Consider the following 72,089-nt stretch of genomic DNA (forward strand, 5'->3'; position numbering starts at 1 on the left):
CCATAATAAGCCTGTATTGTCCACACCAAATACATGCTGGAGACGGTGAAGTAATATATTATGGTTTATTGTGTCAGATGCCTGTGGCAAGTCAAGGTCAGAGAGAACTGTAATCTCTCCACTTTCCAAAGGAAAGAGAATGTCATTTTGTATTATTGGAATGTCGGTTTCAGTATTATGGCAACGGCGATATGTAGAGTGTAAATTGCAAATAAGACTATTTAAATTCAGATGAGATATAAAATTGGGATAGAAGAACTTTTCTAAGATTTTGGAAAGGAATGAAAGGTTAGAAACAGGTCGGTAGTTCTTTAAATCATTCGGGTCAAGTGTCGGTTTCTTCAACAGAGGCTTAACACTGGCAGTTTTTATACAAGTGATGGGAATTCCTCTGATGAGAGATATGTATTGTTAATATCGATTTGTAAAGACAATATTGAAACTAAGCACTCAAGCAGCAATGATGTCGGAATCGGATCGAGTTCACATGACTTTCGGCAGCTCTCCGTCACAATTAATTGGACGAAAAGCACAGACTCATGTTCAAACGCTGTTAAAGGTTGCCGTGTATACTCTGTATCACAAATGTATTGTGATGATGATGGAGTCAATATAACACTTTGCTCTCAGGCTTATCTCTAAACATTGAAGTTTGACACGCTAGAAATTTCGATCTTGTAAAATATATTGTAATAATAATTCAAACTCCTCACATGAAAACTCGCAATCATTAAATATGTTGTTTAATAATGAGCAGCTCATGAGTCAGTTGGATTGTTCTCTTATATAATTGCTTTATTTATCCGCGTAAGACGTATGTGTTGTTCTATCTGATGTTTTTTTTTTCTCTCCGTCTTCTAGATTTCGTCGTTAACAAAAATAAAACTCGTTACGAAAATAAAACTCGTTAACGAAAATAAAACTCTTCGTTTTTGCAAGAAATCTTTCAGTAATTTGACAAAATTCAATTTGAAGCATTAAATGTACAACCCTTGTAGTAAAATTATTGTAAAACTCAAAACTTTTTTTATCGATGTTAGCAATGCAGCTCTTGATCGCATTAACTCCGAGTGGAGAAATAACTTGATGCAAAGCAAAGGCTTTTGCCTTTAAACATAAAACGAAGAAAATGGAAGGTCTTTTGAGAATATGAAAAGGAAATTGTTCGCTCCTCTAGTGGAAACATTTTGCATTGTCAATATAGGCTTCTTCACTCATAACAATATAATGGTTACACTTCAGTCGTGAAATATGTCCTTATGTCCTCTAAAAAAAATGTAGAAATCCACTATCTATCATATTGAATACGTACTAGTTCTTCCGTCACTCGTGCGTGTACAAATGTCATTACGATTTAAAGCTGCTGCGGACATCAATAGGAAATATGTTCAGCGAAGTATCCGCTAGACTATTAGTAACCCCGTGTTCGTAGTTACCCGTTTAGAGCCTCCAACTATTTATATCTATATTTTTTAAACTTCTGGTACACGATTTTATCTGATTTTGTAATTTTATTTCATGGCTGAAAATTTTAGTAATTTCCCAATAACTTTAATTAGACATCCCTACGTGACAAACGTCTGTTTTAGGGACATAAAGAGCGTATTATTACATAGGATCTATAAATAGATACTTGCGTATGTGTTGACTATTACTAATAATAAGACTTGTTTGAGGACTCAAGGAAATTTCACATTGGCTGGTGAGGTTTCGACGGCTCTTTAAGAATGATGTAATTTCCCATTGTTTACGCTAGGGCACACGACTAGGCATTTTCGAAATAAATTGATTCGGGTGATGTATCACGTAGGGGTATGTTTTGAAATATAGTGGCAATCGAAGGTGCATATAAGGAGACGAAAGAGCAATTAGATTAATTCATATTTTGGGCTCGTTCTAGTTTCTTGTGTTTCTGTTGTATATTGCAATCAGATATTATTCAAGCGAAAAAATTAGTTATTGGACTGATCAGTAGAAGTAGAAAATGCAAATGTTTTGCACTATAATATTATTTTGGAACTATTGTGGATTGTTTAAAGTGTTTCTGGTGGACGCCATTTTGACAACGTCACGATTCTTGGCGGACCAATAGATTTCCGGTCTTGAAATTTATACTGAGCTTTTCATTCCTTTGGACTTGAATAAAACTTTATCAGGATTATTTTGGATTCACATCATAATGCTGTAAGTTCTTCTCACACTTTCATTTATAACTATGCTTTTATAGTTATTTGCTAAGTTTTACAAACTGGGTAGTTTTGCTTCTTTCTACTGCTTTGTTTTTGGCCATAGAGTCTTAACACCTCAAAACCCCTGCTTCTGAAGCCAGCTTACTTTTAACCATTTTGCGGAGGTTGGAAGCGTCTAGCTATGACGTATGTGTTTTTCTATCAGATGTTTTATCTCTCCGTCTTCTAGATTGATCTAATTGCATCTGTACAATCCCCTTTTGAAAAGATACTTTTATTAGACGGCTGCGTTTCATCTGATATTGTAGGCATTCGTCACATTCATGTTTCCATCCGGATCTGATCCAGAAATATCGTTGTGTGTGGGGTGGAATTTGGGTGATGGGGTGGGGTACACAAGTAGGTAAGAGGTCTGTGGTATGCACACCTCTATTAGAGACCTAGTGGGGCGAATACCCTTGCGTTTAAAGCGTTTCCGGGGCATAATGTTAACCATCTAAATGTAAAGAAAACTTACTATCTAGAAAACAGGAAACGTGCTAGTTGATTCACGCTCATTTTGTAGGGAGAAAGCGTCTGCTCTGTAAGAGGGGAGGATCATCAGCCCCTACAGTTACATCCATAGTTGTTCCATGATGTTTACACAGTTCCAGTGCGCTATGTAGAACTCGAGAGTGGCATCATCATTCTGCCAATATCTGAAATTTTAACTTCGATAATCTATACAAGTCCTATTTTCCCGGCTGATTGCTTAAAGGCGCAAGTCTTTATAAATCATAGACATCTCACTTATGCATGCATGGGTTCGAGTCTCGGGCTCGGCCAGTGTGGGTTTGTGAGAAAGCTTGCCAGTAGCTTCCCGTGGTTTTTCCGGGGTTTTCGAGAGATATTTACCGACTATACTAGCCGCTATGTATAGCCCATAATGTACTGACAGTTGGCGTCAAACCCATACCAACAACAACCATGTGTTTTACATGTATTTTACGGATTAGAAAATTGTGCTTTTACAAGGATATAAATTTCCTGTATATTTAATTGTACTCATATTTTAGCGAAATAGAGCTTCAGATATAGTGTAGTTAGATATATAGACTGATCACTCTATCACTTGTAGTTCAGTTTCCTAGACACTGTTACATGTATGGTCATGCAATTTCATTTGTGCATTCACTTGTCATTCAACAACATTTCCTGTTGGTCCATTCTGTGAGCAATTATTAATAAGGTTTCCTCTAAGAAAGAACAAACAAGAAATTTTGTTGAATGACTTGTCTAGCCTGTTTTGCCAGTATGGTACATAATCCCAAAACTTGAAATAGTTAGTTTAACAAGACATAGATCATTACAACCACAGTTTACTTTCCAAGGGTGTTGACATAAATCATAAACGTGAAATGCACATATGAGATTGCATAATTACCACCATGTCGGCAAATTCTGCGCGTCGGGTAATTCTGCGCAACGATACGTCATTTCTGTAAACATTGGATCGCGTGTTATTTGGTTCAAAAATCCATTTTGTATCAAGAAAGAACGATCGCACTTTAATTAAGAAAAGTGATATTCATAAAGTATACAAAAATATCCCACATTTTGACTGGAAATACACATGAAAATGTGATTTCTAAATGGCAACATGTAGACCCAGTCCATGACCTTCTTGAACATGTAATCTGGAAAATCCGATTTACTATGCATCTTTTAGAATCATACAAATAAATACATTATATCAATCATGGAAATGTGTACCATAAAACAATACTGCATTTTAATCCAAGTTTCCAGTTTTGCAAGAAGTTGTCCCACACGTACAAAATCGCCTGGTACCCAACGTGTCAACTTGCCGCTATACATTCTCAAGAAATTCCCCGGCATATAGTCTGTTTCTAAATTATGTAGTAACATTTCACCCATCAACAAGACGTTGTAAACACATTGCATCATATTCATTATTGTTTTTCTTCCACATAATAGCTGGGGTTTTTTAAATGTTGAACTTTACTAACTTTTTTACAAGATCGGTTTAGTTCGCTTAATATCTCTTGCCATTTATTGGCATTTTTACGTTGAATTTTTGTAAAAACTAACCATACACCTGACTAATTACTCGACTGAACTGCTGACAGAAACAGTCCAAAGTAATATATTTCATTTCTATAGCCCGATGGATAAACATTACATCTTTTCAAAGCGCAGAATAGGCCGACATATCGCTACTCGGGGAAAACACGGGGGTAGTATCCCTTGTGTCCAAAATTAATATTATTTTGAACAGAATATTCTGGTGACAATTGTCTCTTTTCAAATGGTAAGCATTGCTTTAGTTTATTTTCGTCAATCGGTCGAATTTGGTATACGTTTTGCTTCAATATTAGAGACGGAATCCTTAGGTGCGCAGAAATGCCCGACGATATTGCAATTGGATGATAGCGCAATCAACGTGAAGAGTATAATATTTTATTTGATTGATTTCATAAATGGGAATGACAATGCAAACTGTTTCATTCAATATTTCACTCGCGTCCACTTTCAAAGTAACAATTAAATTCTTGTGAACTTTTGGTTTTATAATTTACCACTATTAAGGTATTTCAATTTGACTTTAAACACTGTTTACTGAGTAGCCTCCCTTGATTCATAGCTCTTTACGAAAAAGAAATAAAATAAAAATTCGATCTGTGAAATTTTGGACAGTGGTCTAGTAATTATTTACTCATTCCCTTCAGTTGCATTTGTCAAAGTTTGTGGTATGCCTTAAAATAGTTTTTATTTGCATTTAGTTTTAAGTTTCAATTAGTTTTGGATATTACATTTGACCAAACGGTGGCCGTGACATTTTCTACCTAAGTCTGGTGGCCCATTTTGACGAGTAACCCGTTTCCGTGCAAAAACACTCGACGCATGCGTGGATGAGTTGCGGAAATATTTATCGCGTGTAATTCCAATGTTATTCTCCATATATTTGCATTTTCATGATATCGAATATTGAGGATATGCGGACAAAACAGGTGGGTAAAATCTGTAGTCTTAAATACACAGTAATCACAGGGGCTTAACTAGTCCCTCATGTAAGACCTCGACGCTGATATTTATGTTGTGGGCATAGCACTAAAACAACAATAACATGTGCTATGTCTTACATTGTAGGACTAGGCTTAACAGGTAATGCAAACAAATAATAAAGAAATAAACAACAGTTGGACAATATTTTTCTACAGGTTTAGACCCTCCCCACAGTTCACTATCCGTTAGTCGTTACTCTTAATTTCATTTGTAGCGAGCCCCTATTAAGTTGGGCTGCAGTGGGGTGGTTATTGACAGTAACAATACTATACCCTGCTTCAGATGGGTTTTTATTTTCTGTTATTTTGTAACAGATCTTTATGGATGCTGTGCACATTTTTCCAGTCCACACAGTTTGCAACTTGAGTAGGAAGTAGCATCACCCCATGTCCTTCATGTAATACCTTGACGCTGATATTTATGTTGTAGGTGTCAAGGTATTACAGCCTAACTAACGGCGCTGTGTAGCATGTTTTTATGTCGACTAACATCATTACGAAAGTAAAATTTTCAGGAATATTTCACATAACTAAAATAATGATGTTTTTCTACAAAGTAAAGTCATATTGTTTTAGTCGGACTTTACTTTGATGTCTTTTCTCTAATAAATTCAGATTCTCAGAAAAGAAATGGACCTGTTTTCAAGCTTTGTTGGCCTACATTTGAATTGGCTGGAAAGCGATGAAAGTCGAAAATGACTAAATCGGGTTAAGTTGAAATATTATTCTATAATGAAACAAATAAAAATATATTATGCCTATTGGAACTGTAAGCAATGGTTCGTTTCATTCAAAAAACATATCCCCAACATGAACCTACTTGAACTTACTTCAGCATACCTCAACTACCTTCACATTGCAACAAATGTATGTAAACGGAACGTGAAAGTGCGTCCATTTGCTAGTATCTTATTTTCATCCTGCCAGGATATGGACAGCACAGTAAGTATATTAATTACACATAAGTTAGTGGAAGACTGTCAATATAGGCTGCCAAGTGTGTGCGATGTTCCTGAAACATTGATTATTCTATCCAATGTCAACAACATTTTAACATGCTATACAAGGCCGTTATTTGGATAGTAAGACATAACACTAAAACAAAACCAACATGTGATATGTCTTACATTGTAGGACTACATCACCCCAAGGCAAGAACAAACTTCTAGTGAGGACTGTATCACCAGGAACTGACTAATGCTTGGGACAGAGCTGAGGTTAGGTCAGGCTGTCACAGCAGAATTTTGAGATGGGACAGACGTCATGTTCGAAATTCGAGATAAAGAGAATTATAATTAAATTTTTGAAAATCAAAACTGTAATTAGCTGTCAAAATATGCTAAATAATAATAACAATAATAATAATAATCAATTAGCATTATTTGTTGTTATTATTATTATTATTATTCTGCACCTTTCCCAAGCTGAAATTTACATCATCTTCTGATGTTAGCATTTTATGTGTTTACAGTTGTCATTGCCTTGATTTCTGCTAAATATTGGGTGAAGCCAAGTCTTTATTAGAGAGAGACCATTTAAGTGGGGGGGTAAAGCTTCAAATTAATCATTTTGTATCTTGATATTTATCATCATTCATCTGCAGCGTGTTACATGTCATCATTGATTTCACATCAGAAATGCACCTCTCTACACCTTGGATGGTAGCATCAACTTCAGTTGGGTGGCTAGATTTGTATATTTGGGTGTCATCAACATACAATTATTGAGACACTGGATGATGCTCTATGGCACTTGAGAGCAATAGAGTGTACAAAATGAAGAGAACAGGTCCAAGAACAGACCCCTGTGGAACACCACAACATAGGTCAACTGGGCTGGAGTGTATTCCATTTGCAGATACAACTTGTGTCCTGTTGACCAAGTAGGATTTGAACCACAGTAAGGCTGTATCATAAATGCCAAATACATGCTGGAGACGGTGAAGTAATATATCATGGTCTATTGTGTCAAATGCTGCAGACAAATCAAGGAGGGTGAGGACTGTAATCTGTAATCTTTCCGTTACAGTACAGTTGATTGATATTTGCAAAGAAAAAACATCATTAAGCCAGTAAATAAATAAGTAAACAGGGGTGGGGGCGAAAAGACATGGTTGTCTCTTTGTAACCAACTCTGAAAATATGGTTGCTTGGTCAGCATTTTTGAGTGTGTTGCCGTGTGTGTGTGTGTGTATATATATATATATATATATATATATATATATATATATATACACCACTCCCTTGATAACTCGTGCCCTGATAACTTGCAAACCTACTTATAATGTTTGGTCAGGTGTGGATCCCATTTTTTAAACTAGTAAATAACCCCAAAATTGATCCTTATTTGTTAAACTTGAAGAAAATCGCAATCAAAATTGGTAACCTAAACTTCGATGTATCGTTCATTTTATTGTTGAAAACTGTATATAGGACCAGGAAATTTTAATTAACACTATGAAATATCAAATTTAAAAATAGGTCATGAAATTTTTCACATTTTCTTTCCAAACGACATTCCTAGTACACCATAATTAACAATCCGTAATGAAATTTCAATCAATGAAAAAGTCACTGAGTGGAGGCAGTACTTTAATAAATAAATACAAATTAAATCATTTTTTTTTGTCAATTGAAATTTGTATTCTGGTTCTATTTTTTAGCTCATTTTAAGTGTAATCATCATAAATGCAATGTGTTCTCTTGTAATTAAGCGTAAAATGCGTCAATCTACCGTAACAGCTATGTTTGCTAGCGTTTCTTTGAGAACCTAATTAAGTGTCGACCCTGTTTTCATAGCTGACTTGTGGAAGTATTTGTTATATTTTTGCACTGAATTAAAAGCTGGCCTCGTTTGTATTATCATGTTAATTATGTCTTTTGGATCAAATAAAGGAGGTGGAATAGAAGAAAAGTTAAAAGGCATGAAAATCCTACAAACTTAAGATTTACCACTTCATTGATCAATCAAACACTTATAAATGTTATTGTGTATGTAACATAAACTACCTTAATTTAACTGACTCTTTCATAACTGTGATCAAAGATCACAAGGCAGCCAAACGAAATGAATACTTCATAAAATAAAGAGCTTGATTTCACAGATCTATACAGACCATTGGGGGTAAGCGAGTTTCAGAGAATTCTTGAACTGGTACTTAGGGATATCCTCAAGGATGATATGAAGTTTCGTTATTAATTCCAATTAAACGATTCACGACATCAGTGTTGTGTTAATTGAGCAATACAAAAATTGAGTTTCAACATAGATGATTGTCTCGTGAAATAAATGTGTCATGTTTTTGACAAAAAAAGGAATCTTGTTTTGTGGTGTATCAACAGTTAGCCTAGTTCCCTGCTCTGGGGACTCCCACTTTGGCAGATACGGGAACCAGACTCATCAAGAAAACAAAAAGCAGTGATGTAATACACAGATTTTTATGCGTACATGTGATGGTTGTTGAAACCAGTTGGAACTATCTTTCATATGTTTAAACAGAATAATGAACAACTTCATTAGAAAAAGCACATTATTAAAAATTATTATTGACGTGATTGTAAAATGAGGATTTAGTCAATAAATAGCCCAGTTCCCTGTAGCCCCCCCACCCCCACGTTTTTCTCGATCTCAAAGCGTGTCTTTTTCAGTTTTTTGAGGTTCCTTGGTAACTCATGCCTCGCTTATAGTGTGAGTTATCGAGGGAGAGGTGCATGTATATATATAGATGATTTAAGATAAAATCTTTATATCCTTTTTAGGAAACATTAGTGTGTTTATGTTGATGAACAATTAGTTGTTTTATCTTGTTCATGTGGCATGATGTTTATGTTTCTGTGTATGTCTGACCATTGACATGTAAATGTGACAGCCTAATGTTTTTTGGTCAGAAGCTTAAAAGTAGGTTAAACCTTAGGTAGAAATCTGCACAGAACAATTGCGGTACATGTATATATTTTGTTGACGTTATTTAACAATATTTTTCCACATGATATTCTATACTGGGCGGCCAGTATATTTGGTGGAGGAAGAACCACCAACCCACGGGGAGCTAATGTCAAGCTTTCTCACACGTTGGCTGAGCGTGAGACATATATTATCTACTAGTTTACACTTTATTTATTTATTGGAATAAAACAAAAAGTAATACAGCTTTAAGCTCGAGTCTGGTCCTAGTAGTTAATAGTCTGAAACGATTCTTCAGATTAAAACTATTTCTAGCATGAAATTTTAAAGAAATAAAATCGACAGGAATAATGCTAATTTAAATGATACTTAGGTACATAGTGGTATCACTGAACAAAATGATGGTATGTTCTGCTAATGGAAATGTGTTAGAAATTTACAGTTACTTTGTAATTTCCTTTAAGATCTTGATTTCAATGATAATCAACACAAATACATTACCTGTAACACATCATCAGTTTGTTATTACTGATTTGAATAAACTACATCATTGATTGGCATGGAACTTTATAGACAGCTTTATCCCATTGTTTGTTTGGTCCTAATTGAAAATGTTGATGCTTGGACATCCAGTATGGCCATCTTGAAAATCCTGTTATGGCTACTTCTCCTGAATGGATGGTATGAAGTCTAATAAAGCTGCCAGATAGTGTATTTAAAACTATTGCTATTGCTAAAAAAATATGAGACAAATTCATCACTCAGCAGTTAAAAGGAAGAAATGTTCTTATGGTGAATTCCTGGAAATTCTTTTTGGTCAGTAGAATATCAGTCCCTTTGAGGGACTGTTGTTTAAATTTTCATTAGACACCATTTTTACCCTTCATGACACATACATACATATTTTTTATGATATTTTTTATGGTTTTAGGCCTGTCCAGAGAAAGTGTCATCGAAGTACAGGAGATATTCTCAGACAGCTATGCTCAGTGCATACAAAGCTGTTAAGGAACAGAAAATGCCTACATATAGGGCTGCATTAAAGTTCAAAGTACCAGAAACGACTCTTAGACAAAGAGTGTCAGGTGAAGTTTCTGTTGAGACTGTTTCATCGGGGCCTCCACCATTACTTTCATGAGAAGAAGAAGCCATCTTTGTTGAGCGTTTAAAATTAATGTTAAAGGCAGGGAACAAATGTACTCGAGCAGAATTTCTTAGATTGGCAACAGAATATGCAGTCAGTCTTCATAAAAAAGACCGGGACCACCCATTCTCATTGAAATGGTATAGAAGTTTCACACAACGGTGGCCTGGGTTAGATTTTATAAGCAAGTCAGGATCAGATTCTAAGAAGATGAGCTAAACTTCATTTAAGATGAAGGATGTTATGTCAAAAAAGTCATATAGAGACCTCGACCAAATACTCAGAAAATACAATCTTCTAGACAAACCGCATCATATCTATAATTTTGATGAGAGGGTTTTACAAACAGAGCATGTTTCACTTGATGTTAGCAGCTGCAGGACTTGCACTAGTATACCAGCAACCTCTTCATTATCATCAGCAGTAGCTACTGTTATTTGTGGTGGCAATGCCTTGGGAACAATGATCCCACCATATTTCATATTCCGTGGTTACAGGATGAAGAAGGATTTACTTTCTGGTTGCAGCACAGGTTCTGGTGGTGTAGTAACAGAGAATGGGTTGCCAAATGATCAAGTCTTTCAAAACTATCTGAAGAAACATTTTCTTTGTTATGTTCATAGCAGAGACAGTGGTCAAGCCATTTTGCTTCTGTATAGTGGACACAAACTACATGTATCTTCATCAGTAATTAACTGGGCAATGAAGCAGTACAAAGTCATTCTGTACCTTTTACCTGTCCGTATTGTACAACCTCTTGACCATGACTGTTTTGGTCCTTTTCAACAGATATACAACACAGAATGTCATGAGTTTCTCCATCGGTTTCCATCAGTCAAGATCACAAAAATGAATGTTGGTACTATGGCCTGCAAAGCCTACCTACATGCTTTTTCACCCATCAATCTCCAGTCTTCATTTAGAAAAGCTGACATCTATCCCATTCATCTGTCTGCAGGTTGTTCCACATTTGATGCATCATCCACCGATTCTGAAGAAAGCAACCAGTCTCGTGAAGAGTCTGATAAAAGTAAAGAAGAAAATAAAGGAAATTCGGATTCAGAACCATATAGCAATTCCTGTGATGAACCGAGCAATACACTAGCGCAAAAGCGTTGTATGAGGCAGAAAGAGAAGAAAGCAAAGAAGCTCAGGGACAGTACCATAATAACAAAGTCTGGTGACAGAATAATTTCAGGCATATCAGAACAAGAAACAGAGAGACAGTCAGATACATCACTTTTGCAATCCACCATTGATTCTGGTGTTCTAACAGTGGACTATTCTGAGGATATTGCACAGGAAATCACAATATAACTCAATGTTTCAAAAGAAAACACCATATACCTTAATGCTTCCAAGAAAACACGATATAAAGTAATGTTTCCAGGAAATCACAGTATGAGCTAATGATTGCTAGAAATCACAATATATCTTAATGTTTCCAGGAAACTGAAACATCAGGAGGTGAAGTTTGTTAATGCCAGTACATTATGTGATGGCATGTCTGGGACTGTGCAGTTTGTAGTTGACTTGACTTGTAATCTTCTACTGGTATAAACAGTACTGTTCTCATAAATACTGTCCCCTAACAATTGAAAATCAACCCTTAGAAAAATGAAAGGATGGCAGACTCCTCCTCAGTGTGAGAGATTTAAAGCTAATTGTCACCTTTAAAGCAATATGTCCTTGTTTTTCATGCCTGTTATTTAAATTATCAAAAATAATATACCTGTCTCGACTGCAATTATGCTTTAGAGCTTTTTAAGACTTGTTACAATGAGCAGTTTGAACTTTTTATTTTTCTGTTTATTTCAGGTTATTTTATTAAAGTTATGTTTTGTATGGCTTTTTATTTATTTGAAGGTTGCACCTGCCGAGTCTGCCTAATCCAGCTGTTGTGTGTTCCCATACTAGATACCATTGAAACAGGACTGTTCAGTAAATGAATTTGAAATAAGTTTACATCTCTTACAGTTCCACTCACATAAAATCATACATCTTGAATTTTCAATAACAAGATTGGCTGGACTGTCTTTATCACATACTGGAACGATGTTGGAACATTATTCACAAATATTGACGGATACTTATTATTTCAAAAATGAAGTCTGATGCCATGTTTTCTTAGTAAAGTGGGGTTTCCACTACATAGAAAAATGTGGGCTCAGTTTTAAAAATTTTAGTCCAAAACAAGTTACTGAATGTACTGGAAGCTGAAGCTCTCACTACCTCTGAAATATCCGAACTTAAATATGACTGCCAAATACTCAACGGTAATGAAGCAGCATTTATTTTATATATATTTTCAATTATTTATACTTTCATCCATTCTATCTGTTTATCAAGTTTGGTTCTGTTTCCGTCATGGTAGCAAATGGTCTGTGTATAGTGCAATGAATGGATCATCAGTAATCAACAAAAACTCATTGTTATCACATGAGGCATCAGTATTTTAGCCCATGAAGATTAAAACATCACTCACTCAACCTAAAGTTTGTTTCAGCTGATTGCCTTTGAGTTTGACCTATCAAAGTTTGGCTTCCATATGGTGTTGTTTTATTCACAACAGTATGAATCTAAAATAAAGTGTCACCTCTTCTAATTTTGCCCAAGTTTTGTCTAGGCCCTGTTTGTAGGAAAGCAAGATGGAACAGTTTCTTTTCCTGCAACAGTAACAATTATGTCAGCCTCATCATTAACATTTTATTTTCATGTGCGTATATTTCCTAAAACTTTCTGATAAGTTCTCATCATGCTTGGCATTAATCATTCTGAAGGTGAGACAGTTCATTCAGCTTTATGTTTACCTGCCTCTTTTGCAGTATGTTGAGGTTAAGATCTTAGTCCCAGAAAAAAGTACTTTTGGTTATCGGTTCAGGTTTCATTAGCTCACTTGGCCATAAGGCCAGCAATCATTTGGTATGTGTTTTCAACTTCTTGTCAAATAACTGCTCCACATAATTTGACCAAATTTGGCAGGAAACATCCTGATACAAAGCTCCTTATATTTTGTAAGATAATTACCCTTCCACTATAATAATAATAATAATAATAATAAGAATGACCTTATTTAAAAAGGGTAACACAACTAGCTAAGAACTAATCTATCTTGAGGTCCTCATACAAAGGAATTTATTTATTTGTAGCTGCATCTCTGAAGCCATTGGATATATTGGGTTTGGAAGAAGGAAATAGAGTGGGTATTTCTAATCTCAGTTAATCCTAACTAATTCCAAATTAGAAAAGTCATCATATAAAATAGGATCATCAACTAAATGTAATAGACCTAGATGTTCACACTGTTCATTTATTAATGAAAATACTTCTTTCAATAGTAATAATACAAAATAAACTTTTAATATGTGTTGTGATATTAATTGTGCAACATCAATTGTTATTTGATTGATAACATGCAAAAAATGTGGCATCCAATATGTTGGACAAACCAGTCAACAAATATCTAAACATATGAACCAACATAGACCAGATATAAAAAATTATATCGATCAATCATTTTCGTCTCGTGTTGCCGCACATTTTAACAAAATTTCCCATACATTGCAAGATTTCTCCTTCCAACCTATTGTTAAAGCTGATTCTGAAATCGAACGTCTGCTAAAGGAAACCTATTGGATTCACCATCTTAATACGGTATATCGAAAAGGTCTAATTTTTAAAAACACTATGTCATTCATTCATTCTTTTTTTCTTTTTTTCTGAATTATGTCCCCTGTTTACAATTAGATAAGAATATTTTCATATTATTTTACTTTGCAGAAAAACTTAATTGGTTAAAGTATAATCTAATATCACAAAAATAAGTTTACTAATTCTTTAAAAATGAAAGTGAATTTATAGATTAATTCTCAATAAATATGAATAATTATTTATAAAATACTTGATAGTAAGCGTTATGCACACCATATTTTTATTATATAAATTGAGTTCTGATAACCTATTTAACATTTGTCAAGATTATATCAAGATACATTTTTATATATATTTTTTTATTTATTTTTTTAAATATTTTTTTATTACTATTTTTTTTATTTGCTATTTTTTTATTTATTTATTTATTTTCTTTATTTAGTAATAAATTCTAATCTCAACTGGAATACTGGAATAATTGGTTTGGGAATTTTATAATGTTTGGTCAACATGGATCGCAGGTGGGGAGTATTGCCAGGGAACCTATACTGGAATAGTGATTGTAAATATTCAGGAGCACTATTATGGAATATCCTGTACATTAATTTGGCTTTTCTCAAACAGAATCAGTCTTTAATATGTAATATTTTTAACTTACCAGCTAAATTTTCCTTGCTGTCTTTCTGGATTGATATTAGCCCTAGTGCTCTTGTTTTGAAGATGTGCCAGCTTTGCTACATTGTTATCATTTGAATTACCCCATACTGTATTACAGTAGACTAAATAGGGTTGTATGTAACTGTTATAAAATAGTTTTCTGTGCCTCTCAGGGAGAAAATGTCTTATCCTACTGAGAAGCCATAAACTTGAATTGACTTTTTTTACTGATATGTTTGATATGTTCAGTCCATGATAGGTTATTATCTACTATAACACCAAGTAGTCTATCATGACAGACCATTTGCAAATTTTTATCCTTCCATGTCTGACATACTTCATCACTATCAAGATTTGTCCTTTTAAGCCGTGTTGAGATAAGTAACATTTTAGTTTTACCAGTATTTACCACCATGCTATTGCATGTGCACCAGTTTTCCAGTTTGTTTATGGCATTCTGTAAAGAAATTTCGAGTTCATGCTTTGTGTTTTGGATGTCTGACGATGTTGTGTCGTCTGCATAGAGATCTGTAGATGATATTGAGTCTCTTATTAAAAGTGGTAGATCATTAATAAATTTAAAAAAAATAGTAACAGACCTAGCATTGAGCCTTGTGGTACTCCATATCTAATTGTTCTAGGTTCAGACAGAACATTATTTATGTAAACATGTTGTGTTCTCTCACTTAAGTAAGAAGTAAACCATCTTATTGTTCTTTCATCGCACTGGTAGATTTTCAGTATCTTCAAAAGGATTTCATGATCCACCATATCAAAAGCTTTCTTGAAATCTACAAATACAGATCCTACTATTCTATCTTGGTCAAGTGCTTGAAGCCATTTATCAGTTACGGAGATTAAGGCAGTCTCACAGGAATGTTTCTGTCTAAAGCCTGATTGATTAGGGTGTAACAGCAAGTGTTTGGTTAAATATGACATGAACAAGTCATGGACATGTTTTTCAATCAAATTTGACAAGTTTTGTACTTTGAGATTGGTTGGTAGTTATCAGCATCATCCGTAGAACCAGAATTTTAATAGGAATTACTTCTGCAATTTTCCATATTTTGGGGACAGATGAGGCTGCAATACTTAAATTGATTATGAATGTTATGCTATCTACAATAGTCGAGGCAGAAGATTTAATCACTCATGGACCAATCTGATCAAGTCCTGTAGCTTTCTTGGTATCAAGTTCACTGAGACATTTTTTAACAGAGTTTTTTTTTATACTGGTGAAATATCAAATATGGTTGCCATTACTAAAAATAGATAAACCTTTAAACAACTTTTTCCCGAAAGTTTCTCAACAGAATTTGACCACATTTTTAAAGAAAGTATCCTGCTTGAAGTTCATTATTATATGTTAAAATTATCCCAATCCTCCCAGATATGGGAGTAGTTGCTATAAAGAGAAAATCTTCCAACATTTTCTCAAAAACCTATTCACAGAATTTGACCAAATTTGAGAGAAATAGTTCTGTTAAAAAAGTGTTTAAGATTTACATAAATGATGCTGATCTGCAATAAAAAAGGTATACAAAATTCAAACTTTAAATTTTTTTTAAAAATGCTCATGGGAATTGGACAAAATTTGACAAAAACATGGCATGAAGTGCTTTCTCATTTATTGACATGATGCTGATTCACCATTAAAGATGGCCACCGTTACTAAAAAAATAGACAATCCTTAAAATGACTTCTCAAAATCCACCAACAGAATTTGACCAAATTTGACAGAAAGCACCATTGCATTGGTTCTTAAGTTTGTACAGATGACGCCAAACAACTATCAAATAAAGCTGCTGCTGCAGAAAATTTGACTTTGAATAATTTCCTCAAAGTAATGTTAAGTGTCAGAATTCAACCCGATCTAATGGAAAGCAACCTGACTCAAATGCCTGTTTAGTGTTGCATTTTAATGATGTCAGTCCACCATCATCAGATACAGGGGAGGTTACCAAATATAGAAGAAATATTTGCACAACTTTATCACCAAAACCCAGTTGATAGAATATGATGCACTCTGGCAAGAGGCATATTGGCAGCAAGGCTTTTGAATATTCAACAGGTGATGTTGTTGTGCCATCTAATATGCATGAAGGTGTAAAAACTGGAGAGACTTGGTCAAGGTCACAGTCATAGAAAATTTGTATTATTGTTCTGGTTAGAGTATATTTTTTATGTCCAGTTTATTTCCTAACTGCTTGATGGATTTTCCTCAAACTTGGGCTGAATCATTATGAATCTTCAAATGCATTCTTGCCCATATGATTTTGGGCTCAAAGTCACAGAAAATTTACACTAAGTTATTTTTGAAGTTTTTCATTTTCTAGTATTTCCTAAATCTGTTGATGGCTTTTTTCATACTTAAGATAAATTATTATGAATAAAGCCAAGATTATTCATTGTTTGAAATGTGCTCACCCTTTTAACCTTATGTTTTGGTCACATGTTTAACAGCAGTGCTTTGATTTTGGACGCCACATGCAGGTCCTCACTGCCATTTTTTGTTATTCCACATTTTAGCAGGTTATATTGTGATACCCTTCCTATGTTCATCTGACTATGCCTACTGCTTGGTGAAATTTCACCAGTTTTGGTGTGTAGGTTGCCAGTGTGATAACCAAATGCTTAAAGGGTACATATTTGGGCCTCTCCCAGGAGTCCTTATGAGGGTATCAAAGACCAGATATATATACAATTTCATTTACAATGACATTTTATAAATATTTTTTTGATGCCACTCTAAACTTAAATGGTAATGGAAATATATATGTAATGGTTTGGGGTTATAACACGTGAGACAAGATATGGGAGTGGGATGGATATGTAATAAAAAGCATGGAGATTTTCCATGATACAATACCTTTAGATTAGACAATCATAATTAAAATTTTCATTTGTGAGAATAGTACAGCATTACAGGAGGTATGATTACATGCTTGTTTTTACAATCCAGTGTTTTACAGTTCCTCCATCTCTATGACAATGTGCATCTCATCTGATCAGCATCCAGTAGAAATTCCTTAATTGTGTGTTGTACAAAGTTATCTCATGAGAAAGCTTTCTGTGGGTCAGTGGGTCTTTTTAGGGTTTCCTGAGTTCTTCATCGACCAGTCAAATAAGTTTCAGTTGGTTGCAAGTCCAGCATATCAAGTGACTTGTTCTGCATGTTTTAGTCATGTTACATGTATGCAGTTCATTATATTGAATCTGCTTTAAAATGGCACTCATTCAATTGGACGAGTGGAAATTTCAGGCCCTGTTTATGATTGGGAACTTATATTGAATGAAGATGATTGAAGGACACACTGTTGATGACAAAACTTGAGGTTTGAATATTGTACATTAAGCATGGGAAATCTGGTTTCCAATAATTCTTTAATACATGTGCCCCAAACCTTGACCCCTGTGTACCCCTTGATTCGACTTCCTTATTATGACTTTTGAGGGACATAGCAACAGAAAATTTCCCTACCACACTAGCTTATAGGCGCAACAATGTGGTCTTTTAGCTCATCGGGCAAAGGCCAAGTGAGCTTATGATATGGCCCTGCACAGTCAACACTTCACCAGACTTGATGTTTAAAGTTATCTCAGTATAGCATATGAGTGGCTGTATTATGATCAGATGGTGTTTAGACATTTGCATATAAGCCCATTGAGATCTTGGATGGATTCAGTTGAGTAACATGTGTACTTATTAATTAGGTATCCTTGCATGTGATCAGTTAAGCTATTGAACTCCTTACATGTTTATTCAGGGTGGTGTTTGCCACCTGCTAGTCGTATCATTGAGAATGGGAAGCAATTTATGGACAAAGGTACACTACCTAAAATTGTATGCACTTACATAATTGTTCTCAGTGTGTATATAGTGTAGTTTAGTTTTCTTCTAGCATATATATAGATCTCCTTCTGTCCCTCATTTTGAACTTATTTTAACACTTCCTAATTTTTCAAAGAGGTTGCTCATCTAAAAAAAACTGTTAACAGGCAAACAAATGCAATCAGCAAGTTCCCTGGAAGGCAGGCTGTCCTTCAAACATTTGAAATCAAAGATGTAAAAATTTGCAGTTTTGATTTTCTTTTGGGATTTTTTTCTTTTCTTAATGAAGTGATTCTTACAGGCCATTATGTGCACATGAATCAGCTGGCAAGTGATGGCAAAACAGGCAGCAAAATCTGTGGTCTACCAACTGTTAGGGAAAGAACTAAGTAGTTTTACATTGTAGCCATATAATATAGTACATACTACATTATAACATTGGTATGGTACTTATTATTACTTGCCAATTTTCTGAGTACCATGTGGTCAAGTGGTCAGAGACACTCAAATTTACAGGTCACTGGCATTTCACAACTGCACATGATCAATGTGGGTGTAGGAGAAAGCTTGCCAGTAGCTTCCCATTGGTTTTTGTTTCCCATTGGTTTTTGGTTCTTCCAGGTGTTTTCCCAGATTCTTCCTGCACCAAAAATACTGGTTGCCATTTATGGCCCATCATGTACTCAAAAATGTTAAACCCATAACAACCACCTGACATGCCAATTTGCAAAGGAAGGCAATGATTCTGCCTGTAATAACAACCATTTGAATCACAGGTTTGAGATTATATGGAGTTATTCCACTTGTTGAAACATTTTTTACGACAGATTATTATAAAATTAAAAGATTCATAAATTTGAATGAAACGAGCTTTAAAATTAGTAAAAGAGTACACCTTATGGATTAAAATAAATATTATGTAATTGTGTATAGATTTTGCAGTGCATATTTGAAGTCATAGCAAGTAGATGTTGTGTAATCACCAAAAAGGGGACATAACTTTTAAAAGAACACTATTTTTTGTATTCAACATTAAACACATGCACAAGTGTAAGGAAAAATAAGAAATTAATAACACATTTGTAACATTGTAAGTTAACAATCTTGGGAGAGGCTCTGAAGTAGGGACTATGGACAGGCAGAACACCCAGGTTCTGTTTCTCATTAGATGAGCACAATATTGCAAGCATTGGGGGATTACAAATGCAAGATTATACTTTCTTTTCAGTCCTGAAATATATGATGTGTGTATTTTTTGTTTTCAGAGTTTGCTACCCAGCCAAGTCATACCAAAGACTTATTAATTAAAAATAATCCAGCTGCCTCACTTTGCGCTCAGCATTAAGAGGTTAGTATTAGGACAGGTCGACCTGGTGTCAGGATACTGTGACTGGGTGGGACATCATGCTACATGTCTGTGGTTTGATGCCCCATTACTAGACACCACTATAAACTGCCACACTGCAGACATCATAGCAGTATGACTGAAATTTTTTTAAAGCTACTTCAGAAATCCAGATCACACATGCACAATTGTCAGAAAAGTCTGTTTTCCTTCATTAAAGACTGGTTTCTTTTTTTGCAAGTAGTTAATATTTTACAATCTGGACAAAAAATTTAATTTTCTTACTCAGAAATATTGGTAATACCTTCTCCAATATATCAACCAGAAAATCCATCACAAGCTATGTTTGCTTCTGTTACAGAAAACTTTGAATCAGTAGTGATGTCATCATCAAACAGGCAGTGAAAACTTAATGACATATATTGCACCACTGATCACGCTAGGTCATCCTAATGAGTGACAAGGCCCACTTGGGTCCATTGATTGGGGGTTATACAGCATAAAAATATTCATCAGAAAATAGCAAGGAAAGAGTCTTACCCAGGTTTTCTTGAAAATATTTGATCTAAGCAAACAACAATCGTACTACTTAATTTACAACTGCTCCGGTGGTCTGGTGGTTAGAGCATTCACCTCGGATGTGGGAGGTCGTTGGTTTGATCCCCGGCCGAGTCATACCAAAGACTTACAAAAAGGGTACTAACAACTGCCTCGCTTGGTGCTCAGCATTAAGAGGTTAGTATTAGGACTGGTTGACCTGGTGTCAGGATACTATGATTGGGTGGGACATCATGCTACATGTCTGCGGCATGATGCCCCAGTGCTAGACACCACTATAAACTGCCACATTGCAGACATCAGAGCGATATGACTGAAAAATTGTTAAAGTAACGTTAAAAATCCAAATCACATCACACCACACTTAACATAATTTACATTAATCATTAAGTTTATAAAATAACACATTGCTTAAAAGGAATCTTTTTGAAACAAAAGATTGGCTTTTTGCAGTTCTGATATTTGAAACAATTTGAGGTAGAAAAAACTGCACATAACACCCACTTTGAACTGGTCTTTTAGGGGAATTAGAATAATATTTATTTTCAGGTTTTGATACTATTTTTGAGGTACAGATTATGTAAAACATAACAATGAATGAAGATTCATTACAGTTTTATGATGATCTTATGATATTCATGCATTATTTCTTTGGATAAGTTGTAATTTTGTCTGGTTTCAGCACATGACTTGCTTGGAACTTTGAATGCGATCTGATGGAGCTGCTAATTTGGGGTTTACTTGTGGCTGTCAGAATTGGATGGTGTTACCTCCCACAGAATGGCTATATTCACCCGGATGAGTTCTTTCAAACCGTAGAGATAGTGGCAGGTTTGTATCCATTGAATAGTTGCACAGAAGTGAGAATCCTAGCTTCAAGAACATGCACTTTATGGTCCTAGATTTTAAGATTTTAAATTGAACATACAGGTTTTCTAAATCAGTGGGGTGGGGGTATTTTTTTCACTGCCACTTAGGCAGGGTGATTTAGAAACAGCTCACATCCATCAGTCAGTCTGAGTACAGGCTTGAGTACACTTTATGATTATGTCTCTCTGTTATCCACATAGCTGTTACCTATTTGGTATCTGCACAATAACTCATGGTTTCCATCATCAATAGTTACCAAACTTTGTGAATGTCCTGCCTTTAGGTTAGGAAGAATCCTATCAAAGTTAGGGTCAAAAGATCAAAGGTCAGGGTCACTGACTAAAGGAGGAAAAATTGTTTTCATACATTAACATTAGTTATACATCCCAAAGTTTTGTGAATGGCTTGTACTTGGGGTCAAGAGATGAAGTTTCATGGTCATTGTGATTGAAAAGAGAAAAATGTTTTTTGTGAAGTAATGAGCTCTACACATTTGTCTGGACCAAGTTTTGTCAATAGCTTTCACTTGGGTTAAAGGAAACGTTTGTATATTTTGGAGTTAAATTGTCAATAACTTTCACTTGGGATAAAGGAAAAGTTTGTTTTATTTTGGAGTCAGATTGTCAAAACTCACTGTCAGTCTGAAAGATGAAAAATGGCTTCTGCATCCTACAACATAAATTGTGGATGGATTACACTTTGGGTAAGGAAGAAGCATATAGTTTGGGGTGAAAATTAAAAAATATAATGGTCACATTGACTGAAAGAAGAAAATGGTTTCTGCACAAGTTTTCATCCATGTACTTTCACCAGTGTTTGTGGATGACTTACATGTTGGGTAAGAAAGATGCCTATTGATTTTGGGATCTAAGGTCAAGATCACTGAGAGAAAGAAGAAAACAGCTTTTGCATAATAAAGTAGTTTAACTAAAGTTTTGGAGGGCCTGCATTTAAGGAGAGGAACCTGTTGATTAGTAGAGGGTAATAAACACAGGGCAGATGTATAATGTGCCATTCACAATATTCTTGTTACTCCATTTCAACCAAATGTTCTGTGAAGTTTCATTCCAACAAAGACTTTATATGTGTTAGATGATTAGGAATTTTGGCTGGTAGGTATTACCAAGAGTGACTGTCTTTGATCAAATTAGAATTGTATTCTCTACAGCTTATGAACACCACAGCATTTACATCCATTGTTAGATACATTCACCGAGGATTAAAATTTAACCATATAGGCTTGTAGCACTGCAACATTCAGGTTTTTTGTTTCATTTCAGTCAGATCTGTTTTGAAGTGTTGTTTCAACAAGGAGTGAGTTTGATAGTAGGAGTCTGAGAATGTTTTTGATCCAAATAGAAAAGGCATTCCACTGGGTTGTGAATGCTACCCATTTACAATGTTTTTGATCCAAATAGAAAAGGCATTCCACTGGGTTGTGAATGCTACCCATTTACAATGTTTTTGATCCGAATAGAAAAGGCATTCCACTGGGTTGTGAATGCTACCCATTTACAATGTTTTTGATCCGAATAGAAAAGGCATTCCACTGGGTTGTGAATGCTACCCATTTACAATGTTTTTGATCCAAATAGAAAAGGCATTCCACTGGGTTGTGAATGCTACCCATTTACAATGTTTTTGATCCAAATAGAAAAGGCATTCCACTGGGTTGTGAATGCTACCCATTTACAATGTTTTTGATCCGAATAGAAAAGGCATTCCACTGGGTTGTGAATGCTACCCATTTACAATGTTTTTGATCCAAATAGAAAAGGCATTCCACTGGGTTGTGAATGCTACCCATTTACAATGTTTTTGATCCAAATAGAAAAGGCATTCCACTGGGTTGTGAATGCTACCCATTTACAATGTTTTTGATCCAAATAGAAAAGGCATTCCACTGGGTTGTGAATGCTACCCATTTACAATGTTTTTGATCCAAATAGAAAAGGCATTCCACTGGGTTGTGAATGCTACCCATTTACAATGTTTTTGATCCAAATAGAAAAGGCATTCCACTGGGTTGTAAATACTACCCATTTACAATGTTTTTGATCCAGATAGAAAAGGCATTCCACTGGGTTGTAAATACTACCCATTTACAATGTTTTTGATCCAAATAGAAAAGGCATTCCACTGGGTTGTGAATGCTACCCATTTACAATGTTTTTGATCCAAATAGAAAAGGCATTCCACTGGGTTGTGAATGCTACCCATTTACAATGTTTGGCTTGACTTCAGTCAGATTTGCTGTAAAACCTCTTTTTAACAAACTCTTTGATGACTTGAACAATGATTAAATTTGCATAGGTTTTATGATCATATGGTTTTAATCAAATAGAGTTACACCCCTTGATGGACTTAGACTTTCCACTGGCTTGTAAATACTGTATCAGTGAGTTTTTTTTGTCATTGTTTAATTTCAACCAAATTTACTGTAAAGTTTCCCTTCAACAAGGTCTCAATTGAGTTTGATAAGATTTTGACAGTTTTTGACTTACAAGGGTTGAAATCCCTCTAAGTGCAATACATTTTGTCTACCGTTGTGTCAGTAACAATAGTAAGAATTATATTTCAGTGGGTTAGGTTTTTTTTTATTATGACAGGATAAAATCTTATCATAAACCAATAATTAGCGGAAGATATTTTGTAATATACAAGATGATTAAGATTGAAGGAATCTTTTCATAGACCATCGGTTAAAAGATAGGATGTTGAAAGTATCCTCGTTTACTCCTTAGAGTGCCACAATATTTACTTCAACATTTAGATTAAAATTGTAAAACTAGAAGTTTTACAAAGCAGTCCCACAAAAACATGCTATTATGCCAGAAGTTTTAAATAGCAGTCCCACAAAACACACCATTATGCCAGAAGCGTTAAGTATCAGTACCCACAAGAACACACTATTATGCCAGAAGTTTTTAATAGCTGTACCAAAAGAATATTATTATGCCTGAATTATTAAGTAGTAATCCAACAAAACACACCATTATGCTAGAAGCGTTAAATAGGAGTCCCACAAGAACACACTTCTATGCCATAAGTTTTAAATAGCAGTCCCACAAAACACCATTATGCCATAAGTGTTAAATAGCAGTCCCACAAAAACACGGTATTATGTCAAAAGTTTTAAAAAGCAATCCCACAAAACATACCATTATGCAAGAAGTGTTTAATAACAGCCCCACAAGAAAACGCTATTTTGCCGGAAGTTTTAAACAGTAGTCCTACAAGCACACACTTTACTTACATTTCTTGATGTGAATTGTCACAAGATGAAAGGATCATTGTTAAGTATAAAGCTGACAAATCTAGCACTATAGTCATAATAAATAAAGGGGAAAGATCATAGAATGATAAAACATACTGCACAACATTTTAGATAATTCTTCTGTGGTAGGAATGGGCAAAATATGGCCCGTGATATGGTTTCATCTGTTAATTTGCAAAATTAGTCTTTAAAAATCACTTATCCACCCTGCACTCTGGAAATTGATACCATGCCTAGAGTAATGGGAAACTATAATTTAAGTAAGTCAGTATATCAGTGTAATATCCAGAAGCAGTTGCTTTATATATGATTTATTTGACATTTTCTCACAAACAATACATACCCCACAGTTGTACATTTCTACTCAAGACACATAAGGTATATGATTAATACCACCTTTAGGGTACTCTGTTAGACCTATAGTAGACAGGCCAACCATTAAAAATTTTCCATGTCTTACAGAAATGACTCTTAAAATTTGGACTTGAACAATAAATTCATAAATTATGGAAATATGATTGTTTGTGGTAAAATCCAGATATGTGCTTGTCTGTTTTTTATTCGGATCTGGTTTTCATATTCAGTGGAGTTGACAGTAAACCAGACTAATTTTTCAGGAGTACTTCATGTACTTTTGGCAGCATGAATTTTGTGATGCAAAATGTCTGCATGATCAAGCTGTGGCTTATTCTCTAAAAATGGCACCCAACAAGCAATTAATTTTCAGGATGAAATGGACATTTAACCTCTTAAAAAATTTTAATAGTATAGAAAAATAAAAAGAATTATTCAGATTCTTGGTGGAAAAGAAGAAGGAAAGGCAGCAGTTACATTCAGTGGACATCATGTGTTGATTTGAGTGCCTCTTTTGGCAGGAATAATGATTGCCATGGCCCACATGAAATTATATTTTTTTAAGGATTACCTGGAGTTTAAAGTTTGCAAGAAGCCATGGTGCTCCGTAAGCATTGGAACTACAGTTTGTGAAACAGTACTGGAAGTAATTAAAGTCCAAGTATACTTTGCAAACTTTTTAGACGAACACAATATTTAATGTCGCTGTATCAGCCTTGGGGGTCCCGAGTGGCTGAGTGGTCTAAAGCGCTCACCGTTCTGGATCACTGCCATCTCACCTCTGTCTGCGTGGGTTCGAGTCCAAGGCTCAGCTAGCGTGGGTATGTGGGAAAGCCTGCCAGTAGCTTCTCTTGGGTCAGTGGTTTTTCCCTGGGTTTTCCAAGGTTCTTCCTCCACCAGTTATCCTGGCCGCCATGTATAGCCAATCTTGTGCTGAAAAATGGCATTAAACCCTAGAACAACAACATCAACTGTGTCAGTCTTGAATTACCCTTCTGGACTTTTAAATACCTGCTTTCCAGCTTGACAATAGCAGTACATGATATTTTGTTTCACCTTACTGAAAATAGGCCAACTTAATGGAAAGAAAAATCAATTGCATTACTGAGAAGGTCTTGTTGGTGTTGGCAGGTCTGCTATGGTTTTTGGGTGCAACTTGCAAACAGACAAATGTCAATATTTTACAACCTGCTTTAATGCAAGTATCCTCCCTCGTGTCAGAAACATTTGGGATTTCTTTAGTAAGTTGAAATCACTTCTGAATGTGTCATACAAATCTTTTTTTCATTACACTTTATGTGACTTCTCTCTACACAAATATGCCACACAGATGATTTTTAAGGCTGCCAATACTTTAGTAGATTAAAAGTGCACATAGATTATCCAGTGAAAATATTTATGATTTAATAAAACTTGTGTTGAAAATAACCATATTCAATTTGATTGTTTTTTTTTTTGTGTGTTTCTAAAAGTAAGGCACTTTATTTCTGTTGGTGTTAATGCTTTCAGCTGGCCAAGCTGTATCAAGGGACATAACTCAGCTTCCAATGATATGAGAAAATCATTAACATCAGGGTACTTACTTCCCTTGATATATAGTGACTGCTTCTGTGTAGTTCTCAACTTACAATCCTTTCAGTAGAAAATGCTTACAATGGTATTTGCTTAAATATTTTGTCTCAAAATATATTATGATTTTTTAAAATCAATTCTCAGTTAAGAAATAAAGAGAAGATAAGACATCAGACATTTATAATTCAGATTACATGCATTTATAGTGATATTGCCATTTGCTTTTGACTATAAGGTATCACGGTACCAATTGTTTTTCCATATACCTCAATGCTAATGTTCTGTGAAATAAATATACTTTCTGTCCTACTTGGGCATGCATGTCACACGCTGCCATATAGAACAATGCTAGATTGTCAATTTGACAATGACATAACCAGGTACTCCATTGCATTTAAGAGAGATAACTCTACTGGAACTAGACAGGGGTAAGAGTTATCTAGTCACAACAAGCACATTTTCAGCCATGTGTACCATATTTTAAAAAAAATCATAAAAAATACAAAATATGATCTAGATAGAAATTAACACAAACTCACATGTTGCCAAGAGGCTCAACATTTTTTTAAGCCAAACAGAAAGTACAACTCTTACATAATGCACCAATCACAGCTAGTGTTGTTCTTTAATTCTGAATACAATGTTCCATGCACCTTAAGCTCCGCCCACCTGGACTTGCGCAATTGGTACCGTTATACCATAAAAGATAACATGATGATCAACATCTTGCAATTTATATTCATCCCTTTGATTCAGCTTAATGTACCATACAACAGAAGCCTCTCAAATGAGTATGATTCTCAAAGTTTTAATGACAGTGTTATGTTCCATGACAAAGCATTATCTCCTTTGATCAATTCCATAGACGTTCAGGGGTCCCGAGTGGACGAGTGGTCTAAAGCGCTCTCTGTTACAGATCAGTGCCATCTCACCTCTGTCTGCGTGGGTTTGAGTCTCGGATTCAGCCAACGTGGGTATGTGAGAAAGCTTGCCAGTAGCTTCTCGTGGGTCGGTGGTTCTTTCTGGGGTTTTTCCCAGGTTCTTCCTCCACCATTAATACTGGCTGCCATGTATAGCCTATCATGTGCTGAAAAATGGCATTAAACCCTACAACAACAACAACAACAACCATAGACGTTCAACTGGTTTGTGAACATGTGCATGTTCATATATTTGTTCAAATTTGAACCAGATTGCTGTGAAGTTTCACCGTAACATTGTCTTATATAGTTTGATGATGATGAGACTTGTACAATATTTTACAAAATTTTGTCCATGATTGGTATGGAAAACTCTTTCTATAGCTTAAGAATAGTCCACCAGTTTTGCATTTGTTTGAAATATTTATTGACTGATCTAACTATTTAACTTATTATCTTTTTCTTTAAAATTTTAAATATTATGGCTAGTTTTTTACAAATTTGTCCTAAATTACTTGCCAATGAATTTTTTAAATCTCATATAAACTGCAGTATGGGAGTGGTGATAAAATATGGGAACAGACAACTAATTCAGTTCCTGTAGACCATAACATTCATGTGTGTGCGTGTCTGATTTGGACTTTTAACATAGCTTTAACAATTTTTAAGGCATATTGCTATGATGTCTGCAGTGTGGCAGTTAATAGTGATGTCTAGCACTGGGGCATCATGCCACAAACATGTAGCACGATGTCCCACCTAGTCACATTATCCTGACACCAGGCTGACCAGTCCTAACATTTGTATTTAGCTGAATTACTAGATGTTTCTGGTACAATCTGCAATTCATGCTTACACGAAGTGAGGAAATTGTTTAAACAGTGAAAATGATATGTTGCTTGCCTATTTTTGACAGAAATTTATTTGTTAAGTACCCTCTCTAAAATTCCAACCAGGTGAAATCTTCCAGTCTACAACCAGTGAAACCTCGATGGTGGCAGTGATAAAATTAAACAGGTTTTAAATTCAAGCCTACTAAGGCTTACTCTGACAAATTTGTTAACATTATTTCATATAGTTATTTTCAGCCAAACAGTGATTTTCGTACTTTTAAATATGATATGTATTACAAAACTACACATGGGCTGGTTCCAGATCTCGTACAATAATTATAGGTTACTGCATTTATATGGGAAGATATGAAAGAGTTTTTTTTGATGGATATACTACACAACCTTGGGAGTGAAGTATATCCATCCGACAAAACAAGTTCATATTTTCACATACAAATGCAGTAACCTGTTTATTATATCCTCTTTTTCTTATTCTACCTAAGGCTTAATTATATAAACAAAAATGCACTCCAAGAAACAAACTAACTGAATTTGTGTCATGTTCCAAACTAAATACACAAGCGCAAATTCATCAGTACACAACAACAACATTATTAATGCACACATAACTCCACCCAGATAAATTTGAACTTAGTCATGTACTAGACATCACTTTAAAAAGAAAATGGGGTTTGGTCTACTGAAAATTGAAATTTAGAGTCATACTGTGAATGAATGCACATTGCAACAACTTTTCCATTTGGTCTGGATTGAATAGATTTTTGTATTTTTTTTTTGATTCTACGAAATTTCATGATTATGGACTGGATTTATCTGTGCCAGTTCTGCATGAAGTACATCAGATTTCAGCAGTGAGAGAGCAGCGTGTTGACATCTGCAAGTGTGTTTCTGTTCTGTCATTGAATGTTTGGAATCATGATTGGGAGAAATATGAAGTTTTTCAATTGTAATTATCAAAAATATGCTATAGAATATAATGTTCATTTCATTTTCAGTGCAGTAAGGTAGTCAGAATTACAGTGCAATTTTAAAATGTGTAATCAAGCTTTAGAACCTATGACATGGCTCTTGTAATTCAGATTTGCAGAGCTAAGAAAGTATATATCGAGGAAATTCAGGATGTAAAACTGTAATTATATTTTTTCCATTCTTATTACCAGCTAAAGAAGATATATTTATGCATTGTCACTTGCATATTATTTGTAGGGACCTAGCAATTTTATGACATCTCTGATGTCTATCGCTAGCCTAAATCCAAAACATTGTATTAAAAAAAGTTAACATGGAATATTGCTTAGCATCGGTTATATGGCAGTCCATGAAACATCTGCTTTAGTTCATTCAGATAAAAATTTAATCAACCAAAATGTAAAGTGTCTGCTACACGAGTGTACATGATTTGTTTACAAAGTAGTTGTTAATACACTATTGGGCACACATGTTGTACATGTGAGTGCAATATGAATGTGTGCAATATCGTAAAATATTGCATGATTCTGACAATGTAAAGTTAACGGAGACAAAAATGAGCTTATAATAATTATGGTATTTATTATACCACCACATATAGGATGCTTCCAGATCTCATAAAATAATTAGCTGTCACAAAATATAGATATTTTCTATATGCAAACACTGTATTGTTACAACACTGATTAGAAGGACTGTTAATGGTTGATTGATAAATATCTTACTTACTTTGACAGGTGACGTTCTAGATGTTTCTGCCTACAGGGCATGGGAGTTTAATATTACAGCACCAATAAGAAGCCCCATAATGCCCTATGCCTTGTATGGACCAGTCTTCCATGCATTAAAATATTTAAATGCATCATTGGCTTCACCAGCACCATCTTTGACTGCATCTCAAGTTCTCAGATATCCACGTCTGGTGATGGCTGTGTTAAGTCTTGGGATTGACTTCTTTGTGTACATAATCGCGAAAAAGATCACTGGAAGTATGAAATTATCACTGTTGTTTCTTGGCAGCTCCTATGTGATGTTGACATACCAGTGCAGAACTTTTACAAATTCAATTGAAACTTTGCTCTTTACTTCACTTATGTATGTGATATTGACATCAACAAATTTTACTTGCAAACATGACCAAAAGGTGTCTTTTGAAGGGAAAACTAGAAAGGAAAATAGTAAAGGCAAGGAACTAGCAAGTGGTGATGACATTTCTGCTCTAAATAGTTATGTTTATCCATCATATGCGAGACTTTTTTTGATCGGCTTTCTTACAATGGTTGGGTTCTTCAACAGGCCTACCTTTCTAATCTTTGCATTTTTTCCTCTTTTATGGTACCTGTTTAAGGTATATATTTCAAAAACTGATCCAGCATCAGCAAAATTAATTGCAGTTTCAAAAGTTATATCTGTAATTGGATTTGCAACCTTTGTTACATTCTGTATTCTTTGCACCCTAGACTCTGTTTATTATGGAAAATTCACTTTTGAGTCTCTTATATATGATATCAATGATTGTTTATTTATACATTCAAACAAATATCAGTGTTTTAATGAAATTTTAGCATCGTTTGTAATAACCCCAAGGAATTTTATTTTGTACAATGTAAAGGGAGATAATCTTGCCAAGCATGGTTTACATCCATTTTATTTACACTTAGTTGTCAACCTGCCACTTTTGTTTGGTCCGTTAGTTTATTATATTTTATCAATGTTATTCTTAAGAGTAAAGTATGTCTTTACTAGAACAGCACCAGTTCATCAGTCTTCGCAGGTACCATTTGATCTATTTGTGCTAGTTCCTGTGTTATTTTTCTCCATTTTTCCTCACCAAGAGCCAAGATTTCTTGTACCATTGTTACCATTAGTTATTTTGCATGCTGTGCAATATGTAGGAAAAAAAACATTTAGCAAATTTCTTTTTGTATTTTGGCTTAGTTTTAATTTTGTTTTATCAATATTCTATGGTATTTTGCATCAAGGGAGTATAGTTCCATGCATTACAGATATGCAGGAAGATTTTCATAATGAAGTACATTCCCTTGCAAAAGAAAACCACAGCAATGTTTCATATCATTTCTTGTTTTCCAGTACTTACATGCCTCCAAGACATTTGTTCCTTAACAGATCTCCTTTCATAGAGATCATTGATTTTAAGGGAGGCAACTACCAGGGTATCAGAAGTACCATCACAAGAATAAAAATGAAAGATACTGTAACAGTGAAAGAGAGAGTGATAATTTTGATCCTACCTGGTACCGTGTTTAATAGGGTACAAAATAAAATCAAAGTTGATATGTCCATATTAAACACATACTTTCCGCACTTGTCCCTTGAGGATCCACCAGATTTGAAAGTAATGACAAATGCAAAAGATTGGCAAACAGGTTTATTGAATCTAATGGATCAATTCTCTCTCTATGTTGTTCAAATAATGTAAGCTTCCTTAATCTTCATTTGTTGTCTGCATTAAAGAGCACAAATAAACCTGCAGAATGAAAGATCGATTTATCAGTTTGGTTCTCTTTTTGACAATTCATCAGGCAAGGGCAATATTATATCTACCAATATATAACCTTTGTTTCTCAAATTAAATGATGATAGAGTCGTGTTTACATAGTACCTTAATCACATGTAATATTTAAGGCTTCAAAGCATATTCCTGACTTTTGCTGACAGAATTGATGTAGTTATAATAAGCATATTCTCAATTGATTATGATGTTAATAATGAAATGGATTTATCTGATCCTGTGTTCTTTGGGTTGCTGTGTGATGCTCCCTACTCTTAATTTACCCATTGGTCGGGGATGGCATCCTTACCGCAACTATCGCATAACAGAGATTCCAATGGACCATAAGCTAATTTAATTGCCAGCTAGGTATGAATTGTTATATGATAGGCTGGGTAGAAGAGAGCTTGCCCAACCGACTCGACTAAATAGAATTTCAGATAATCATTTACAAATTCAGCTGTTCATTATATATTAATGAATCTTTTTTTTTACGGTAATTGGAAAATTGTTCTAAAAGAAAAACACATGATTTAAAGAAGTATTGAGTAGGCAGAGATTTCTCTATTTTTCAAATGGGTTGATGATTTTGGTTATCACGTGTTACTTAATATAAAGTAGTCATGATTGCATCCGGTGACTGCATAAAGTTTTTTTTTTTTTAATGTACCACTTTTACATGTTCATTAAGTTATTAAAATCTGGAAATTTAAGATGTCAGATACTTTAAATGAATGAAGCATCAGTACACTTTTATACATCAAGCATTATTTGAATACATATTTATTCATTGGACTGATTCCATCTGTATTGTGATCTTTTGTCCATGTTTTTTTAAATATTCCTAAGCATGCACTTATTTTTACTCACATTTTCTAACCGCAAAATAAATAAACTTTTATACATATTATCTGTTTGTTGTTTGTTTGGTCTTTTCTTCCTTGCTCTGTCTTTCTTTCTAGTGAATAAACAAAATAACATATAATACCAAGAAATTAGTCATGGTCAACAAAATCCCTTGTTTTCGTGAAACACACATCATTAGCAGGTACATGTAGATCATTTAGCCAATTGGGTTTGTATAGAATCAAAAAACAAAAGTATATTTCCATAATGACAGCGTTTTGTTTATTGTTGGAATACAGTTATGTATAAAGAACATTTCTTAATTAGTTTCATTCCGAAAAGCTGAAAGTTTAATTTAAAAAATATATACACTTGTAAGTCAAGTCTGACTGCATAGATGCATCCAGATCTGTCAGTACCTTATGCAACAGTAGATCGGGGTCTGTGCAGTTGGACTTTGGTTATAAGTGAATACAGACATTAAATATATCACAGCAAGTACCTACCATATTTACTCATGTATAATACATTACCAGCTGCAAAAAGAATTGACCCTAACCTGCCAGTGAATTATATGGTGTCCTTTTGGGTGGTTTATATCTTTGCTACAGTGAGATATATATTATACAGGAGGAAATAAAATAGTTTCAAGTGCATGTCTTTTTTTACTTTCACTTCACTCTTGCACACACACAGACCTATATATATAAAAATGTGTTAATTCAACAGAAAATCATTAATATATTTATACTTTAATCCTGCAAGCTCTCTTTTATATTTTGCATCGAAGAAATAAAGCATGAATATGCTACTGATTTCTTGTTTAAGAAACAGAAACATCTTTGTAAGTACAGTATATGGGCATATTAGATTTTTAGTATTATATATATATATATATATGACAATTTTGCAAACATTTAATACCCAATTTTAAAAATATAATTGATTAATATGCACTGACACATTCATGTGCATGTATGTATATTCCAGCCTTACAACCCTGACAACATGCCATAAAGAGATATCTGATATAAAGGTATGCATTTTATGGTCATAACTAAAATGCTTTTATTTAAAACCCTGTGGACGTGAAAAGAAATGTGTCACTTTCTATATATATTTAATAATCAATTGAAAAAGTATGTACACTTACACCGTCATGTGTGCATATGCAACCCTCAGATGCATAACACAGTGCAGTGGCGAGGCACATGATGCAAAATCAAATATTATCTGGTCATACATGAAACCCTGCTGGTAAAGACCCTGTCAACTTGAATAATTTTATGACAATATTTCAAATGTAGAATAATTAATTTAAACATTTATATACAAGCATTCATACATGTATTGCTTAGTTTCCCATGCATAACAAAGTGCAGTAGTGAGACATAATGTAAAGACAGTCTTTAGTAAATTCCTGTTGCTATTATTAATGTTTACCATTATGTGTTATAATTGTTCAGACGTTTATTGATCAATTTAAAAAAAATAATAATATTTGTGTGTATCAGAGTTCTCAAAATAAGATATATATATAACAATCGTTTTTATGTAACTGAAACATGGCAAATAAATAAAGATTGGTTTATAATAAACATACAAGTATCATTTTGTAATAGAATTTGGACATGAATATCATGCATATATATATATATATATATATATATATATATATATATATATATATATATATATATATATATTGCTTTTTGTAATTCCTCATATGTCGTTGGGACATAGAGTGTATGTTGATCCATCCATTAAATCAACCATCACACTTTCATCCTAGTTAAGTTCTGCATGTAGGTCAGCTTCTCAGGAACCCTGATGGGCATTCCTTTTCCATGTACACCTACTTCTAGTTCTTTAAAATGTACCAACAGCTAACTGCTTGCTTTCATTAACTATCACCTATTTCAAAGAAGTTTTAAATCTTATAATCATTATTAAAATGTGTCATTTACCAAAGTTTTATAAAATCAAACCTATCGTTTGAGAGTGGAGTCCCTCGAACAGAACAAATGGCAGGATGAGAAAATATAAAGTCCCTCGCATATAGGACACGCACACCTGACTCGTGTATACCATTTGAAGGGTGAACTTTGACGGGAGTTCATATTCTACTAGCGTCAACTGACATTGGAGCACATTCTTGTTTAGTGTATTGACTCCACACTGTGAGACAGTTCTTTTTCACACGAATTCAGTTGAGGCTGATGATGTATCATAGAGAACATTTTTAAGGAAAGCATTTTTGTGTGCAAATTTTAACCTTATTTTTAAGGATTTTATTTTAAAAAATTACCTTTATTATTTCATATACATTTTACATATTTTAACATTTTTTCCTTAATTACATATACATTATCTGCACTTTTAATATCATTACCTCTTTTCTTTTATCTTGTAGTGCTTTTTTTGCAAAGGATTGTCTTTCTGAAGACTAAGTGCTTTTGTGTACTACTTTATAGTTACAGCAGCAGAACTTGACATTTAATCAGCACCATAGATCCTTCATTGTGCTGACCTGCCATTAGATGCTAATACGTAAATACATACATACTAAATACATACATTTTCTAAGTATTAAGATCATGTTTGCAGCATGGGCATATGTTAAAAACTTTAAGGATCTGACCCCTTTTCACAAAATACTCCCCCATTTTTCGCTCAAATTGAGATTTTACTTTTCTTACCTGGGCCCTGGTCGGCCATGTGGTCTAAGTCGCTCGCCCTTACAGATCACTGATCACTACCCATATCAGCGTAGGTTCAAGTCTTGGGCTTGGCCAATGTGGGTATGTGAGAAAATTTGCCAGTGGCTTCCAGTGGGTTTTCCTAGGTTTTTCCTCCATCAGATATATTGGTTGCTATATAGTGTATATCATGCGCTGAAAAATGTCACTAAACTCAAAACAACATTTCTCACTTTTCATCTTTTTGACAGTGATGATCTTCTAGTCAGAGGTAGAAATAAGAGCCGGAAAGACAACAGAGATTTTAATTAGGACATCTAGATATCTTTTTTAATCCTGAGAAAGAGAGCTGAAAAACTTCTAAAATTCAACATTTACAACTGCTAAATGTTCAGTGAAAAAAAAACTTCTTTTTTTTGTAAACCGTACAATAATAATAATAATAATAATAATAAACTATCTTTAACGAGGATAACACATTTGGTCATGGCTGACCCGTCTGCCATGTGGTCCTCAATTTTTGTAATCGGCTATGTTAAAAAAAAAATAGAAGACCATGCACATAACCATGTATCGTCCCACACTCATTCGTACATATTTGACATGAATGACTATGTGTGACTATACTGGGAAACATACAAATATGAACAATATTCAATGCACAGGTACGTACATTTCAGCATAAGTCTTACTATATATATATATATATATATATATATATATATATATATATATATATATATATATATATATATATATATATACACATACACACACATATATATACATATATACACACACACATATATATATATATATATATATATATATATATATATATATATATATATATATATATATATACACACATACACATACATATAACGATAAAGATCGTTTAAAAATCTCAATTTTTATAAGTAGATTGAGATGTTCTTTGAAAATGGGACCTGCATTCCAACTTTCCCATGCATATGTGTGCATAATGTTTGGAGATTTTATCCACACCTGTGCATATAATTTATTTTATAATCTGCTTTTTAAATGTCCTATTATTCTTTCTTTCTTACTTCAAGAGCCATTATCTGGACAAATCCTTAGTCAATATTTGCATTTCTGCATTTCAGTACTTAGTCCAATAGATCTGTATTATCTATAATCTTTCTAAACAATATTTAATTTTAAACTAAAGCACTTTAGAACATTTTGAATGATAAATAATATAATAAATAAACACATTTAGCCATGACTCAGTTATTGAATACGTGTAAGTGTAATAACAGTTTTAGTACACATTTTGTACATGTATATCTACTTCACATTTAATGTTTTGTCCGCCATAAATATAATGCCTTTGTTGTATACCTTGTTAGTCATATAACATTGGTTAGGTATTACCATGAATCCTGAGGCCAACATGCAAAAAATCGGGTTATACATGATTATAAGCTATCATGAGACTGTATAATATGTTTGTTCACATGAAGTAAAGCTTTCTTAAACTAATCCTTGTACTTGACGTCTTCTAGAAAGTTCGTTGACTTGGACTGTTTTCTTTTATGGACAGAAGCCTTGGTTTTGGACGAAGCACTAGCCTGTAAAGAAAAAAGATGACGGTCAAAATTAGCTAAAATGTAATGTTTATGACAAATTGTGCTTCTTTGATGTCTTTCATTTTTTATTTGTTACTCTCTCTCTCTCTCTCTCTCTCCATAGAATGATAGAAATGCTTTAATCTAAAGTGAGTATTAAGCCGAATTGGATAAAACCAGGTAAATATGTTGTTGTTTAAAGAAAGTTTTCTATATTTTACTCTATTTTTCATTTTGATATATCATATATAATGTGGAGCGTAATATTTTAAGATATCCGTCAATCCGACCGTCCGTCTGTTATCATACTATGTAAAAAGGTTTGACAGTAATCCATAGAACAAACACAGGGCAAACTGCGGAATTAGTTGCGCTAAAGAGATAATGTCGTGCACAGCATTTAAGCTACAAAACAGAAAGGGAAATAATTCATAACAATTTTGGGAGCAAAGTGACCAGTCGATTTGTGCATCTTCTTGTGATGGCCGTAATATTTAAGAAGTTTCATGACAGTCCACAAAAACTGCCGGACTATACTATAGTTGCGCTAAAAACATTTGTGATATTAAGTTAGAAAATAAAAAGACCAATAACTCGAACAAAAATGGCAGCAGCAAAAACGTTCCTCTATGATAGATGATGACCACAATATTTCGAAAGTTTCATGTAAATCCATGAAAAAAAATTAAAACAAAAAACAACGGAGGCGCTTGTGGCTCAAATGCTATGGTGTCATAAATAAAAGCAATAACTCTAATATAATGCCCGAGCAAATTCGCCTATCCATATGCGCAGCTTACAACCATTATCGGAATCTATCAAAAACTTCTTGACTAATTTGCTCTAATGAGACTGTGTCGTGCACTGCTACAAGACAAAGGTGGTAATAACTTGAAAATAAAAGATAAAAACACCAGCAAAGTGAATTTTGATACGCGCCTCTTCAGTTTCTGATCTTAATATTTAAAATTTTATGGTAATCCATGACCAACTGCATGGCTATTTGCGCTAATGAGATCGTATTATATATTGATCCGCACAAAAGGGTAATAACTCTAACAAGACTTGTAGGAACAAAGTGATTTGTCCGTGTGCACACTTTTATATGATCTAGTTGCATTAACGAGTGCCGGACAGAAGGATAGACGGACATGCCTGTATTTGGTATATGGACAGGCTATTAAAGTGATGGAGACGGATTTTAAAAGTAAAATTTAAAAAGGCAATTCAAGAAATCGGCCTACATGCATTTTGACGGTAGATCATTTCAAGAGGTTATACTTGCATTTAAGAACTATACAGACTATATTATTCTTCTTTGCCATGTTATGTATCTATGACAATTCTCTTAACTTAGGTAAGGAAAGAATTTGTTAAACATTTTTTCTTCTAATTTTTATTTTGAAATATTTTAATATATAGTGATCTTAAATTGTTGGGTGAGATCTGTAATTAATTGAGCAAGTTAGTTAAACTATTTCATATGATAGCATACAGTGATTTTAAATAGTTGCGTGAGACTATAATTAGTTGGAAAAGTTAGCTGAAATATTTTATATGATAGCATATATATGTTCATTTAAAATAGTTGTGTGAGTCCTGTAATTGGACAAGTTAGTTGCTATCACAAGTTGCATCTTGGATGTATAACAGGATTTTTCTGATGTAGATTCTGTGAATCAAATCTATTCATAATGATGATAAATAAGACTTCTTCAAATTTCCGATTACGGTGTATATTGACATCACGTGGTCTGGTAAATATGCATGCTAACATAAAGGTCTTCTTGGTTTGCATAAAAATGTCCACGTAATAATTTGATACTGCACCGAGTTGCGATTAACACCTTCTTAGTTGCAAGAAAAACTTCACAAGCCCAGCCCACACAGGCATAATTTAGTGCCGCACCAATATCTGAGTGTATCATTTGGGCCAATCAGGTGCCTTTTCAGTAGTAGAGTAGGGTGAGTCAAGACCGTCGAAATCAGTTTTACATGGCCCAAAAGTTTTCAATGCGCCACCAACCCAGCTTTAAACTGAAACGCATAAACAATATAAAATAAAAGCAAACTAAATTTTGTTGGTATGTATTTCTTTGTCTCTTTTCAGTTTCGATATGTATAAGCTAAACAAATTCCAGACTGAAAAATAATTACAAATTCAAATGCACTTACCGGTCTAATTGTATCAGGTAGACTGGTTATCTCCCTTCCTGACCTCAAAGTCAGCTCCACGTGTACAGAGTACGGATTGTACGTACCAAATACGGGCCAAAGCGGCTCTGTGGTGTCGATGTTGGTGAACACATGCAGGATCTTTCCAGAATGTCTGTCTATAACAGTCCATTCTCGCTTGTCCATGTCAAGTAAGAAACCATATATGGCGGTATGGTGAGAACCAGCCGTATCTTGGGTGATAGGTTGGTGGTTAAACATCACTCTTCGATGGCGGAACTTGTGGCAGACCTGAAATTTTTTTTACAGCTCTATTGAAAAGAATGAATTTGGAAAACTGTCATATAATCCATGATCATTGTTTTAAATGCTTAAATTTAATTTATTCCACAATAGTTTTAAATGCTAGCAGACAGCAAGGCGAAACCTAATTTCTCTATTTCATTTAAAATGCAGGATAAAAACATTTAATGCTGATGATTCATCGACGTAAACAGAGAAGTGGGTGGGGTTGGGTGAATGGAATACCAAGTAACAGTTTCGTGAGTGTTTAACCTATATTCAGTATGTAGAGGCGGAGAGTTTTAAACAGTTGTGAACACTTTCTCAGAAATAGTAATATGTACTAAAATCATTGCCAGTCATATCTTCCGCCATAAACTTTGGCTGGAAAACTATACATCTTAGCACTTTTCATTAGAAAACTTCTTCAATCATTAGGTATCACGACATAATAAACCGTTGAAGGACACGTCAGTTTTACATTAATGCAGTGAATTTTTAATTTTAAAAACTCATAAAATTTAAACAAATCTACCTGCTTGTGATCTCCGCACCGCTCGCCAGAGAAGGACCAGGCAAAGGTTTGGCTACCTACGTAGAAGCTGGTGTGAGCGGACTCTAGGCGGCCTATCCCGATCTCAAAAAGAAGAGCATTCCTAAGTAAGGTCACGTGGATTCGGTAGTGCACGTGCACTTCCCAATAAAACTTTCCAGGGGCTTTAAACGACTTGCTGCCTATGCATCCCGTGTATTTCTTCAATTTCTTGGACCAGAACGTCTTCTCCTTTTTTTCTGTGAATGCAACTATGGCCTTCTCGTCCTGGGTCCGAAGCTGATCCTGGATTTTCTCCCTATCTTCCAGTGCCCCAGCAGATTCAACTCGGACTGGTTCTTGTTTCTTGCTCTTGGCAGGAAATCGTTTGACCTCCCTTATGTTTTCTTTATCTTTCTCATGCTTTTCATCTTTCTCCTTTTGTTGCCTTTCTTTAATAGAATTTTCCAGTTCCCATGGAAATCTCCGCCGACCTAAATATTATTGGAAGGAAAAATCATGACTGTTTAAATTCAAAGAAAGGAAACAAAGTTTTCTATAAAAAAGAATTATGAACCAAACTTCGTGATAAAGCTCACCCCTATAGAATGATCCACTTCAGATGTAAATCACATCCTATGTTACATCTATATAGTAATAACCCATCATCATCATCATTATCATCATCATCATCATCATCATCATCATCATCATCATCATCACATAGCGATGATCATTAATCCATACATAAAAAATATTTATGGATGTTCAAAAAAGTAGTATTTTTAAAGGCATGTGCCACGCAAAGTAAAGTAAATAGAAAATAAAGGTAAAGAGGGAATAAATCTAGTTTAGTTTTTTTTTCTTTCTTATCTACGCGTATCAAGTTTCCTTATTTTCGCTACCAAATAGCAACGCTAACAGCTGGCAAGTAAAAATCACCTCTAGCAATTGCACGGAAAGTCCTTGTTCTAAGACCCGCCATCCTCCGCAGCGTCTCAACATCGGACCTCATAACTTTGCCATCGTTGGATATGGATCGCTCGATGTGAACAGTCTCATTGTCAAACACAAATCCGACACCTGGAATAATAACGGGTTATGTTAAAACGTTGTCAATCAAACAAGTACCACGAGCATGCAAATTTTGCAAATTATCACAACGGTTAAATTTGCGAAAATTTTGTTGAAGCTGCTGAAACTAGAGTTATTATTCCGCAAACAAACTATAATTCTATCACATTACCGACACCCTCAAAAATAGCCATCATTTACACGGCGCGTCACTCCTATAGTCTGTTTGATTATATAACCACGAGGCTCTTACGGTCCGTGAAAGGGCAATATGGTATCTTTTCTACAATGTATGTATGTATGTATGTATGTATGTATGTATGTATAGGGTTAACGGCATATGAACACAATCCTGGCCACATACAGCAACTTAAAAGTTAAATTTAACAAAAGATTTACTAAAATTTGCACACAAAAAATACGTGGGATGTAAAAATGAAGTCCTTCACAGTAAAGAGGCAAACGTGCTAAAATTCTTTAAAAGTATTTGAAACAAACATTATTAAACACCAATTAATCGTATACTACTCAGTTTGATAAACATATCCGCCTCACGTAAGTGAACATTTACGCGTTCCCTTATTTTTAAATATTCACGAATATCATTTGCTACTATTAATTTCCTAAAGTGACATGTTGAGACAGACTATATCTTCAAGTCAATGAATGTCGTGTTCTTTCCCGTGACTCGATGTAATGTTTGTATATGACATAGTTTGTTTGCGATAAAATTTCATGAGATTAGTAGCACTGTTATAAAGCACACACAGTGCCATTGATCAAAAACATAAAAAGTTGGAGTCATTAATACTTTGAATTCTGGAATGGCAAAAGACGCTCGAAAAGAGGGCAAATGGCGCAAACTTTGAGCAGATTCTTGCACTTGGAAAGCGCTTATGCGCGAGAATTCCAGTAATTTACTTCTAATTCTCCCATATAAAAATGTAACCTGCACAATTTACAACATTAATTTATCTGCTACCCCTCAAAAGTCGGAATGTTGCTCTACAAAACTTATCACCACCTTAGGGGTTAAGATAATCTGAAGAAATAAGAATATAAAAGAAGAATTTATTAGATAAGAATAAATGTAATTATTTCATCAAAATACCCATTTCTAACCATACCGCCCGTGTCATGGATGGACTTACACTAATACAGCATTATGGAACAGAAACGAAATCCATCATAGTAATCAGCAAAACCTTGATTCAAGAAAGTAAAATTTTGGCAGAGTTCATGTTAATGTAAAAATTTATTCTGAAGGAGAGACATCCTATAAATAATATAAGTGGGCCGTGGAGAACTGTACATAGCAACCATAAAGAACAAGCTGGCTAAACATAGCTATGCATATGCTTCCTCAGACAACAGACCACGACAGGGGGTTCGCAACAAAAATTAATATTCATACACAGACAAGAAACATTAAGCTCAGATTCAATTAACAGATTAATCCTTATACAGCTTAGGGGACCTCGTGATTTCAAGTGAGCCTTAACAAAATGGAGCAGGAAGAAAGAGAGACTGATTTTTAAGTGTTGTTATGTAAATATTTTCTATTCCTCCTTATTTTGAACGACAAGGTGGGACTTTTTTAAATATCATCCCGACAGCAGCATCTCTGTAATACTGATTAGTATGCTAATATTATTTTCATAGTTTTTTTAGAACTGAGTTACTGCTTCTATATTACTTGTCTATCGAGAAATAATAAGTAACCAGGTATTTCGGGTTCACACATGCATGCTTCTTTTATAATCATCAGATCAATGATGGGTGTGATCCGAAAACTGCATCGGTGCTGTAATATTAACCCACGGGATAGGGTGGGTGGGATGGATGTTTCTTCTTCAATACCGGTATCGAGGAGCGTGCCACTAGATACTGGATACTGTTTATGATCTTGGTTCTGCATTAGTCAATGTATGTGTGTTTTTTAAATTCAATGTACAATCCGAGTTCACATCTGACTCCAATCATGCCGGCTAGACAAGATTATATATTTTGCAAATCTACATAGAAATGATTGAATGTTAATAAATACTAGATGATCTTAGAAACCCAACCCACCCACACTCATAATACACGGAACATCACATCTGACGTTGAATATGTATGAAATTAATAGAAAATGTACGAAACCTTGATCGATTGCAGCCATTGATACTTACACAGGATATCCCCGAATCGCTTATCGATTTCGCCTGAAAAACAAAGCCGCATTTTTTTTATATAGTAAATATCATAAGTACATTTTGTGACTTCTTATTTAAAACCTACCTTTGTGAAACAGTTTATCTTGCAAAAGCAATTTTGATAAAATATAAGTTTAACATGTTAATTGAAAATCAGCTGAAAATAATAGATATGACATTCTAAATAATTGTTATATTTGTTACACGTAGAATGTTAACATTCTTAATTGAGTTTACAGCTGTAATATATCATGTTAATTAATGTAAACAATCAAAAATAACCTCAGCTAGCCTGCGTGTACATTTTTTTGGTCACGCAACACAGGAAACCAGTTAAGAGAACGACTTGAAGATGGGAGTGGGGTGGGTGTAATTTTTAATCAGGTAGCATACAGATTTTACTGTCTTAAGAAACTTATTCTGCCATCACGAGACTTGTAAGTCTAGCACAAAATAGAATTTTGCCAAAAATATTGTATCATACCTTTACAAATCTTCAAAATTCATACCCGATTTCCCAAATTACACCAACCGCTCCATTCTTAAATATGTAGCAAGCACATTCTTATTAATGCAGTGGGTGGGGCCCCGAGTGGCCGAGTGGTCTAAAGCGCTATCCGTTACGGATCACTGCCATCTCACCTCTGTCTGCGTAGGTTCGAGTCTCGGATTCGGCCAATGTGGGTATGTGAGAAAGCTTGCCAGTAGCTTCTCGAGGGTCGGTGGTTCTTTCCGTGGTTTTCCCGGGTTCTTCCTCCACCATTAATACTGGCCGCCATGTATAGCCTATCGTGTGCTGAAAAATGGCGTTAAACCCTACAACAGCAAATTAATGCAGTGGACATAATGTTATGGTAACATTGGTCAAATCCTGTTTTTTCACAGGACTATACAATTTAAAGAGTATATTTGCATATAAAATAAATATATAGTTAATTTTATTAATAAATTTGCCTTATGAAGCATTAGTCGATATACACGCCAGAACATTAATTAGATATAACAATTAACTTAATAATCTTAATCGGTTAAAATGGTAAAATGATCCTTGGAACCGCAATCACCAAACTGTAAAATTTATTTCATATACGTTCCCCAAAATGTGAGTTTAAACCATGGAGACTTGTAACTGCACACAAAAAGAGTGTTATAAAAAAACGGGGGTTACACTGCCGATGCATTGGTTTCAGTGAGATCTATCAAGTGCATTTAATTCAAAAGGCAACACTCACATGTGTATATGATAATGGCAAATGCCTGTAATTCCCACAACCAGTGCTATTATTCTTGCACCTGTTAAACGTGTTGGTGTATTCCTGTATTGACACACGCTACCTTTACCATCGTACCACATTCTCCCTCGTGACAAACCCAGCTTCACTTATACATATACATTAATATGTTACCAGGAGCTCTAACTGTGAATCGGAATCCCTCCTCGTTTACAGACCTCCCAAGTACCCGGATTTTGGCTCTGTGTGTCCCATGAATCGTTGGCTTGCAGATGACCTTATAGCAACCATCGACGGTCTTGGCATCCTGAACTTGACATATCACTATGTTGCCTTTTGAATCCTTTATCTCAACAACAATGGCGTCAAAACTGTCCTTTTGAGGTCGACCCTTGGCGTCATATAAAAATACTTTCAAAACTTCCGTCTCCTGACCTAGAGGAGCTTCGAGTGGTTCGACCAATGTCTTCGGTGGAAAGATTGCAGTGGATCGAATTTTACCCATGTCCAGAACGTAGGATTTAAATTCCTGTCCCATCTGTATCTTATCGAAAGCAATATAAGAATTTTCTAAAGGACAAGCATCTAAATGAGCGTGTCTTAATTCAGCAAGACGATCGCTAATGGTTCTCGTGAGCTGAACGAATTCCGCTGGCATACTATGTATAATGCTGTGTGAGGAAAATTCTCGAGCACTTGTCATTAGTGATAGATAATATCTTAGATAGTCTGTTTGCTTCTGAAGTACAGACTTCTTTTCCCTGACACGAGTTGTTAAATTGTCCTTCAATTCTCGTCTACGAATTTCTAGCATCTTGACACCAGCATCCAGTTCAATATCTATTTCTCTTTTCAGCATGTCCTCTTTGTTCTCCAGATTACCTATCTCCGTTTCAGTCTCTTGCATCACGTTCTTAGCAAAGGCAATTTTGTCCTCAACTTTCTTCATCAATTCGCTGACTATCTGTCTTTGTTCATCATACACATCTTGGATCTTCCTGATAACGTGGCCTTTCGTTTCATCGTGGTCCAGAACGGTACACATCTTGCAGAGCGGCTTCTGGCAGTTCTTCCCTGCGCAGAAATACATCAAAGTCTGACCATCGTGACCAGCGATGGAGCACGTGAGCTGGCGCTGAAAAGTTTCCAAGCCATATTTCCTTAGCTGTTCAAAGTTAGCAATCTGGTGGTTCCTTGACATAAAGTTCCTGAGATGCGCATGAGTGCATTCTGCGCACATGAATGCCTGACATTCTTTGCAAAAGTACGCCGCGATACCACTGTCGGGACAATCTTTGCAGTGGATCTGGTGAGATTTTCTTTTCAAACGGACAAAGTCTCGTAGACTACGTCTAGTATTCTCCTTGGGAAAGTTCTTGATGTTGTCCCCCGGCACCGTATGCTTGATGCGACATGTAGGACAGACGACTGTCCAGTCTCGAACGAGTCCCTCCAGACATTTGTGACAGAAGGTGTGCAGACATGGTAGCACGCGCGGAGTGTGAAATTCCTCGTCGAATTCCTCCTGACACACCTCACATATCAGGAATTCGTCCTTCAAATCTTCCACATTCAACATGGTGGCTTGCTGACTTTGGTGTCAAGATATATACTTCATCTCTCGGAAAACTTTTCGATCGAGAAAAAGAATGGACTCAAAATTAATTTCTTTCTCGCATTTATTTATACTGTCCACTCTATTAATGCCTCTGCCCCCCCCCCCCTTCCCTTACAGATTATTCACTGGGTCAACCCTGCTGCTGAAACAGTTCATACTCTTTAAATTATCTTTGCTTTTGACTATGATGTAACTCTAAATATGCTTTATCAAATACGGATGATGATGATGATGATGATGACGATGACGACAACGTCGACGATGACTATGGCGGCGGCGGCGATGATGATCTCTAAGATGAATGTTAGTAGTAGACTTTAACTAAGGGGATTTCCGGCTGTATATACACGGCACGTGAATCATTATTGTAATTGTGCAATTGATAAACTCAAAGAAACGCTTGAAACAATGAAGTGGGAGGGTACGATAAGTGGGTTTGGAAGAACAGTAGCCCCTTAGCAGGTTTTCCCCAGTTCACATAAAATGCCACTAAATCTGAAACAAACGCGCATGCGTGCTGTGGAAGTTCGTACAACAGCAGAAACGCGTAGAGGAGATGTCACTTTTGGCCACGATATCAAGTCATCAGTATCATCGCCATCGTCATCAGCATCAAGAACACCAGCAATACAATAACAACACATACAAAATTATTCACATTAAAATTGATTCTGCATTAAAATAAATTATGGGCATTCAGCGTTAGTTCTTTTTTATATTCATGTATTTAGAAGTTTATGAAGGGTAACTCTGTGGTCAAAGTTAGTTTCTGATTCATATTCATGCATTTAGAAGTTTGTTTGAATGAAGGATAATTTTAAGATGATGCAAAAAGGATAGGATACAGCTAAAATAGACTGTGAATTATATTGCTATAAACCATAAATATAATTTTACACTGTGAAATAAATTAATATTTTATGGATAGAAAAGACAAACTTTAATGGGCTGGATGCCAATTATTTAGATACCTCACAGGGATAAAAATTTAGACGATTTTCTTATAACTAAGTTAATACAATACATTGCCAAGAAATTGATACTCTTTCATGGATGGTGTGCCTCATTCTTACCTACCTTCTTATCCGAAATTTTCTGAATTTAAATACAAATTTCAGTCATTTCTGCCGTAGTTTATTGGATTCCAACATGGTGTCCTACGTCGCTATGTTGTTAGCAATGGTATCTACACGAACCCTATCGCTTGCCACTCTTTGTTACCTCTCCTTACTGGGTGACATTCAATAACGCGTAGTTTTGAGAAGGGAAGGGGGATGCTATACTGAGATCTGTATTTATATTTTTCTAAAGTATACAAATGAAATATATATCTGCATCAGTAGATGTGTGTACGCTAATTATAACTATAGCCACGTCACTTTGAAATCAGCACATATGAAGTACCATCCAGGAATTATTGGTACAGACCCCGATCAACACTAATTACAGAGCGTATGTCACTCTAAGGTATTCAAAGAAAAGCACTATCTCACCCCAGCTCTTATTTCCTCTGTCTTTGTCTTCATTTCTCTTCCAGCACAATGCTCAGTTTTCTATTTTTGAAAACCGTTCAACTGAAACAAAAGATTTGGCTACGCCAGGAAGCAGTCCTATTAAAATGTACAATGAAAGAAACATGCGTGGTTTACGGTTTCATGTCAGGAAAAGAGAAAAACGTGTTGTTCTTAATAATAATAATACTAAAATAATAATAATAATAATAATAATAATAATAATAATAATTCTTATTTTTGTTGTTGTTTTTGTTGTTGTTTTGTTGCTGCTGCTGTTACGACAGGAATAATCGTTTTTTTCTACTATTACTGCGACGACGACAACGAGGACGATTATAATGGTGATGTATATGAGATCTTAACGACAACGATGGTGATGATATTGCTTCAGCTGCTGCGGATGATACCAACATATATCCTTTTACTATACATTTCGAGGAGTCACTCGGTCACACGAAAATACAAACATTTCGTATTCTTCCAATTTGTACATAAATACATGTAAACATTCTTTAGTACTTAATGGTTGAGTTTGAACACCACTGAGTCATCTAACCTTCAACATCCCCCAAACTGTTGCTTTACAAACAATATTATAACACTTCCGCTTAAACTTTAACACAGATTTGCAAGTTTTACTGACAATTTATCAGCTTTGTTTTAATACTACGCTATATAAAATTATAATTAATTGTTCTTGTTACCTGTAGTCTGTTGAAAGATAGAATGGTGCAGAGGTTTAAAGAAAGATAACCATGTGTTATTGTATGCGGCTTAAAGACAATCTTTAAGCAAGGGATGTAAATCGAGAAGATAGAATATAAATTTACACAGATAACCTCCCTTTGTTAATAGATCCTGCGACTGGTCCAGTTAAGGACTCAAGGTACTAATTCAGTTCCCATAGTAACATATGCAAACACTATGATATTAAAAATTCAATAACTTCAAATTTTTGAGTGCTCACGATCAAACCTATTTTTACCAGTATAGATGAAACATGGATGTCAGCTTCTGTGTAGAGGAAAGGATATGAACCGCGGCATTTTCTGGACCTGCATGTGTTGGAAACATGTGCTTTCAATTCCGCACCAAAGGGTCAGGTGCTAATTTTAGTAATGAGTGTTCCAAACTCAAGACTGTTAAAGGACTGAAATTCCATCAATAAAACAATGTCTCTATTTTTTTTCACTTACAGCTAGGATAAGCTCTCAAAAGATTTTTTTTCTACAACATAACTTACATTATTAACCAATCCTGGTCAGCCTAACCCATATATACTCTATTTTATGTTCACCCATTTCCAGGCTGGTTCCCATCTTTCCATACCATTAGTACCGTGTGTCCTTAACACACACACACACACACACACACACACACACGTATATATAACTCATACAAAACTCGATTACAAATTGTGATGGGAATAAATATATATGTGCGTAGTGAAACCAGATATCAAAGAAAATAATATTAATATGTCCTTAAAAAAAAGCTGAAAACTACACATGTAGGTATCTATAATAAAGACATAAGTAACAGAGGTGAATATTCGTATCAAGTTTCATGACCATACATATAACAGTGTCCAAGAAACTTAGATACATCTAAATCTCCCCCCACCAGAAAAAATATAAATACAATGTATCATGAAAACACATGTAGGTCACTTATACCTACATAATATACCTTATATCTTTCGTGGTTTCAAATGTGAACACACTCATCAAATCTCATGTTTGTATATACAAAAGTGTATGTGATCACTTGAGGTGGTAAAATAGGTCACTATGACTTCCTTTTGCTAATTGGTAGTAGTTCAGTCCATTACCATTTGGTACTAACTGGTCAGTGATCCTCTGGAATTTAGCACATAGAATAGTGTGCAGCTTGATGTATCCGTATGTCTTTTTTCCTGCTTGATCTGCTAAAACTGTTAAGATCGCTGGATAAATGTAACAAAGTCTGCTTGAAAACTCTATTTCGCTAACGTATCGCCCCTAATTTAAGATGCTTTCTGAAATGAAAAGTTCCACAAATCGATGTTTATCCAGCTAAATCTGTAAAGCGTCCGATTGATATGCACAGCACTGTACAATATATTTCTAACTTGAGAAGATGTCGCAGGAATGATTAATATCGATTATTAGAAACACATTATTTTTTTATTTTATATCAGCCCATTTTAGTTCAAAACTGTTGTATACCGCGAACGGCTTGCTCCACAAAAACCCCATTCCCCTTTAATTAGGCATACACTGGAAGCAAAACATGGGGCATGCTATTATCAATAAAAAAAAAAATAAACGTATCTTCGCCCACACTGTAGTTTTACTTCGATAAAAAAGCACATTGTCGAGCATATTGTTCTCCTTACATCATAAATCATTCTGCTATTGTAGTCAATCTTTTTTGTTAAGCAAGGAGGTTCAATTAGGAAGTACTCTTTTACTTTAAGAAACAAAAGCAGCTACCTAAATGTCGAATTCATGTCGATAAATGACATTAGCTGCCATTTAGGCCATTTTTTTTTTCTGAGAACAAGATCTGACACACAAGTTGCTCTTGATGGAACTACATTTTTTTGGCAGCTTCTTGATGAAGCATCGGGCAATCCACTCGTAAAAATAGCAGAGGTGGTTCGAATAGATTGCAGTTTCAATTATTGGAAAAATATTTCAGGAGAACAAAATGAAAATGTTTCTGTAAATCATTGCGCCTACATGCATAATAATTATAGTGTGTGTGTGTGTGTGTGTGTGTGTGTGTGTGTGTGCGCGCAATGGAGGCTATTGTAGTAATTCAGAAGTGCTTCACACACACACACACACACACACACACACACACACACACACACAAGTGCTTCGTTTTTGAAATTATCCGAGCGTGTTCGATTTCGATGCCACGAGGAGTATAGAGGGTGCTCTGCTATTGAGAGGGGATCTGACGGACGACGAGAATATTATGTAGATACAGTACACAAATCCAAAATATTGACATTGTATTGTAAAGACATAATATTGGTATCACAGACGAGAGAGACAGAGAGAGAGAGAGAGAGAGAGAGAGAGAGAGAGAGAGAGAATGAATGGCAATATATTGAGGAATAGTTGTAATATATGGTATTGCGTTACATCATAAAGCATGTAAAAGAAAGAAAATGAAAACATTAATTTCAGTAAATGAACAAGCAATTTATTTCCCGACAATACAATGTGAAAATCCAAGGGACACTACTAATATTGTAAATTAAATTGCAAATAATCTTAAATTTTCTATCACAAGTTCAAAACTGTATAATGGTCCAAATGAATTCCAATAGTCTTAAATGTTTTTATTTAACACAATGATGCAATCCAGAATGCTTTTGAATGAGTTCACAAAAGTCCAAAGTAAAGTAATAATTAAAAGGTCAATGAGTTCTTTAGTAATTCCAATGAACATTTTAAATAAATAATTCCTCTTAATGATATTTGATTTCAGCAACACAACTGTCGACTCTGATCACAAATGGATCCCTACAGACTGACCTCAGTCATAATGAGTAATTTGTTTATCAAACCCCTATTTGTATATACACACTTTATCTATGTGAATCAATCCAACAGAAAACCCCAGTCTAATTGTGAATAAGACTGACCTTGAAAATTGTGAATAAGACTGACCTTGAACAAAATTATACTATCTTCGCCAAAGGAAGTGAAATTAATTTGAAAACCTTGCATGTTTCCCGTGCCTTGAAAAGTACGAAGCAAATTTAGTTTTATTCTCAATCACTCTATCCCCTACGAAAGATTATGCACAAATAAAATTCAACCCTCTAGGCGCTTAGTTTGTTTTATTTTATCATGAAGTGCGTGTATGATTAAACTAAATTAAATTAAATTAAATTAAATTAAATTCCGTCTCACAAAGCCACAACAAATATTTATTCAAAGCGTGTGCTTCCTTTACATTTTGAAACTATTTATTGTACAAAAGCAGAGAGAGAGAGAGAGAGAGAGAGAGAGAGAGAGAGAGAGAGAGATGATTTTGAGAATGAAGAGATTGATAACGCACGGTATAAGAATTTTGCCTGAGAAAGATATAGTAGCAATGGTTTCTATAAACCCGTTGACAGTCACATTTTTCAAAAAAGTCTTAATATTTACTAAATTACTAAGAATTAGTCTTTAAATGTTCAATTACCAGTAGAAATTCACGAATTCTAGCAAAGCAATATCATGCAAGATGTTGTAAGCATCCCTACCCCCACAAACACCCACCAACACCCCCACCAACACACACACACACACACACACATACATGTGTTTAAAATAATGATCATTTTCTTAGGCAAGCAAAACTTCCGGTTGAAATTAATTCAATCTGCCGTTGGGTTAATCAAACCCAAAAACTAATAGATCAAACAAACAGAAACAATGTTACGACTCTCATTAATATTTCCATTTACAATATTAAAAAATCTACTTTTTATTATAAAATTAAAGGCGTTAATTAACATTTAGGTTAAACAGCTGACTCCTTAAGAATACTCTACTACAAGAGCGTGCTTAAAGAATGTTTTTGCTCTGATTTTTTTCTAACAGAAAATTGCTAAATCATTCTTCCTTCATGTCAAACCGTTGTCAAATGTAACAATTATCAATGTAGGAAGCAGTTTTACAACCTATAGAGAGACAAACAGACCGATGTCGAAATTTAACAAGCGAAGAAGAATTTTTATTGATACTATTCGGTGTCCAGGATTAATTATATAAAAAAAGTATCGTACGAGTCAATCTCCGTGCACTCATTCAAATGTGCAATTTTAACAGCATGAAACTGTTTGGACCCAGAATAGACGGGGTTTATATTTTTATCATTTTAACGCATTTAAGAAAACAAGGAACGGAACCATGTGTTTCTAGTCTATGAAATTAAACCTGTGTCCCAAGTTTTGCTATTATAAAGCGTGGATGTATGAATGTATATGGATGGTAATAGAATCGTGTTCAGATTTTCCATTCTATTACTTTTATGTCCAGGCTGGGAATGTTTTGTACGATTGAAATGTTCAAAAGTGCCAAATATGCAATATTGTTATCGTCACCAGACGATATGTATCAGTTTGATGGATGGTTGGCAGGTATTTAGTAGTGTTTAATTATCGGTATTTACTTCTTCTCCCTTCCGTTAACAAACAATAACATATGAACCCACGCTTTAGATATCAATTAGAATGGTCGCTGATTGGATATCCGCTCAAGGTATTAGATCCGGATCACAGGTGTCGCGGATTCGGTATATTAAATGTGTAGTAAATTATTTAGCCCAAGGTTTCGTTGATCACATACTGAGCATCATTGACTCGGTTACACTCCCCCATTTTTCATGCAAAAGTAACATATAAATATCACTGAGACTCTTAATGGGTCTGTCATTGATAACATTCTGAGAAAATACTGGAACTTGTAGCAATGCGTCTTAAGATCGCCTGCAAACAAAACGCACATTTCAGTGTAGAAATTTAAATAGTTGATTCTTTATTGTTTACGGTGGAAAACCAACCAATCCATCCCATCCCAGCCCCCAAACTTTCCCCCCACTCCCACATCACTGTAGGTTAGGAATGACTGTACCACAAGAAATTTGGCAGTAAAAGCCCCAGTCGATGAAGGGGTATGTATAGGGATGATTGGCTATATGGAAGAATGGGTAGAGGAAGATGGCTGGCTGGTTGAAAGGAAAGCTTGTCGTTTAAGGTGAGGACAAATTGATGCGGTTTCGTAAATAGTGTCCATTTTCCTACTTTTATACCTAATGAAGTATAATAGTGCATTAATGGAAGCTATTTCATTGACCCTTAGAGTGACTGAAAGAATTACAGGCACAGAATGTGTCTGCGTTTGTTATTCCTGAATATGCTTAGGAGAACCACTAGTATCATAAGGCAGCTATGCCTCGTTGGGATAAACCCAAGTCTATGTAACAAACCAGAATGTTAATGTATCACAGAACACTAATAATAATCAGATAAATGTATCGTCAGTGACTTTCTACATAAAAGACGGACAGACCGACAGATAAATAAATCGATCCTATGCATCCAGCCACACATCCATTTATCTCTCCAGCTGTTCGCACCTACTTACTTTAATAAACAAATACTTGTTAATTTAAATTCCTATTCTCATAATAATTTGGTGTCATTTCAAACATCAAACATAAATACTAAATTAGTCGTGATAAACTTGGAATTTATGTTAATCTGTTCTTGTTTATCTTTGAGCAAGAAATGCCATGGAATCTAGATCAATCAAAGAAGGCATCTGCTCCAAAGCAGGGAATCATAAAACGCCCGAGTTTGAGATTTTGAGACAGCGAATCACAACAGAGTTTACTCTTTTCATTCATTTAATGTTACGTTTGATTGGCTGAATTCAAAGATTCATAAGATCCCGGCTCGCCCAAAAAATTTAAAAAACGCCTACGCGCAGAGTCATCTTAAAAGTCAAATGTTCATTGTGGCCACCTGTGTTCAAAATTCCAATTTATGATAAGCAATAATCTGGGAGGCGTGGTAGACAGAAGTACTGTATATAATACAAATAAATGTCATGGAACCAATCTGGTCCTGGACATTTGCACAAGTAACGAGTGTTTTAATTACCACTCTATATCCGTACATTTGACTTAACCGTGCTAGGTAGACTGGTATTATGTTCATGTACTATATACATTTTATTGCTATATGTCTGCAAGTATATCACATTCAATGCATATATATAAAGTAAAACCAAAAAGACCCACCCACCGCATTTCATTGATGTTAATACTGTCAACAATTATAATCCTCTTCCTCCCTTTTTGATTATTTATGCCTGCGGCAGTAGATAATACTATACAAATTGCTATGCTTCATACTTGTATTGTTTACACAGTACATGACAAGAGGGGTATTTAATAAGTTGTAAATAAAGGTGGTCTCTACAAATATGTTCTTCATTAGTAAACAATACATCAGTGCCGCCCAATAATGTACTCGCCGTTCACCTGTACACACGTTCTCAGTCTGATTTGTGAAGTTTTATATTATTAAATGCCATTTCATATTTACTTTCATACGCTGAAAAACTGTACTTCGAATCGCATAGCAGCTATCCAATGGCCTGCCCCCATCTCCCCACCGGCCCTGAATTTTTGATAATGATATTCAGCCGGAAAGCATGTGGAACTAAATCAGGGCTACGTGGAGGATGTGTCTAGTATTCATCCAGGAAGTCTGCCATGAAATCTGAATTTATGCCATGGAGTTTGGATGTCTCGTGTACCGGTTCGCGAACTAATTGCTCGGTTATGTTCCAAGACTTTTGGTAATACTTGGAGGCGTTACCTTTGACATCGACAAAAATGCGTATAAAATGTTTTGACAGTTCACCTATGTCGAGCGATTTGTGGTTTCCGCTGTTTTCTCCGATACGAATTTTCTTTTTCTTTTCTTTTCTTTGGGTTCGAAGGAGCGAATTCATGTTTTATCACCAGTGACAATCTATTCAAATACCTCTGATTACTCTTTTGCTATTTGGCCAGTAACTGTTTGGCCGTTTCAACTCTTTTGATATTTGGCCAGGAGCTGTTTGGCCATTTCAACCCGTGTTTGATCAGCCGTCAACAAACGCTAGACCCAGCTTGCACAAACCTATCTGAGCTTCAAATGTTTCTTCAATATATTGAAAACATTATAACCGAATTAATGCCCGTGATAATAAAAAATATATTCCAATGTGTATCGATCATCTCTGTAGTTTGCAGTAATCACGTTCTGCTCAACAATCGCAGACAAAGGTCTTCCAGAACGTGGGTCATCTTCCATAGATTCGTAGCGGTTTTTAAACGATGAACCCACCTCATAATTGTAGGATTTGACAGAGAATTACATCTATTTACTTTGTCCAAATCGGCCGTGATATCAGTCGGAGAAAAACCTAAGAGTGTCCCGTTTTACAGTATGCTCTATGCTCTTTTGCTTTCGTTATTCTCTTTCTTCGGCATTTTTAAATAACCGATTTACCTATGTTTCCTCACACGCAGTTTCAGGGTGTACGTGCAGCTGTACGTCACTGTATAGAACATTATTTTGTTTCGCAATAGTCTTATATTTATCGTCAGGTTCAAAGAAACAAAATGTTTTAACAAAATATCCAGAACTTTTCAAATAACCGAAGTATTTTATCTGCCTTTAGACCCGGACATAAAATTGAAAATGCTTTTTTTTTATTTATCTCGAAAATTTATTTAAAAACGTGAAATGACATTTGCTAGTAACATTAATTTTAGGCATAAACCTACATTATTTGATACTTTCTGCTGAATTTATTACTGCCGTTCAAGACGCACAATATTTGTGTTCATATGACTTTAATATTTTTGCAGCAAGAACGCCAGAGAAACGTCATTCCGAATGACACAGATATAACAGGTAAAATAGGTGTAGTTAATAAACTTATTAAGAATACCTGGAATACAAATGTTACAAGTAATTAAATTATTTACCTACATTACTTGGTTGTGTGGCCTGTGTAATTGACTGTCATCTATATTTATCTTATGTCATCATGATACATGAAGTAAATGTTTCACAATGCCCGGCATGAGATTTACAATCAAAGGAACCAACACCTCGGAGTGGAATTTTTGTTCAGTCATATTTCATTTTTAGTCTAACTCAGAATTCAAAGTCCTGCAGTGTTGGCAGTCTCAACAGACAACTCAAGTGCTTTTAATATTACAGTTAATTAGATAGCGCAGGTTAGTTGTTGCTTGAGACTACTTTGGTCTGTGTTTGATCCATCTATTCGACACGTGTCTTAAACAATTATCTTTCATTCATTGTCTGCCTTAGGATACATATATTCATAGCCAAGATATGAATTTTGCTTCCTAACTCAGCAGACAGTTCAAATGCTTTATAGTAATGTTAATTAGATTTCATTACAGTTAGGACTGATTGAAACTGCCTTGGTCATAATTTGATTTGCTGCTTATTTCACGCTGTTGCTGTGGCGGGTTTGATCCATGCTTTTTGCAGATATGATTGGTTGCTCTCCTAAGGTAGTAGTTTCTTTGCAGGATGCATTGTTTCTTTACAAATGAAAATCTGCGCATGTTAACATCCAAACTATCTGGTATAGTCAATGAACCAGGCAGTCAAAAATTGATGCCACTCAGAGAGACGAAATAATTCATCTAATGTGTTGTGTATTTCGTCAAATGATACCAGACATGTTTCTTTTTTAAAGGTAGCATTACAACTGTTTGAATGAAACGTCGATGACTTGTCAGTACTACCGTTTTCGAATCTGTGAACAGGCATTCTATTGTATATCAGGTTGGTCTGTACGATTATTTTTCTCTAGTGTTAATGACAATCTGTAGGAAACGGAATAACATGAACCTCACAAAATTGACGGCAATAAGACAAATCAGGTGCAGAGTGTACCAACATTAGCCCTTTCGTGCGCTACTTAACACGATGACGTGAGTTGTCCATTGGAAGTAGTAACAGGGGACAACTTGGGGAAAATGGAAATCCCAGTCAAATAGGTCCAGGTACGATTTGGGGACAATGGGAATTTAACATGTGGAATTTTAACAAGGGTGGGACTATAGAGGGACAACATATTGGGAATATCTAGGAACAATAGGAACCAAACGGGTGTGGTGACGTCACGGTACTGACTATTAGCAACAATGTAGCAAGGAGCTGACCTCAATCGACCAAAATGCGGCGAAAAAAACATAGAACGCTTGGCGGGAACAGGGCTGGCGGGACAGAGACATAGATAACACATACAACAGACAGCATATATAACATAAACAATTATACAACCAAATAAAAACATTTTTAGGCAAAAAGCAAATCTTTTCGAGGCATATGAGTGGCCTTAAAAGGGGCCTTTGTTTTTTTTGTTAACATCATTCCGTTAACAAAGAGGTCAACGCATAGGTCTTTTTCTCTTACTCAAGCTTCTTCTGACGTCTGGTCCGTAGATAATGTCTCTTTTCAAACATCCTTGTCTCTCCAAATAATATCTTCTTTTCCAAACACTTGTATCCGTGATCCGGATAATTGTCCATGGCGATTTCATATATATGGGTAAGTCAGTACGGAACAGCATCGACGATACGAGTGTAGACAATTCAACGTTAGTCCACATTTTGTGACGAGAACAGGTGAAGGGAATGAAATAGACGGGATTATTTATAGTGAAAGAGCGGATCGATTGAGTTTTCTTCATCAATCCAAACACGCGTTACAAAATACAGTCACAGGGCGGAGCCTGTCTTCCAAATCTGAAGAAAGTGGTTTCGGACGTGACAGTCGCTTCATGGGTGCGCTAGCGTATGTGCGTAGTCAATCCATGCGACAGAGTTTTCAAACATGACGGGACATAAGAAGACATTGAATTGGGGTGCACCGGCCGTGGTTACGAGAAGCGATGGCATAGCAGCGGCTACCAAAGTCAACACAGACCTACTTCCAGAAGAGGTCGATTTTAAATGGGATTTAGTGATTTTCTTTTTTCTTCTCAAAACTTTGTTCCGCTACCAGCACTTTCGCTACCTTCTCCTTTTTTTATCACAGGTCGAGGGTTTTAAACAAAGACAGAAAGAAGAATTGGATAAATTTTTAAAGCAGCAGAAATAAGCAAAACAAGTTTTCTCCTTCAACACAATAGCGAGAAGAAGACGATGCAAGAAGGAAACGACAGGAAGAATCAGCAGAGTAGAAACAAGGTCTCGGAGAGAAGGAGAATGTTGAAAGCCAAACGGTAACGGTACTCTTAGACATTTTAGCAGAGTTAAGGAGCCTGAAACAAATGTATCAGACTTCAGTATTACGACCCAAGAGAAAAAGACCTTCCTGAGGGACTTCAATATTACGATCCAAGAGAAAAAGACATTCCCGAGCCAAACATCCCAACCCTGTTACTACTCCTGAGATACACACCTCTACTAATTTCTACCAAATCATCGCCGACAGGAGCCAGTCCAGAAGTAGGTCTTGGTCGTGGCAAATGCTTAAAGTAGTTAAAGCCGAATGCGCCCCGTTACTGAGTTTATTTTTCAACAAACAAAGACCCAAAGGTCCTTTTTGAGGGCCATCTACTTCTCTTGAAAAGAGATAGCATTTCAATTGCCAAAATCAATTAAAACTCAAAATCCCTTTTGTGCCCATAATGTACTGTGTGAGGAGTGAGTGTGTGAGTGTAGATCCATATTCTAAAAAATCAAAACCAAGAGACACTTACGTTTTCTGTCTGGTCTATTTTGGTACAAATTGTACAATCCAATTCACAACACAACAAAACACCTTAAAAAGTTCATTGACTTCTTCTGTGTCTTTGTTCACTCTCTGTTTTTTTAATTTCTTTACTTTTACAGGTTTTTCCTCCTCTTCTTTCTCACGTTCTGCTCGTTTTCCTTTCTTCTCTGTTTCCTCTTTCTGGACGTGTCTGAGTTCTTCCTTGGGGGAGGGTACCTGATCTTCCTGTTCGGAACCCCTCTCTTCCTCTTGCTCATGCTGTTTCTTATGACATTCTGAAGACAAATGTCCTTTCTCTTGACAATGATAACATGTTTCTTGAAGTTTTTATCTTCTGACACCTGTCTTGCTTTGTTGACGGTCTGGACACTCTGCAGTGCAATGCCCTTTCTTCTTACAGATATGACAAGTATCTTGACTTTTATCTCGAAAGGAGGGTGAGTAGTGCGTCTGCTTGTATGAAGAAAAATTTCTTATGAACCATGTAAATGTTTTATCAGAAGTTCGTTCTGTGTGGGCTCTTCCATCGTTCTGCTCAGTTTGAGAGTGAAATGAATATTGAAAGGAGAGACACACATCCTTTATATATAAGCTGGTCTGACATGGATATAAAGTGACCCATGGCGTTTAAAATGTGGCCATTTGACTTTTCGCTGTCAAGAAGAAACGATCGCATCATGTCGTGGAGATGGGAGAAGAAAGTAAGAGTCAGAAACATGATTAGCACCTCGTACAATAGCTGAAGTCTTGCCTCATGCCAGTGATTTTGAAGATGACACGAGATAGCCAGATTCCAGACCCAGAGAGTCTACACACCACCAAAAATCACCACCATTAGTAAACTCTGAAAAGTACTATCACATTTAAGAGACGAAAAAGCGCTCCTGTAGAAACTTTAGAACGACGGCTGACACTTACACGGTGAAGTTTTAAGATTTCAAGTCCAACGTACCGCTGGGGAAAGCAGACGATCGCTTGAGATTTTCCATTCATCACGCCAGTCGGAAATCCCCCGTTTGGATCGAGTGTAGCAGCTCAGCTGAATTGACAACTTCGAAAGTCATCGACATGATTCGACACATGCAACAATCTTTCGATAAGTTTCATATCACCGATGGAAAAGCGACACTGTTCATGACCCAAGTTTCTCTCCCCAAATTGACCGGATAACGCAGAAAAATGTTATTGGTGGACGAACTTCCAGCACCAATATAAACCTCGTTCAGATTAACAACACTCAAGACCAGATGTGATTAGTACGTGCCATCGTGATGGGACGAATGTATGCCGACAAGAACGACATGGCAGAATGAAAAAGAACCTACGAGAACATTCGAAAATCGAACAGAGCCAAACAACAAAGACAAGCAGAACTCCTGTTACAGCAAGTAGGGCAATCCAAAGACACACTATGTGGCATACCTCGAATGCAAAAATTGCAACATGTCATAGCTTACGAAGTATGCGGACCTCTATTGTTTCAATGGAAAGATTTCAAAGACGGAAAATGCATTCACGTCTATTATCACGATGAACATTTCGATGTCAGCACCAATATCACTGGATTCCTGGGATACGGTTTCTACTGTGAGAAATGTGACTATGGCTATAACAATCGAGAGCAACACAAGCATTGTGGATCGAATTGTGAGTGATGTTTGGTCTATCAACCCTGTCTGGACGAAGGACAAGAACGATTGCATTGCCCTGCTCGCCAACGAACTATTGTCAGCCCGACTTGTTACCAACAACATCTGAAGACACAAGTTTCATAGCAGAAAAGTGCTTGTCAACTCCTGAGAGTGTGCCCTACGTGTGGACAAGGCATGCGTATCAATAATACTAAGTGACACATTTGTCGAGGAAAGAAACGATGTCACATTTGTCGCCAAATTGTGGACTTGAAGCACGAATGCTACATTCAAAATTACAATTCCAAACATCAAGATGAAGACAATAACCAGAAGAAAGGCAATTTCATCTTTTTCGATTTCGAATGCATGCAAGAGAATGGTTTTCACAGTCATAATTTCTGCGTGGCTCATCGTGCGTGCGAGATTTGCATCCAAGAACCTATCTTTAGTAATTGCCTTCACTTCAGCAAAATTCCTGGAGGACGTGAAAAAATCTTTCGACGACCAAACACGCTGGCCGATTTCGCCCGATCTATTTTAAATGCCATTGACGAGACATGGAGCCAAGAGGACATCGAACGTTACGGAGATTATCATCGCCATGCCACGGTGATGACCCACAATTTCTCGCGATACTGTGGATATGTACTTCTAAGATACTATACGGAACAATGTAACGAACGTCCGAAAGTCACTCTGAACGAAGCCAAAATCATTTCCATGCAAGTGGGACAGGTACAGTTTAAAGATTCGATGAGCTACTTGGCCATGCCTTTGAGTCGAATGCCTAAAACGTATGAAATGACAGAAATGGTAAAAAGCTATTTTCCTCACTTTTTCAATACCGAAGCCAATCAGCATGTCGTTCTACTCCATTTCCCTGATCCTCACGAATACGAACCCGACAACATGCGTACCAAGCTTTCTACGCTTGGTACCAGGCTCACGCCTCGTACCCCTTGGACTTTCAGGAAGAAATGTTAAAGTATTCTCGTTCTGACGTGGACATTTTAAGGCGTTGATGTGGAAAATATAGAGAACAGTTCATGGAGGGATAGATCCTTTGAAAGAAGCCTCACCATTGCCAAAGCGTGTTCCTTAGTGAACCGCCAATGACTCATGCTCGAAAACACCCTGACTGTCATCAGCCCTCAAACGACCAACTTTGTCAAACGTTAGTATTCGGTCAAAGCCCTACGCTGGCTACATTACTTGCGACAAGGAAGACAAATGGATGCAACATTCCCGCAGCGGAGGAGGCGAAAGAACCATTGGTACGTGTTTAGCGGATGGTTGGGACTTAGAAAACCCCAAGATCGTGTACGAGTTTAACGGTTGCTTATTTCACGGATGTCCCCTCTGTTACCCTGAACGTGACACTAAAAATCAGTTTTTACAACGGACATGGAAGACTTGTACGAGGCCACTTGTCAGAGGCGCTTGAAGTAAGAATAGCAAGGATGCCAAGTGGTGGAAATGTGGAAACATGAGTGCGTTCACCGTTTGAAAACCGATCCTGAGTTTAAACGCATCGTGGAAAGTTACAAGTTGGTGGACCCACTGAATCCGCTAGACAGTTTGTACGGAGGAAGGACAAATACCACGTGTTTGTTGTACAAAGCCGACAACCAAAAAGGAGAAGAAATCAAAAACTTGAACGTGTGTTCGCTGTATCCTTGTCGCGCTCATGCAGGGCACGCACAATTGCTAACGGAACACATGGACCTGGACAACGTTCGACAATAAAAAGGACTGATCAAGTGCAAAGTCTTGCCTCCCACGGACTTGTTCCATCCCGTTTTACCAGACGATTGCCAAGGAAAATTAATGTTTCTCTTGTGCCGTACTTGTGCCGAAACATGTAACCAAGACCTACCTTGCCAGCATACCCAGGAAAACGCCAATTGACGGAAACGTGGGTCAGCATGAAATTGTTCAAAGCTCTGGACCTGGGATACCAACTGTTAGAAGTGTACGAATTTTACCACTTTCAAAAAACACAAAAATACAACAAGGGCGACGAGACTCAGGAAGGTATTTTCGCAGACTACGTGGGTGCCTTTTTGAAACTGAAACAAGAAGACAGCGGCCATTATTCGTGGTGCCACACTCCCGAAGACCAAATGAAATTCATAGTAAGATTGCGAGCAAGAAGGCTTTACCTTTGACCATCTCGATAAAAATAAGGAAGGCTATCGTTTGCCAAAGTGATGTTAAATTGCTTGTGGGGCAAAATGGCACAACGACCGTGTTTACCCAAGACAGACTATTTGACAGAACCTTCCCGGTACTTCAAGATGATTCACGACAAAACTAAATACATGAAACACGTGGAAGTCGTTCGTGAGGACTTGATCCTAATCAATTACGAAGAAGAGCTGGACTTTGTAGAAGCTGACGAATTTGGAAATGTCATCATTGCGGCTTACGTGAGAGCCCATGCTCGCTTAAAAGCTTTAGAACTGTTAGGTGATTGCGTCATGTACTTTGACATGGACAGTTGCATCTGCATCGATCGCCTGGGTCGACGTCACCCTGGCATCGAAAGAGACCGCTTAGGAGCCTAGACAGACGAACACCCGGACGACAAGATTCTAAGTTGTGCTAGTCGTGGTCCTAAACATCAAGGCTACGAATACCGGGACAAACAAGGAAAAGTGCACATGGAATGTAAATTGAAAGGATTATCGGACAGGCGAGTGGTGAACTTTGGCGTATTTGAAAGAAGCCTCGCAATCTGGACAGGATGGAAATTTTAGAGTGACCACGTTTGCCAAATCACCAAGTCGTCAGTCGGTCTTTGGAAAAACTGTATCAAATCGTGTACCTGAAGCGAGTGTGGCTTCCCAACCACTTCACTTTACCGTATGGTCACATTGCTATTAGTCAGCATATAAAAAGAGACAACGTCCAAGACCGATAGTTAATTGTAAGTACCAAGACCAAGCGAGAAAGATGAATCCTTTTAAACAGACATCACTCAAGGTCCGTGATTCTCAAGTGGAGTGCGATGCTGTCCCTTGCGATCAGAGTGATTCTACAATAAAATTTAGAACTGATGGATCGTTTGTATTTAGACATGTGGTTGCAGGAGAAGTATTTGCTGAACGGTTTTGATGTTCGCATGAGGCTGAATCGTAGTAGTGCCGCTTTCTATTTGAAAGCTGAGTCTACCTATTACAAAACCATCATCCAAAAACAAGACTCTACGTACGATGCGTGGAAGTGTTACCTTAAGTGGGAAACGACATCAGTCACACTTTGATCAGAACGACCGCCAAGTATCCGATACGACGCGTGTTAGTGAAAACGTTCACAATTCCAGCTGGATGTAAATCCATGATCGAAGATCATCTCTTCCAAGGGCCGATCCCCAAACGTTTGAGCATTGGTATCGTCAAAAATACAGATTTCAATGGAGCCTTCGAGGAAAATCCTTTTGAGTTTCAGCCCTACAATGCGTCCAAGATCGAAGTCAGTCGAGATGGCTAAACCTTGTGTACCAGACCTTTCGAACCTGACTTTAGTGACGAGAAGAATTACTTGAGATCGTACTTGTGCCTGTACGAAGCCACGGGACAGTTAGGAACCAACATTAGTCATGGTATTATGTACGAGGATGGTGCAGAAGGTTACTCTTTGTATGTCTTTGATTTCACCCCAGACCAAGGAAGCGACGAGGGATATTCCACCCTATAAAATCAGGACAGATTCGTGTGGAACTTTAGTTTGCAAAGCCAATACCCGTAAACAACACGGTGAACGTCATCCTGTATGCCGATTTTGATACTATCATAGAAATCAACAGTTTTCGAGAAGTCGTTCTAGACTATTAGAAGCTATGGTAGACTGTTATCCCTCTTTCAACAGTGGAAAATCTATGGAAATAGAATGGGCGGATACCGTGGAAGAAGAATCCCAAGACAAAGACGAAAAGGACATAGTCATGTAGTCCAGATGGCCAGAACAAGAACAACATTTAGTCTTCTGTTTTGCCAAACACCTGGCAGAAAAATTACGGAACTGATCAAGAAATAACTCGATGATATCAAACCGATCATCCAAGTCAAATTCAACAAGATAAACGTCTGATGCTGAGTCAAGAAGAAAAGTTGGACGAATATCTGGACGAAGCTTGGAGTCTCTCCTCGGAAGAAGCCGTGTTGCATCAGTGGTATAAAAAGATTTGCGTGATCATTCCTCTCCTCCATTGATGACTCTAGAGATCCATCACATCGAGGCTCCCTTGGCTCAGAGTGCGGTGACGAAACGAAAGAAAGGTTACTTGTCAGTCATTTTCAAGCAAAAGGCCAGGACTGAATTCATTACTTATCACTACCTGTGTAGAAAAACAACAAGAAAGAAATAAAAAACAAGACAAAAATGGATACCTGGAAACATTATTTTCTTTTGAATCACAGTTCGTACATTGCTTCTTGGAATTTTTCGGCTCCTCACGTTTTGGTTGATTAAATTTGTTGATGTTTTGTGGACTGCCACATGCCAGCTGTTTTGGCACATTCCGCGTTAACCTTTTTGATACAATGTTTCGGATTTAGGGTAGCAATACAGATGACGTCAGAAAGGTCCTTAAAAATAACACACAAGTGACAATGGATAAACTGTCTTCTTTACCTGGTAATAAGAATGGCAAAACAAATATACTTACAGTTTTACATTCTGAATTTCCTAAAAATGTACTTTCTTAGTTCTGCAAATCCGAATTACATGAACCATGTCATAGGTTCTCAATCTTATCACACATTTCGAAATTGTACTGTAATTACAAATATAAGTGCAATTATATCCTCCTTACTGCACTCAGAATGAAATAAGCATTAAATTCCATAGCGTTTTTTTATATAATAGCAATTGAAAGACTTCATATTTTTCCCACATTATGATTTCAAACATTCAATGACATAAACAGAAACACATTTGCAGATGTCAACACGCTTCTCCTTAGCTTCTTCAATCCGATGTATTTCATGTGGAATGGTCACATATAAATCCAGTCCATAATCACGAAATTTCGTTGAATCGAAAAAAAATTACCAACATCTATTCATTCCAGATCAAATGGAAAAGTTGTCGCAATGCGCATTCATTCACAATATGACACCAGATTTCAATTTTAAGTAGACACGCCATTTTCTTTCGAAAATTATGTTGAGTGCGCGACTAAGTTAAAATTTATCTGGACGGAGTTATGTGCGCAGTAATAATGTTGTTGTTGTGTAATGATGAATCTGCGCGTGTGTATTTAGTTTGGAATACGGCATAGATTCGGTAACTTTGTTTCTTGTAGTGTATTTTGTTAATATAATTAAGCCTTAGGTAGAATAAGAAAATGAGAGTATAATAAAAAGCATATTGCATTTGTCGGATTGATATACTGCACTCCCAAGTTCGTGCAGTATTTAGATCCGAACAACTCATTCATATTTTCCCATACAAATACAGTAACCTATACATATGATATAGTGGTCGTGACGTCATCAAAGTTTGCATAACGTAATAGCAACCAATGCTGCGAGGTTAGCTCAAATTGACCGCCTTTTTCATCCCAGGTAGTATTAAGATTCTACGGAAGAGACAGATGACGTTCTGGTCGTTTCGCACGTGAAAGACTCATTGATACTGTGGAAAGCGTCACTATTGGTATGACTTCATCAAGGTCTACTAAATTTCATGCGTTTCCAGCAATGAACAAATAATCTGGACAGTTCAGTCTGTAAATACTTATTTTGTTCTCATCAAACGTTATGTTGTAAACCAACATTTTGTATGCTTTTCTAATGGCATAAATATTGCAAAAATAGATAAAGCTATCAATTTCTGAAGATGGCTATGATACTCAGTTTTCTTTGTCCAACGCCATTCCTGGTGAATAATTAAACCATCACACCAGGTAATGCCGGCTAGGGATATTCCATACATGGGATCAGATGTTGTTTCAATGAACTCGGCAATGCCTCTTTCCAGCCCAGAAATTCCAACCTACCAATGTAATGTCATATTCCACACTTCATACGATGGATTAAATAAGTCTCCGACACACACACACACACACACACACACACACACACACACTTACATATTTTTTACTCTCTTTCTCCTGTTGGGAACGATATGTGCATGGAAACACAAGGCGGTGAGTAATATCTTGCTGCAGGGTTGAATATATTAACTGGCAACTATGAAGTGACGCAACAGATGATCACAACTGGAAACGACCTGGTGATGAAAGAGAAGAGGATGACTGGAAATGACCTGGCAATGAAACAGATGATGACTACTTGAAATCGATTGGTGAAAGCAGCATTAGAATTTGCCTTAGCTTAATATATTTCGATTTGCCCAGTCCGTTAAAACTACCAGATGCAAATGACTATTGTACCGAAATATAGATTTCGGATGGATTTGCGATGTGTGTGGGGGTGGTGGGGGGTAGTGTGTGTGTGTGTGTGTGTGTGTGTGTGTGTGTGTGATGTGTAAAGGTGAGCTATTTAGACCACTCGGCCCACTAGGGCATCCTTGTTACATCCAAGGCTGATTTGTGTGAATGGTTTGGATTCTTTGTAACTGATAATGGAATCGTTGTTTTGTTGTTTTTCAAGTCAAACGTGGTATTATTTATAGCATGGAAGTGAAGATGAAAATTAATTTTCAAAATGTTGGGACTCGAAACATGACCTACTGTAGTTTAATAATATTGCAGCGGGAATCTTTATCTATAGTGTATGACAATGGGATGGTGTATACTATTGTACAGTTTTTCGAAGCCCTCCGATTATGCGTTCGTGTGCAGTTTAAGGAAACTCGTACATCGTTCACAAATCAGGAAAGGAATTATTATTAGGCTTGCATGCAATCGTAAAATCATCTGACGTTAATTCGTATTTGACCTCGGTGTGATAATCACATGTCTTACTAGAGCCTAGTAAAAAATAAAATAAGTTTAGGTACATAAGATCAAGGTCTACTTTCTTGACTTTTTCCTTTGATGTTGGGATAATGAGCAATTTCACGATCAATAAGAAACATGCCCTCGTTAAATTTAAAAACAAAAGATGTAGCTTTACATGTATTTTCAATTTCGTTTTTACCAAAATGGATTGAAATGATACAACTGTGAAAGAAAATTCTGGTCAAAACCAATGGAAATAAAAGGGCAATGCAAAATTTGCAAGTGTTGAGTGACACCTCTCGCCATACCACCTTGCTTACATCTACATCAACTAAACCGTTTAGTAGCCTCGAAGTGTACCCTTCTTTTCCAAATCGCGATTTAACACAGACGTTGATCACTTGAGCTTACTGGGATGGACAAATGTTATAAAGTGTCTTTATATTAACAACATAATTTCCTGACTCTAATTTTCTTGCCATCTAATTAGTTTTCTCACGTGCATACATACGTTTTAAATTTCTCACACCACGCTGATTCAGTGGAAGTTGTCGTTCTTTCCTGACTTGCTGGCATGCTCACATATCCAACCTTAACGTTTCGGCTAGATCAGATTTTCCGCATTACAAGAAAAAATATTGCTAGTTTTCGATATTTTTAATAAAATACTGTCAACGCACCTGCTATTTATGTGAAGATTAACTTTTGTATCTTTCATCTTGTAGCCGCCAGTGAAGAAGAGGAGTCGCTGTTTAATGTATTTTCTACGTGTTCCTGCATGTTATCACCTGTCAGAAAGGTGTTTCATTATTCTTGACTCGTGATAATATTTAGTCGTTTTGTTCATGTCAACTGTTTTAATTATATTACATGGGTGTGGGTATACATTCATCAAAGTTTGCAGACTACATTATGATATATTTTCTACAACATTTGTTAATTTGGGAACCAGAATTACTTCGTGAATTTGAGATGCATTTATTATTTTAAATAACCTTTTCTTCACTGCATGTAAGAATAAAAAACAAAAATGATGATGAAAGTGACACGTATCAAGTAAACACATGGATTTAAGACATGACACAAAGACAATTTTGTTTGAATCTTTAATTCTGCACTGCGAAAGATCGTTTAGTAATAAAAAGTGATTACAATCTACTACGAATTTCAACCAATCTTTACACGGAATTAAATGTTTTTGATAAATTTTCTAAACTGAGACAGGAATAAAAAGTTATATGTGATGTTTGTACATTGCAGAAGTACATACATACATGTAGCAAAGAATGCTTAATAAGAGGTTTACGGTAAAGACATATGTTTGAATCTTGAACTCGCATAAAAAATATTGGATGACCTGACTTGCGGGGAAACTCTTACCGTTCTCCAGTTTTTAGTGTACCTTTTCCCATGTGAATATTAGTTTCGTAACATGAATCCTTCCTTAAATAGGCAAAATTAGTCTTTTCCTCGCCTGACTATAAATGGTGAGATTGTTGCGGTATCAGCAAATAAAAGTGCGAGAATCCGAATGGCCCCAATATTTGTCTGTCTGTCTGTATGTATGTATGTATGTATGTATGTATGTATGTATGTATGTATGTATGCATGTATAAATCAGCCCCCTCCTAATATGTGATGATAATGATGTACACTTTCAAATGAGCTAATCAGCGGAAGTCACCTCGAATTGTATAGCGATACCTCGACAATATAAAATTTCGGAATGTATCAGATAATAAGACTAGGACTACAGTTTTATGTAACTACACCATCTGACATTTCAACGCTAAAACATAAACGTCAAAAAATACCTGACATACATTTCACCTCTGGCAATGTTTCACTTGAAACAGTAACTTCATATTAATACTCTGATATCATAAATGTCGATCTCTTAGCCGTGGAAAAAGTGAAAGCTGTGAAAGTTGGCAACTGACAGTTCATACTAAGATAAAAGCAGAACAAAACATCATAAAAATTTTATAGTTGCATTTCTTTAGAATTTTATGAATACTTTTATTTTAATTTGCTTTATTAACATATTTATATCAGTTTTAGACCCTTATTTAAGCGTGAGAATTCTTCTTGACGGCTTTAGCTACGTAGCTATTTATAGAACAGAGGATTCTCTTTCAAAAACATGATTTCTACACCAACATCAACCCAAATAATTCCACCAATGGTAGGCGATCTTTGAACATAACATAGCATGGTCTTAATATTTTGTATATAAACTAGCACATGTGCTCTGAGTAGAAGCTCAAAAAATAGAGTAAAAGATGTGTAATTTTGTTGGATATTCTAATGACGCCTGGATCTGATGCTTTTATTCATGAATTTAATGCGACTTAGCCGATTTATTATATTCCAGGATCGTGAGTAACCAATTTTCATATCTTTAAATCTATTTTCGTCTTGATCATTAGCTGGCTAGGCTACCTACAGGGAATATTTACAAATGAAATTAAGACTATCGGTAAACGTTTATAGTGATGTGGGTCCAATAGTCAAACAATCTAAGACATCGACCCTGACGGTTACGAAGGGCGGGTCTATATGCCACCCGCCCAACTCACACATCGTAACTTTCAAGGAGGCGTCTTACATTGTAGGAATATGTGTCCAGTTGTTATAATGAATCCACTTCTTTCCAATCCCTGTATCCATTTTACATATAGTTTTAATTTCATTTGTAACCAGCCACAGGGAAAGTGACGTTGCCCCCAATGTTATTCATGTAAGAGTTTGAGTTTCCCAACTCTGAAATATGGATATTCATAAGAGATGTTACTCTTCTAGAGGTTTAACTCGTTTATATTCATGGGCATCCTTGCCCTTTGACAGATTTTGTTCGTTTTAATTTGTGTTCATTCTGGTGTTAAACTGGCAAGTGACTAAATTTTAGCTGGTTTGTTCGGAAGGTTTGATAATTCAGCTTGTGAACTATTATTCACTTCATAATGGACATCAGGTACTGTTGAGTCAGTGTCTTCAATGTCTCCATGTATGAAATTTATCGAATATGTCAAATCTGGCCGTTCCGACAACAATTCCATACAGAATACTGGTGGCACAACAGACTTTGACCTAGCGTACATGAAATATATTTTTCCAGATTTATATCAAATCTACACCCTTCCCAATGATTTATTTTTAGAAAGAAAGAAAAAAAACCGGGTCATTTGATTATTCTGTCATAATCAATTTAATCAGTTAACAGAATAAAATATAAACCCACCAACATTTTTATTTGTCGTTAAAGGCATGCAGTGCGTATCCTTATGTTTCAGTGTTCACATTGGTTACTTTGCTCATGACTTACATACGTTTGTATTAAATAATTCTTCGTACAGTTTATAGAGAAATAAACGTAGCTCGGTCTGATCACGTGGTTTTGTTTGATCAGTGGAATTGTTCGATGCATTTACAAAATAATGCAATTACAATCACAAGTCTAATGAAATTATATATATATATATATATATATATATATATATATATATATATATATATATATATATATATATATATATATATATATAAGAAAACTGTTTTCTTCACTATGTACCAAACTTGCTCCAGAATGGAAGTTCGAATGATTAAACTCACTCTCAGGTACAGCACATTCACCCGCATTCTCCTTTTCGTAAATTCACCTCACTCTCATAGGCTCATCATACAAATATGCATGACTTAAGAAAACGGTAGGATTGGGTTGATCTAATCTGCCGCAGTAAATTACATTTTTTTTTAAAAATTTTGTAAACTATTTAACCTTTTCTTAAAACAATGCATGTCCGGTTCAGCAATGCATAACAACGGGTTAATCGTTGCTGTCAAGGAGCTAAGAAAAGCAACCTCAAGAAAGACGCGAACGGCGTCTGGTCAAATTTTGTTTATGAGATATTAATTTCCATGTTTGAAATGGAAAACAGTTTATACTATTTAATTCTGCTCAAAACGTAGTCATTTTGTTAATGTAGGCATAACGTTTTAAGGCATACAAAATCAAGCGTCGCAAGTCATGATGGGAAATCTGATATTTTTAAATAAGGATATAGTTTTCATATATGAAAACTATATCCTTATTTAAAAATATTTCGCCATTAAGTATCTATATTCGTATTTATACCAACCATGTCGTACTCGTTTTTGATAGTTATTTACATGCAGCCATTTAAGATGAATGGATGTAACTTAAGAGACTCTTACGATGGTCGTTCGAATATAATTTAGGCGACATTTATAGCCCCATAAATTTCACATCGACATTATTCTGAAGCGTAAGAGCAAAACTCCAAAGTCAGTTGTCACTTATATAATACATTGTATATCTTTCTTACAATATTACATTAACTGAGTAATAAATCATTTCCCGTCATTCAACGTTAACAATGAAGTCAATTTCATTAGAGAAATACGTCACTAGAGATTAGTCGTAACTTGTATTGTTGAGGCAATTAATCAATATGTTTGTCCGTTCCTACACACACACACACACACACACGGGCATCTGGCGGCCGAGTTGTCTAAAGAGCTCGCCTTTACGATCACTGCTTTCTCACCTCTGTCCCCGTGGGTTCGAGTCTGGGGTTCGGCTAATGTGGTTATGTGATAAGCTTGCCAGTACCTTCCCGTGTGTCTGGGAGTCTGACCGGGGTTTCCCAGGGTTCTTCCTCCACCAGTTTTACTGGCTGTCCTATAGAGTAACGGCGTTTGGGGATGGCAAGTGGGGCAACCGCCCCAGGCCCCGCTCTTGAGGGGGCCCCGCGCTTCAGGCCTAACGTCATCCTTATGAAT

General features: G+C 35.8%; 3 protein-coding genes across 5 annotated transcripts; 2 read left to right on the forward strand and 1 right to left on the reverse strand.

Annotated features, from left to right (window-relative positions):
* Window positions 1–4,842: 4,842 nt before the first annotated feature.
* On the forward strand, window positions 4,843–32,579 carry LOC149799942 (GPI alpha-1,2-mannosyltransferase 4-like). Of its 3 annotated transcripts, XM_089959416.1 has the most exons (4): window positions 4,851–4,939; window positions 19,707–19,789; window positions 21,027–21,175; window positions 29,898–32,579. In XM_089959416.1, the coding sequence occupies exons 3-4, from the start codon at window positions 21,061–21,063 to the stop codon at window positions 31,598–31,600; spliced, it is 1,818 nt and encodes a 605-aa protein (XP_089815542.1). In that variant the 5' UTR covers window positions 4,851–4,939; window positions 19,707–19,789; window positions 21,027–21,060; the 3' UTR covers window positions 31,601–32,579. The 3 variants fall into 3 exon arrangements, with proteins under 3 accessions (XP_089815540.1, XP_089815542.1, XP_089815541.1); XM_089959414.1 differs by lacking the exon at window positions 19,707–19,789 and having other exon boundaries at window positions 4,843–4,939; XM_089959415.1 differs by lacking the exon at window positions 4,851–4,939 and having other exon boundaries at window positions 16,118–19,789.
* LOC149799943 (uncharacterized) lies at window positions 4,989–12,916 on the forward strand. The gene is made up of 3 exons (XM_089958318.1): window positions 4,989–5,200; window positions 10,089–10,292; window positions 10,521–12,916. Exons 1-3 carry the CDS (start codon window positions 5,165–5,167, stop codon window positions 11,616–11,618), a joined length of 1,338 nt encoding a protein of 445 aa, XP_089814444.1. The 5' UTR covers window positions 4,989–5,164; the 3' UTR covers window positions 11,619–12,916.
* Window positions 32,580–36,097: 3,518 nt separating the features above from the next.
* On the reverse strand, window positions 36,098–45,958 carry LOC149799944 (E3 ubiquitin-protein ligase TRIM45-like). Its single transcript, XM_089957150.1, has 6 exons — window positions 44,477–45,958; window positions 43,047–43,079; window positions 40,741–40,881; window positions 39,802–40,292; window positions 38,985–39,275; window positions 36,098–36,812 (listed from the first exon to the last, which is right to left on the reverse strand). Exons 1-6 carry the CDS (start codon window positions 45,879–45,881, stop codon window positions 36,720–36,722), a joined length of 2,454 nt encoding a protein of 817 aa, XP_089813276.1. The 5' UTR covers window positions 45,882–45,958; the 3' UTR covers window positions 36,098–36,719.
* Between the last annotated feature and the right edge of the window lie 26,131 nt (window positions 45,959–72,089).

Source organism: Sinohyriopsis cumingii, chromosome 5 (assembly GCF_028554795.1).
Source record: "Sinohyriopsis cumingii isolate HCF-2022 chromosome 5, ASM2855479v2, whole genome shotgun sequence".
NCBI lineage: Eukaryota > Metazoa > Mollusca > Bivalvia > Unionida > Unionidae > Sinohyriopsis > Sinohyriopsis cumingii.

Excerpts from the sequence above, each read along its gene's own strand:
- LOC149799944 (XM_089957150.1), bottom strand. The coding sequence starts at position 45,881 with ATGTTGAATGTGGAAGATTTGAAGGACGAATTCCTGATATGTGAGGTG. Across the intron at positions 43,080-44,476 it reads ATTCACAGTTAGAGCTCCTG|GCGAAATCGATAAGCGATTC; the intron begins GTAACATATTAA and ends TTTGTTTTTCAG. Across the intron at positions 40,882-43,046 it reads GCGATTCGGGGATATCCTGT|GTGTCGGATTTGTGTTTGAC; the intron begins GTAAGTATCAAT and ends TTATTATTCCAG.
- LOC149799943 (XM_089958318.1), top strand. The coding sequence starts at position 5,165 with ATGATATCGAATATTGAGGATATGCGGACAAAACAG. Across the intron at positions 5,201-10,088 it reads AGGATATGCGGACAAAACAG|GCCTGTCCAGAGAAAGTGTC; the intron begins GTGGGTAAAATC and ends TTATGGTTTTAG. Across the intron at positions 10,293-10,520 it reads GGCCTCCACCATTACTTTCA|ACTTCATTTAAGATGAAGGA; the intron begins TGAGAAGAAGAA and ends AAGATGAGCTAA.
- LOC149799942 (XM_089959414.1), top strand. The coding sequence starts at position 21,061 with ATGGAGCTGCTAATTTGGGGTTTACTTGTGGCTGTCAGAATTGGATGG. Across the intron at positions 21,176-29,897 it reads AACCGTAGAGATAGTGGCAG|GTGACGTTCTAGATGTTTCT; the intron begins GTTTGTATCCAT and ends TTACTTTGACAG.